The 72089-nt window shown below is 38.1% G+C and overlaps 3 non-coding genes across 3 annotated transcripts; 1 reads left to right on the top strand and 2 right to left on the bottom strand.

Moving 5' to 3' along the window:
- The first annotated feature begins 16371 nt into the window (after nucleotides 1-16371).
- On the top strand, nucleotides 16372-16443 carry Trnad-guc. Its single transcript has one exon. It is a non-coding gene; the product is annotated as a tRNA-Asp (tRNA).
- Nucleotides 16444-36793: 20350 nt separating this feature from the next.
- Nucleotides 36794-36865, bottom strand: Trnap-ugg. Its single transcript has one exon. It is a non-coding gene; the product is annotated as a tRNA-Pro (tRNA).
- Nucleotides 36866-46223: 9358 nt separating this feature from the next.
- On the bottom strand, nucleotides 46224-46295 carry Trnad-guc. Its single transcript has one exon. It is a non-coding gene; the product is annotated as a tRNA-Asp (tRNA).
- Nucleotides 46296-72089: the final 25794 nt, after the last annotated feature.

The following is a 72089-nucleotide window of genomic DNA, read 5'->3' as shown; positions in this document are numbered from 1 at the left end:
CTAAATTGAGTGAAATTTTAGCTAGAAGTTCATTTCGCAATGAAAAATCAAAGTATAGGTTGATTGGGGAGTTTCCAGACATTTTTGAAAATATGAATAGGTCCACTGGGCATCGATGATTGTGGCTAATACGTCTAACGATTGCGCAGTAAAGAAAATCACTTGGTTTTGCACTGACATAGCTGAAAAAGTATCAGCTTACTTTGTGCATGTAAGCGCAAATATGGATACTTTTCTGAATCAATATTACCTATGATAACTGAGTTATATCACTTTGAAATTGCAAGCTGCAAAATCATAATGGTTGTTTAAGCTAATGACGGGCTACTTAGCCTTAACACAAATAACATTTTAGCGTGTCTCGAGAACCAAATGGTCGGGGTTCTGCTAAACCGCACCAAGTGCCAAAATCTTTATTTCGAGATATTTTACTTTAAAGTCTTTTCCTGTATTAGTTTATCGCGGACGATAATTTTAATTTTTTTATTGCTCACATGCGATTAACAGTGTTCAATAAGTACACCGAGATTAAACATACTAGTAAATCATCAAAAATTAACGATGTAATTGGATTTCATTAAACAATATGAAGCACTCAGTTCACTCTGGCTGAACAAAAATTTAAAAATATGGTTCTTGGTTCGGTATGGTTGGATGTGTTTCACAGTTTTCAACAACACAAGTTAAATTGGAGACAAATGATGCTTATCATCACCGTGCATGTTGGAATCCATGTCACAAGTGTTTATGGGAAGGATTCGTATGTATTGAATTAAGGTTCTCACGTGTTCATACATAAATCCTAAAGATCGAAGAAAACCATGAATTCGCTCTGCCAAAGCGCACCAAGTTGCTCCCATTTGGTGCACCTTTGCTGAACAGGTTCACAGTTCAATGCGTAGTGTTCACCAGGAATGACCATCATTTCAGATGTACATTGACCTGCTGATGTTTTACTGCAATATAAAAATAACCACAGAATCTAAAGGTTGTTTGATATCCATCACCATCGGATAGAACATCAGAAAAAAATGTTTCATCGGGATTCGAACTCGTGCCTTCTGAGTGGTATTCTAGTGAACTACCCCTAGGTCATCTTTACTTCTTGAAGAAATTGCGATAAACTTGAATCATGTAATGTGCACTTTGTCTGACGGGGTTTGATGGCGAAAATGCCATTTTCTGAACAACTAAAGCGCACCAAGTCCACCTGAGTTGTTAACACAGTAACAGATTAAATCAATTGTTTTTTTCATTACGGCTTCTGTGTGGATTGATAAACATGTTATATAACAAGCAAATGCAAGTACTTATGGCATGTAAATGCCTTTACTTCATGTCTAAATGTGATTTTCAGATAAACAGTACTTAGTGCGGTGTGGCTGGATAAAATTTCAAAGAAAATATATCAACGCCACCGAAACAATATTTAATTTTAATTAATCAATTGCTACCCAATTTCACTGGCCTCTGTTTCTATGAGTTGCTTGGAATGGATAAATTGTAAGAATATAGAAGGAAATTGGGAAAAATATAGCTTTATATCTGAAAAATGAATTCTCTCTGATGACGTGCGTTGGTTTATGGTTCACTCTGGCTGAAAAAAATTACAGTTTTACGTGTCCTTCCAAACAAAATTTATGATCTAAGATTACAAAGGATTGTTCAAATCACTCGATATTTTTATGGTAAAGAGGTTATGATTATTTAAGTCCTTTGGTGTGAAAAACTCAATTTGGGAAAAAATGGCACTTGGTGCGGTTTAGCAGAACCCCGACCAAATATGTATATCTAGAAAATTTGTGGTTGCTTAATCTGATGCCATTCTTAGCAATGTTCCAGAATATCACAATTTTGAGCAGTACGTCGCCAAAATTGTATAAAATACTAGTTTAAATTATGTTCACATGGAATTTGAACTGATTTATCGAGCTTTTTAGTAGTCTATTCAATCAAGCTTTAGAAGTGAATATCTAGGAAGGAAAAAATAAGTTCTTAATTCTCAATTAGATTTATACAAATATAGAGAAAAGGCAATGAACATTTTGTAGAACATGTTTAGAATAATTTTCAATTGATTACGTCTAAGTATTTAAATTTCTTGACAAATTTATTAGTGGGAAGGGCGCAAAACGATACTTTGCCCTTTTCGAAATTTAGTTGGGGAAGGCAAAAAATGCATCATCCCTCTAAAGCTGGCGTCAAGATCTACGCAACAACATTCTCTGTATTCTCTCTGGAACTCACCAAGAATTATACCAAAACAATGTTTCATGAAAGATTACAGAGATTCAGAGGGCCAGCTTGGTTATTTTACCAGTGTCATTCAATGTTTTCGATGTTTGAGTTTTTTAGATTTTTTTAACTTCTTTTAACTTCTTTTAACTTCTTTAACGTTCAACATCAAAGCGCTAATCGCTTGTAAGTAAATACTACAAGAAGCTGTTTAGGAGGCCTACTATCGCTAGAAACGGCCCTCACTAACCCATCTTATTTATGAACCCATATCACATTCTCTCTCCGATAACCTGTAAAGCCGCGAACGTAATATTTATTAGTGAGTTTCAATGTGGGACACATGTGGTGGCGCTCTGTCTAACTACTTGATGGTTCTTGACTTCCAACTCGTTCTTTCCGAGCTAAGATGCAGCCTCTTCTAAAACCTTCTCGTCTTCGTCGAACCTCATTCCCATCTTCCTCACCGTCGCCTCTGAGACGTTTGTGTTTTGTTTTCGTTTGAAAAGCGAAAGTCATTTACGGAACCGGTTCCAAGGAAATGTGGTTCGGGGAGGAAGCCGTGATGATGCAGGAGAACAAATGCCCCGCCGGCAAATTCATTCGAAGTCATCTCACTCATGCACATGATGTGGGGTAGAAGGAGACGGATACAGAGGGAGCTCCTATATGTGCGTTCCATATCGGAGGGAGACCCTAATCGACAATTAATATTAGACCCTTCCCCTTGAACTTGTTCCTGCACTACCATCATACGACACGACATAGAACGGAAGACTCTGGGGGAACCGAGAGGGGCATCCCGACCATTAATGTTTAACAAATTTATAATTGTATAGATATTTATTTCAAAGTTTTAATACAATTTCTAAACTGGAGAATTTATAACAAAAATCTAAACAGATATTACTGAATCAGCTATTTCGCGCCACAATACTCGGGTCGTGGCCGCGTCTCTTCATCCTCGGTTCTGCCCTACGCTCGCCAAATCGATACGCACTTGTTCCGCCCACCTAACTCGCTGTTCCAAGCACCTGACGTTCGAAGACTTCAAGTGCTTGAAGGTCCTCCTCGACCATCGTCCACGTATCATGCCCGTAGGCCCGACTTCCACTGATAATGCGCCTCGGTATTCCACGGCTAACGATATTGTCAGCAAGGATCCAAGGTAGAAAAACTCGTCGACCGCCTCGAATGTATCCCCGTCTATCGTATCAATGCTACCTAGACGAGCCCTGTCGCGCTCGGCCCTACCAGCTAGCATGTACTTTGTCTTGGTCGCATTCACGACCAGTCCAACTTTTGCTGCCTCGCGTTTCACGTGGGTGTACAGGTCTGCCATCTTTTCGAATGTTTGGCTGACAATGTCCATTAGCCTGGGACACGGTTATATGAAAAATTTAGATTCTCGCTCCAGTCCACTTTTTGGATTGCATTTAGGTCCCATAACAACTGTGCAAAATTTCAGCTCGATTGGAGAAACTATATATTTGCGCCAGCCGTTCAAAGTTTGTATGGGATTTACTATGGGAAAACTTACTTTTGCAAAGAAAAATCGCCAGAGGCTTCCCATTGACTTCTTTAAAAATTCTGAACACAGATCTCGATAGGTATTTCTACGATGAACAACATTGCCGAAGACCGCAAAGCAATCCGATGCATCCACGGCCCCAAGGGTTAAGTGCTGTCTTTTCAATTCATATTTATAAAGCTTCAAATGTTGATGTTGATCGTTAAATGCAGGAGAAAACGATATTTTTTATGAACCGTAAGAAAGTCATGCGTACCTAGCAGGCATTGCAGAATTCGCTCTCATTTGAGTATGAAGCACGATCATCTGTTGCGGTCCACGATCGTCATTGTATCATAAGGTGTAACAAGTCTGATAAATGGAAGCAGCGAGCGAGAGCCCCAAAGAGAGAGCGATGATAAAATACATTTTTCTCGCTTGTTTACCTTTGGGGATAGGTATTTTTCTTCACTGGCACGATTAACCATCCACGAACTTCCAATAGCAATAGTGCCCCCCAGGTTTGGAGCATGTTTAGAGGGATTATATCATGCACTACTATCCCCCCAATCTGATCAAAGTTGTAGCAGTATACGATAAACAGTCTCTCATAATGTGCAGCATGTTATGATAGTTACAGAGAGCGATACGTGAGAGATTCTCTCAATTTTCTCAGGATTCAATCCCTGGTACCTAGTCCAACAATTAGAATACTAGAACCACAATACTCAAAACGGATATTCTAAGCTGGCTCACTAAGTCAACTGGAGATGGTGTCCAAAATACCCTGTACTTTTTTAAGTAACTAACAAAAACAATCTCACACATTTTTTAACGCTCCGGGTCGAATATTTCTCCTACAATTGGTTAATCTGAAAAAAAAATTAGAGGATGGTCTATTCTGGGAAATGGTACATGCTGGCGAATAGTTTTCTGGCGAATGGTACATTCTGGCAAATGGTTTTCTGGCATATGGTACTTTCTGGCGGATGTCATTCTGGCGAATAGTTTTCTGGCGAATGGTTTTCTGGCAAATATCGCACAATCCTTTCAATCACCTCAAACTCGTCCGTCAAGATGCACATAGAACTTACGTGTTTCTTGAGACCGGCACAGCTGTTCCTTTATCCTTGCACTCCGTCTCCTCCAGGGGGCGTTTCTGCTCCCGAAAGAGACGGGTCTGATGTTGCCGTTTCCGTCTTCGCATGACCGCCCGCGCTGTATCCTTCTCCTCCAGAATCTGCACACATTCCTCTCGAACGAATCGTTCCGTCGACTCCGTTCCACGTACCCGATGTTGCTCTCAGCTGCATCATTGATGGATGCTTTTAACGTTTTTCTGCAATCCTCAATAGAGGCTTCATCCAGCTCACCCTCTTCCGGTAAGCCTCGAGGTGCTACGTGTATACAGTTCCTTGCGGCATCCGGTTGCTTAAGCCGCTCTAGGTCATACAGGGGCGGGCGCACAGTGCTTCGTCCCTTGGACAAAAGTCAAAAAATCAACTTTCGTATTCGAATCAAGTAGGCCATGATGTTGACATATGTTTTGAGCGTGTAATACAGATACTAGAAAGTTCGTGCGCTTATCAAAACAAACCAAAATACCACGTGTTGACAAGTTGTTCCATCGTTATATATAATTCATTGTTTTTGTGTCAATCAAATCCCTTTTTAATTCGCTTTATTCCCATACTAATCACATTTACAAATCGAAAGCCGTTAAGGATCGTGTTGAAACTAGTAAGTAGGAGTCATTCCTTTTAATTTTCTGTAATATATTTTAAAAATTGTAGAAAAAGATGCTTCTGAACAATAAGCTCCTTAATACAGAAAAAAAAATAAAACTCCTATCTTCTTCTAGCCCATACAAAAAAGTACCTCAAAGTACCTTTCTGAAATCCACTTTAAAATAAAATTTGAAGTATTTTTCAAATTCTGAAAGTGGTTCCAGCTGCATATGTTTGCCGATTGTATGTCATTTTATGATTTTTAGGTTATGCTGCCACAATCATCAATAAAAATTGTTTTAAGCAATGGTATTCTGCCAATCCACGTGTTCGAAAAAATCATGTTGTGGATTTCATGTACGGTTGTTATAGCACTGATTCTTTCTCCCAAATATTTGAAAACAAGCTAAATACGTTTAGTAAATTTTATTGCTGCAAAATACACCAAAAATGAGCTAAATATAGAAGATCATACGATATTTTTGTGAAGCAAAACTCCGACTGATTAGCAAAGCCAGTTTTGCTTCCGCGCAAACAGAAAAATGACGATGCAGAGTTTTCCAATTCAGCTGTAAAGGCTGGCATGGGAAGGCCTTTCATACCGTTCAATGAATGTTCATGAAAAACCTATATATATCTCATCAACAATAATGAACCTAGAGAGCTTGCGTTCGTAGCCTATGTATCAAATTGTTTCTAATAATCATCAAACAGAAACCTACGACATTTCAACTTTCTTTGTAGAAAAGAAGATAATGATTCGATTGATATGTTTTTGGATGATTAATAGCTGGTAAATGAATTGTATTGCTAATAAAAATAAATTTTATATAACCTTTTTTATTGGGTTTGATTTTAGTCGTTGGAATAATCCGTGCTTTAATATGTTTATAAAAATTTGGTTATTGGGACACTTTTACATTTACGCATACCACATACATGGTTTATGCAAACGACTCAAGTACGTTTTCATGCGTTTTTATTTTAAACATTTATTCAAAATCGAGCACTGTTCTATGGTGTCAAATGTAAAACGTGGCGTATAAGCCACTTATGCCATTGCTGTGTCATTCATGCCAATAATGAGATTTTTTGTGTATAACGACTTTCTCCTCATCTTCGTAGAGCAAAACCGCATAAAACATCCAGTTCTGACTTTTGTTCCCAAGTGCCTTACGTTCAAAGCACTGTGGGGCGTCACTACCGTACGCTGTTGACGACGGATGGTTTTGTGCACAGTTTAACCATCACCAGATAGTGGTCAGAGTCGATGTTGAAGCCACGATAGGTCTTGATAATGTCGGAGATGTGCCGTCCTTTAATCAGTGATTCTGCTTGCTGTGGTGATCTCCAGGTGTACCGGTACGGAAAGCTGTGCTGGAAGTAGGTGCTACGAATGGCCATATTCTTGGAGGCGATGAAATCAATCAGTCCTAAGCCGATTCGCTCGTCAGCCGATGGGCGCTGAACTTTCCAATCATCGGTCTGAACTACTCCTGCTGCATGCCTTTTTACTGCTGCGCTGTTGGAATTGTAGAGGGCGTTCATTAAAAGTAACAAAAAAGAGACACAAATAGAGCACTAGGGTTGGTTTTTTGAGGTTTGCTTCTACTCTTTTTATTCGTAGATTTCTGCTTCGTGTTGATCTCGCACAAGAATCTGTCCATAAACCACGTGATCATCTATAGGGGAGGGAGGGTCCAAAAGTAAAAAAAAATAGTCCGTGGGTTATGGATAGCCCTCAAGTTTGTGCGGCTGGTTGACACAAGGATAAAAAGAAAAAAAAAAATATTTCAATCGGTGCCATCGGTGCACATTGTGAGTGGCACATGATGAAAATACAGGGTAACGACCAGTAATTCAATACAACCATGATATATTCATAGTTGAGCAAAAAAAAAATGTCACAGTCGCACATGATTTTTAGTTTCAGTAACGCATGAATGTTTTTGTTGCATGAAGGTAGTGGTAGTAAATGCGTGATTGTCACACTCACTACAGTTTTTGACGGTACATTTACGTTCACTGCTGCAAGCACGTTGAAAAAGTCGATTTAATCTAAATGTTTTCGTGAAATTTCAATCAAATTAAATCTGGAACGAAAGTTGAAGTCCTGTTTTGCATGTTGGTTTGTACTAGAGATGGGCAAAAATAATCGAAGCCATTCAAAAGACCCGGAAGACCTAAAAAAAACTAGTGATCCGTGGCTCTTTTTTGACGAGACAAATGTACCGACATTTGATCAGCACGGATCAGACAAAAAGTGACCCGGAAAACGAACGAACCGATTCTTTTCCCATATTCTCCTTCGTTCGTTTCTCGGCTTTAATATTAAACTTGACACATGCCTTGCTTTGCGCGCCACGTCACACATGCAAACAGTTTTCTGCTGCATCGTGCTCTCTGCGTTCTCAGCATAGAGAGACAGATTTCCCTCGCCCACTTGCACACAGGAAGATGTAAGATAGAGAGAAAAAGTGTTCACTTTAATGGCTAGCACATTTTTGCTTCTTCATTTTGGTTTGGGTAGGAGAAATCGGCCAAATTTATCGTGAGTTTCTGAGGAAGAATGTATGAAGAATGAGAGAGAGAGAAAGATACGAAAGGAAGGCAAACCCTGTCGCGCAACAGGGAGTAAACTGCTCTTTTTCCGTTCGCTCGGTTCAGTTCGCTCTTCTTTTGTGAGCCGCTGAGCCACTGAACCGTTCTAAAGATCCGGTTCACTACAATGAGTGATTCGGATAGGATCCGTTCATGTAAACATAGATTAAAACAGTGTTTTATACAACTTTGGCGACATATCTGAGAACAGCATCATCTACAGCAACTCTAAATGTACTAGAGACACATAATTTGATCCTTAAGGCACGCAAAACATCATTTTTGTTACGCAGTGTAATCAATCATAAAACTAGTTATGTGCATCCACAAATTACGTAACGCTCTAGGGGGAGGGGGGAGTAGGTTTAAGCGTTACGGCTCATACAAAAATTTGAAATTTGAAAAGCGTTACGGAGGAAGGTGGGGTCTAAAATTTCCAATTTTTGGGTTACGTAATAAATGGACGCTGCCTTATTAGAGCTGAATTCGTAATAATTTTGCTGTGAAGTTTCATAAATGTTGATATAAATCACAATTAGAGATATTATTAAGGCGAAGTAGGCCGTCATTGAAATTTGTACGCGTCGTTAATGATTGTTGCTAATTCATCTCACGATTTCGAATCAAAGAAAGTCAGTTGGTTTTGCACTGACATAGCTGAAAAAGTATCAGCATACTTTATATGCATGTTAGCGCGTACAGTGATTCTTTTTCTAGTCAATATAAACTATCAAGACTGAGTTTTATCACTTTGAAATGCATGCTGAAAAGTCATCATTGTTGCCAAAACGAATGACGGGCTACTTAGCCTTAAGTTAGAATTGTGTTATGCTCTCCTGATCGGGATTAGACATCAAAGCGTTTTGGATTGGCTTTGCGAAGCCATCGTTGTGACACGGCATGGCTGTTTTAATTTACTGCCGTCGAAATAATGTTCTGGGTTTGGGATATTAGGTTCAGGTCATCGCGCGTTATTGTCGATCCATAATGAATTTTTCCATACCACTGCCATTGACATGCAATCCGTGAATGGCGATTTGCTACATCATAAATCACTCAATTGGTTCAATTAAGCAGATGAAAGTTTTATTACCCCGAAACACAATTTCCCATTTCGGAACAGATCGTAAAATCACAATTATTAGAATACACAGGATCCGGTATCACTCTGCTCTGTGCTCTGCGTCACCATTAAACCCATAGACAGAAGCCCCGAACCATAAGCCACTTCATTGAAAGCCAAACTGCAAGGAAGGTGTGATTAAGGATTTCATTAATTTCGTATTACAGAGCCCAGAGATGAAGAGAGCCGGAGGATCATGCTGTCTATTGGCGTTCTAAATGCGACACGAGAAGCAGCTTTTATTACAGCCACCATCGTTGCAATTGGAATCCTTCTCATCTGATGGTACTGAAATGATGAAGAACCCCCACAAAGTGTTTCTGAACTCGGGTTCGCTCAACAACAACAACGCTGCACCGAGAAAACAGTCATAAAACTGTCTCCTGCCGGATGAGAGCCAGGAATTCTAAAGATAATTTACGACCCGAAGTGATGGCGAATCGAAGTGCTTTCCATTTTCGGTTCGGGTTGGCTGTGGTTTGTATAGTAAATGCTTGGATGAATGTACTTGTTCCTTTGCATATTTCTCTGTTGTAGAAAAAAATATTTACCAAATTAGTAATTTGGTATGATTATATGACAGCTGGACGAGAAACTTGTCCAATTGTTGGCCCAGTCGAAGAACTCGAAAAAATGATCCAACAACTCATAATAGCTGGCTCGTAATCTGAAACATAATGTCATGTACACTCATATGTATAGTATACGTGATACAGAAATCAAGATGCTATATATCTCATCTTTAAATTGTGATTTACCAATTATTACGTAGCGGCGGGATTTTTCTTATTTATTTTTTTACTACAGATGACACGAAATGTACGACTTGACAGATGATTTTGGGTTTATTCTAAAGTTGTATGTCCAGAAGAGCAAGACCAGTAGAATAGCCTTCAGATTTGTTGGAACGAATCAAATTTCTCACACATTAAAGTTGATTAGTGGTTCAATGTCCATGTTGAAATCCGAATCATTCATTGAAAAACAAATGAATTTGCTTTGATGGAGACCGTCATTATGCTTAAAATGACCTTTTCAAAAAGTTTACTGATGGAGGAAAGCAAACTTATTGGGCGATAGTTGGAAGCTTCTGCAGGATTATAGTCCAACTGTAAAATTGGAACAACCATGACATTTTTCCATTTGGCAGGAAAATATGCCAACTGTAAACATATGTTAAATATATCAACCAAGAATGGTAAGCTACTCTCTGGAAGTTATTTGATAAGGATGTAGAAAATTCCATCATTGCCAGAGGCTTTCATGATTTCATTTTTTTTAAATAATAGTTCTCACTTCTTCCTAATCCCAGGGATTTTCTAAAACCTTCTCTTGGATGCTTTCGACGTCCTGAGTTTTTCCAATTGGACTATTGAGTCCTAAATTGAAATTATGAGCACTTTCAAACTGCATAGCAAATTTTTTAGCTATTTCGCAATTAGTTAGTAATAATTTGCTTTCCTCTTTCAAGGCCGGTAATTAACTCCAGAGGTTATTTTTTTCCAAAAGAGCTCCTAAGGTAGTTAAATTGAGAAATTTTATATTCAAAATTTTTGTTTCTTAACTGTGCAAAACGTTTCTTGATTTCTTTTTGCAAATCCTGCCAAATAATTTTCATAGCAGGATCGCGAGTGCGTTGAAATTGCCTTCTCCTCACGTTTTTAAGACGGATTAAGAGTTTAAGATCATCGTCTATAATCACGGATTCAAATTTTACTTCACATTTTGGAATTGCAATGCTCCTGGCTTCAACAATGGAATTTGTCAAAGTTGCGAGCGCATTGCCAATATCAAGTTTTGTTTGTAAAGAAATGTTAATATCAAGATTGGAGTCAATATTTGTTTCATATATATTTCAGTCGGCTCGAAAATAATTGAAAGTGGAGCTGATAGGATTGAGAATCGCTTCATGGGATATTTGAAACGTAACAAGGACATGATAAGACTCAAAATTAGCATGAGTAACTAATTGGCTACAAAGATGACTAGAGTCGTCAAGACCAAATCAATCGTAGATGGATTTCTAGAAGAGGAAAAACATGTAGGGCTCTCTGGGTATTGAATTGAGAAATAACCTGAAGTGCACTCATCAAATAAAATTCTGCCGTTGGAATAACTTTGCGAATTATTCCATGACCGATGTTTGGCATTAAAGTCACCAATGACCCTACTTGTGGCACCGACGACACTGAGTGGGGTTCTGGTAATTTCCTCCAGGTTTCTGGAAATGTTCCCATGTCACACGGACATCGAACATAAGTTTTGCTTTTTCTAAAGCTTTAATATTATTTAGATCTTTTTTTGTCAAAGTGAATAATAAATAATAAAAATAATAATAAAATTCTTGAGAAAACCCTTTCCGAACAATATCAGATTGGGTTCTCTTTTTCATATTGATTACTTGGACTAGGGAAACTCCAAGTAAATCATTTATTTCATTTTTGATCTCTTCAGGTGACTCATAGTCACTTGAGAGACCTTTTAAGACGGCTTTGAACAAACGTTCAGTTTTGTCGTCATAAGTAAAAAATTGTGCTTCTTCTCTTCAAGATGTTTGAGAAGAAGTTCAATATCTCCTGCCTAAATCCCGCAAGTTCGGAACAACTGACCACGATAGGCGGCACTCTTTGTTTCCTCATTGGAATCAAAGAGCCTGGGCTAGAGACTGCTTCGAATTGGTGTTCGGAAAATTTGTCTAGAGCACTCGAAATGATTGCTCATTTCGATTCAATTATCAACATTATTCATTTCACCCTTGGAAGAAAGTTCCCATTCCGGAGAAATATCATTTCTTCCATTCTTACTACGTTTAGTGACAGTTTTAAATCCCTCCTTTTTGAAAGGAAGTTGTGAATTCAGAGATGCACCTTTCCTTTTGTTCGTAGTTGCAACCATGTGCAGTGAATAAACGAAAGAAGAATTGACCTTCCAAGAGGTTTTTTTCCCAAGATGGTGTCCAAGAAGGATTACGGGTCGCTAACGGGTCCAACGAAAAATCGAAGGCACGAGTCCAAACAAGGATCGTAAATGGTTTAATAGATACAAAAATAGCACTGAAAAGTACTGTTTAACACTCTATTTGGTTTAAAAAAGTAAGAGGTTGTTTCCGACCGCCAAAGTGACGTTGGATAACGTTAGCTTCTTCTATTTGCTGGCTTGAGACAGTCACAAACTTATGAAACATTTCTTTTGCTAAAAATCCAATTAATTTTCACACTATTTGTTGCATGTCAATTCTGATTTATTATAGACATTGTGTGTTATTATTTTGTGTTAATACAAAATAATCACTTCACATGTATTCAGAAGCTTAGGCGATTATATTGAAGAATTGTTTTTGAAATGTATTAATTCAAAATAACTCTTTTTCATTGATTTTGTGGCCCTGAAAAGGGCCGTTTGGTTTCTTTGTTGGTTGGTTAACACTTCAACACCGATAAAACCGGTCGATGGAAGAAGAAGCCTGAGCGGTAAATCTTGCTCTCCACACAAAAATTTCAGGTGAACGTTAGGTCCGCGCATCGCCCGATGAGATTTGCGGTGCGGATGACGATGTGCGTTTCAACAAGCGGATTTGGTCGATTTTCTTCAGCCATCTCGTACAACAGCTTGCCTCTGGTAGCGAGGAGCTGAGCAGGTTTGGAGGAGCTCTTACCAGCTCGAAAGCGAAAACAGAATGAAATCAAATTCAACGAAGGAGGGATGCTTTATATCCTTAGAATAGCAGATGATGCTCCTTCTTTCATATTCTTCGTTTTCTTATCTGGGAAATAGGCTATATGAAACTGATGTCTGGGTAAGGGATGTACAGATTAGCATTATGCTGTTATTGCAACCCGACGGCACTGCAGCATCATCCTCGGAAACAGCTTCAAATTGCCGTATTGTCAATTATTTGTAATAAATCAATTATTGTATGATGCTATGAGATGAATTAAGAGATTATAGCAAGTATGTGGTAAACACATTAGGGAATATTATACAAATAACTCTTTAAAACACATTTGTTGGCTCTCAAAAGGGCCGATTGAATTGTTGAATTTGCGTAACACGGACACATTTTGACGGCGCACTGGTTTCAATCTGCATCGCCCGATGAGATTTGCGGTGCGGATGACGATGTGCGCTTCAACAAGCGGTTTTGGTCGATTTTCTTCAGCCATCTCGTACAAATTAGGGAATATTACACGGACGGTGACGGCTGTGCCGCTCGATCTAATGAACCAGAATGACAGCGCTAGCCTCCTGCATGGCAATGACAGCGGAGCACTGGCTGGTAGCAACGGATTTCTGTCCGAAAACGATTATGCTGGCTGGTGCACTCAAATGAGCGACTTCAGTTGCTGCGGCTCCGAAATGCGTGGTTCTTCGGTTCTAATGCGTGTTGTATTCGCGTCCTATTGAAAACTGAACTGAGGACGCGAATGACTCTCGAAATTTGCTCGCCGACCGTGTTCACAGTCTGACGGCAAAAAGAAGAATGAGGGAAGAAGCAGGGTGCGGTGCGCTTTTATAGTGGGAAGGGGAACCAAAAATTTGTTCGAACGTGATTGGTTAGATAAGAAAGGGGTCAACGTTTTACGATGTTTCAATAGTTTGTTGCTTATAATCAATAGTGTCCTCCATTTGAATCGACGCGTAGATGAATTTCCAATCGATTCATGGATAAATATTGAAAATCTATCGATAAATGACTGAATTATTAGCGGTCAAAACCTGACCATTACCTGCTATTACCGAAAAAAACATCTGGAGACGATCTTTATCATATCTGAAGGGTGCAGAATCCTTCGGACGGCCGCCAACGTGGAGCTCCCCCCAGTGGCCAAGGCTCATTGGTACGGAGACATTTGTTGGCACTCATCGTTGACAACATTGACAACACGATCGCAAATCAGTTTTGCGCAGGGGATAATTCATCGATCCTTAAGGCTACCGTCCTCGACTGGCTACATACCAAGTATCCTAGACACGAAAAACGCTACACCGATGGGTCACTCTCCAATCTCGGCGTCGGCCTGGGAGTCTCGGCCCCCGAAATTTCACTAAGCCTCAGTCTACCTCCTATATGCTCCGTTTTCTCCGCGGAAGCCGCTGCTATTTTCACAGCAGCCACCATACCATCCGACCGGCCAGTAGTAATCCTTACAGATTCAGCAAGCGTTGTTGCTGCCTTGCAATCCGAAAGGCCTACACATCCATGGATTCAGGGGACCCTGGAAAATGCTTTGCCGAACACAACCTACGCATGGATCCCCGGACATTGTGGGATACCCGGAAATGTAGCTGCCGATAACCTTGCCGGTACTGGCCATTCTTCTGCGCGTTTCGAAGAAACGGTTCCCTTCGATGACGTCAAAAGATGGATTTCGAAAACCTTCAAGACCGTATGGGGTGCTGAATGGGCTCAGTCCTACGCTCCACACATACGGAAAATCAAAATCTCAACCGAAAATTGGACCGATTGTCCGTTTCTCCACGATCAACGAGTCATCTCCCGTTTGAGAACCGGGCATACACGGGTTTCGCATAACATGGCGAGACGTGGTCCTTTCAAACGGATATGCTCTATTTGTGGCGTTCAGAACTCTGTCGAGCACTTTATATGTGCATGCCCACAAAACGAATCAGCCCGAAGATCATTCGGAATTTCAGGAAGTATTCGCAGCGCCCTAGGAAATGATGCGGCCACCGTGTCAACTTTAATAGGTTTCCTTAAAGCTACCAAACTGTTCGAACAAATCTGAGCCAACAACCCAAGCCAATAATCAAGAGCCACTTCATCGTGGTTTCGCAGTTCTATTGAGCTTTCGAATGTGAACATCACTAGGATGAGGGCTACCGACAATCTCGGTAGTTACACACAATTAGGTTATCAAATTATTTCAAAATAGGGAGGTTTCGCATTCTGGGGCGAAAATTTTCAATTAGAATTTTCAAATTAATACTGACTGTGGGTGTTACACGTATAACTACGACGGGACGACTGTCATGCAATGTAGCTAAAACAGCTTTACTGTATTATGGCGAGACCTCTTGGTTGGGCTCGAAACTGGCACCCCCTAAGGGTTCTCTTCTATTTTCAAGAGGCACCGTTCCGGTGACCTTTCCTGACGAGTGTTGAACTAGCTGTAAGTTAAAAAACACTAAAATAAAGATAAAAAAAAACCTGACCATTTTTCGTTACATGCTCAATTTTTCGTTTTTCTGAATTGTACCCCCATATGTTGCCGTAAGACGTTATCCAACGTCAAAAAACAGGTAGCCGAAAGAATTTAGTACGTACAGCCTGAAAGCATGATCTTCTTTAAGGTGTTATCGAAGGAATTCTAATGAGCTAGGTTGATAAGTGTTCCCAATTTACCTTTCGTGGCACTTCACAAAACGATTTTACCACATCAATCAAAAAGCCCGTGATTGATCTCGCAGCTCTAAATTACCAAAACACGCTCCACCTCTCTTTGATTCCCGTTCACGCACATGGCCTTTCAAATCAGCTGCTGCTGCTACTACTGCTCAAAAAACCATTAAAATTAATTAAAAATGAATATTTTATGAACCCGGCGCACAGATATGGGTGCGAGAGCGAGCTCAACTTGTATGGCGAGCACCTCTGGTGACGTGACTCGTACTGATAGCCCTAATATATAGCGAATGGAGCTAATGTCCAACGCAGAATTTTCGGAACCAATTACCGTGATTGAGATTGAGATTGGACTCTGGCAGCATTTTGGCTGTGGCTTGATTGGAATGCGAGTTTGCTGTTGCTTGGTTCCTAATGCCATAATTGTGAAATAATGTTTTACTTGAATGGTCTTTTGTTCTAGACTTTGCTTGCCTTAACTATGTTTAATTAGCACCGTATGCGTGAGTTAATGGTGCCTACTCGAAGTTATGAATTACGCTTAAGTTGACTACAAACTGGAAATAATGATAACTAAATTTATGTATACTAGATGTAGAGTTGAAGAATACGGTTTATTCCAGAGTTTTTTTTTTCGAACATTTTAATGCAAATCACTACAAAACAAACACAACTAACTCAAATCACATTCAAACATCACTGATCAAAACATTTCATTATGATTTTAATTGCATTATTGTATTAAAATTTGTTGCTAATGAAGTACGGTTTCTCTTTCCACCTTATATAGTTTATGATGGAGTTACACAAGTCCTCGATAGTATAGTGGTCAGTATCCCCGCCTGTCACGCGGGAGACCGGGGTTCAATTCCCCGTCGGGGAGTCTTATATTTTTGCATTAATGGACAACTTTATCTAAGCCAACGTTATATTCAATTTGTGATCCGCGAACACTCCAGTTGTCACGTACAGGATCGGATGTCCGTTGTTCTGGTTTTGCCTGGCGCTAACTCAGGCATGGGAACTATGCTGTGTGGAAGAACTTGTAGAATGATAGTTTGGCAGGTTGGGACATAACTATGGAGCAGCAAGTAATGAAGAGTTTCGGAAAATAGGACGGGGGATGTTGAGCAGTGTTTGCTCAAAAGGCACTGGCCAATCAATCTCATTTGTAATGATATCGAAAACTAACATCCGATGACATCTTACACGTCTGCAAGATATCAGTCGATCGCGTTCAGCATATGGAGGAAGATTTTTTGGGTCGTTCCAAGGAAGCAGGTGAAGAGCTCTCGAACATTTTCGTCATTCAATTTGAACATACATTTTTCCACCAGTGCTAACCGTTATTTGTTTGCTTATTCCACAGGAAACCATTTTCAAGGTGTCCACAACTACTGTACTACAACATTTTACACAAAACGTTTGCAGTTTGATGCAGGCAATAAGTCCAATAAATCAGCTGAATCAGATAGTTTCTGATCGTATTTTTGTTTTTGAACAAAACATCTAAAAAATACGCATCAATACGCATCTGCAACACCTTCAACAGTTAATAGTTTTTTTGCAATTTCTCATCGTAATAGGCTGTTTTTCATCACGCCAATCTGTCATGATACGGCCTATTTTCCTGCACTGAAGTATGCAGTGCGGGAATAGTCATTACCTAACTGAAACCAGTGCTGTAATGATTCATTACGCAACGCTTTCTCATTACGCAACTGTTTTCAGTTGCGTAATGAATCATAACACAACCATTTCTCAGAAATTGTAAAATAATGGTGGATGCGTAACGATATAATTTCTGATACCCTCAAGTGGTCTTCTACGAAATTGCAAAAAATGTTGTACGTAACTCGTTGCAGAACTCGATTTTTACAGCACTCGTCGTAATTATCCTACTCGGCAAGCCTCGTAAGATAATTTTACGACTCGTGCTGTAAAAATCATCATTCTGCAACTTGTTCCGTAAACTACTATTGTGTCACATAAAATGTATAACATTTTTTTAGCGTGGCGAAGTAATGACCACACACTCCTAGGCATACTCGGATCATAGAGGTCTCCAAGTAAACTGCCACGAATACTAACGCACGATCAATCTTACACAAGTCGATTTCCTCAGAATGAATACGTATCGATGTTTGTTCGACGTTATTTGAGCTTTCGTTCAACGTCAGTTCAACAAGTAAGTGAATGCTCCGCATCAATTCTGTTTATGTTTTCTTTCTCACAGCAAACACTACTACGCAGGCAATTGGATTGATCTATTTTGATGAAAATATAGGCTTGACAGCAGCCTGGCTGCTTGTTTATATCTAGTTCGCACCGCCCAGGTGGAGAGACGCACTCTAAGATACTATGGGGCTCTGCATTGTTTTGATTTTGCATGGGATTTTGACGTTTACTGGCCATGTTGTTTACAAATTTCATGGAAGAATGAAAGAAAGAGAATGAATTTTGTGCAGAGCCCCATACTGTACTAACGCACAGTATAGTACCTTCAATGCGAATGCATCAATAAACTCCGCAGCATGTCGACGTATATATCCTAGCACTGAGAATGCTTTGACAATCGTCGTCTTCACATTTTCCTTGGACGTCAGTTTTGCGTCAACAATAGCTCACAAGTCACATACACAGGGGATAGGCAAAATGATTGAGATAGGTAGACTTTTGCCTAATTTCAAATGCTTATAACTTTATGAAAAATTGATGAAATTGAATGCATCTGGAAGCAGTTGACGGAAACTTTGGTCTTGTTTCAGGAACTCACTTGACCATGCATATTGACCACCGGACACCGGAGATGTTCCGGATTATCCAAGGTCATGTCCAAATGGCATTTTTTCCGTCGCTCGTATTTCTGTGCGATGTGAACTTGTATATATACAAAGATGGTTAAAAGGAAAAAGATGATCGACTCTTTATTTTGCCATGCATTTTGCCGACGACACGCTATTCAAGTAACGCTACTGCCATCTGTTGAGTAAAAAGCGCGTAAACATTATTTTGGACTAAATTAAAATCATCGTGCAATTACAAAACGATGATGAATCAAAACAAACACGCTTCAAAAAATTTACACAGGAATGAGTACAACTCACATCAAATCAGGCTCTTCTGGACCAACACAAAATTGGTGGAATTTTTACACATACTAAAAAAATATTCCTGTGCTGTTTTTTTTTTTCTTCTTCTTTTACAATTTATGGCATTTATAAATGATTGGCAATATCGAACATCTCCGATTGAGCTGTGTAGCTTTTCTTAAGCGTGAATGTCACAAACGAACACTTCAACATCTGGTGGTCACTAGGAGAACGTTACATATTAGTTAGCTTTTGATTCACCAGAGCGGCGCTATTCATGTCTCCTAGAAAAGACAGGAGTCGATTATCTTGTTCCTTCTAATCATCTTTGATATATATTTACAATTTTCCTAGAAACGTAAACTAATAGGAAGTTGAAACCCGGTGGACGCATTAAGATCCGTTGAAAATCTTCAGAAATATGACCATTTCCGTAAAACTGGTTCCAGAAAACATGATCACTTAACCCCATGCCTAATCATACAAATTCAACCTTAGTATCATTCCCTTGCCTTTTGAACATTATTGTGGTACATCATTTTCGTATCCGAATTACAGATAAATTCTCGCATAACTTGTGATCTCGCCCTAAAAGCCATTGGTAACCGAGTGTGTAGCTCCTTGTTTCTAAGCAAATGAATGGCCCAGGATGAAAACTATAACCACTGAGAGATAACGGAGGATCTTTTCTTCACCGTAGCAATGTTGAATAGCGTGTAAATCCATTCGTTTGCTCGATAACAACAAGCTACACACTCGGTTACCAATGGCTTTTAGGGCGAGATCACAGGTTATGCGAGAATTGTAAAAAAATCGTCAGAAATACGCCATTCCTCATTTCCCGGCATTTATAGCTGCTGCCGAATGGCGCAATTGCTGACACGTTACAAAATTGAACATAGGCCGTTTCATGTGACAGATCCGTCTATAGAGCTTAGTGACATTTGAACACACGTAGACTAGCATACGCTCGTCATACACAGTTTGTTTTTGTTTTCCTCAAAGAAACTTGCACACGCTTTCCAGACTCATCAAAATGCATATGGAAATATTACCTAATTTGAAAAATTTACACCCGGTTTCTGGGTGTTTTTCTAGACTGAGTGCATATTGCTTTCCTCTAATGCACCCCACAGACGCTCAGACGGTTTGACCAACATTGACTCCGTCCCCCAGGTTGATGCACATGTTGGTGCTATGTTTGACCGTGTGTGATGCTGTTTGACGAACCAATTTGACAGTTTGTGAAACCAATTTGACGGTTGACGAATCGGTCGGCCAAAATCAAACGAGTTTGATTTTGCTCAAACCACCGGTGGGCGGAGCCAAATGTTCGACGAACCGATCGTACCGTCTGTAGGGATGTTGCACGAACATCGACGTCAAATTGTCAAATTGAAGCTTCGATGTCCCATGAACTGCCTATGCAGATGGGTGGAAAGTTAAAATGCGTGAATTTACGCAGCGTCGGTGCCATAGTGATCTATAAAATGCGCACTGTTGAGTTGTTTCTATATATTTCACTATCGTTTCCAACAATCTCTAACCGATTTCTTTAGCAAATTCACCAGGGACTCTTTAATTATTCCTCAACCAATTTTTCCAGAAATATCTTCAGAGAATCCAACAGCAGTTTTACCTGTGATTCCATCAAAAGTTAAAGAATAAATCCATTAATGGATTGTAGCAGGATTTGCACTGCAGGGATTCCATCAGGAATTTAACCAGGAATTTCTCCAGGTTATTCTCTTGGAATATCTTTAGGAATTCTACCAAAAATCCTTCATGATTCCACAAATTTCAAGATTTAGTCCAGTGATATAACAAGAAATTCATGTAAGACTTCTTTTATAAATTCCTTCCGAAAGTTCACCTGGAATTCCTCATGGGATTTCATCGGGAGTTCCTACAGGAATTCCATCAGTGATTCCTCTGAGAATCATAAGTTCTTCTTCTTCTTGGCGTTACGTCCTCACTGGGACAGAGCCTGCTTCTTAGCTTAGCTTTCTTTACCAAAGTTGCCATTTTCGCATTTGTATATCGTGTGGCAGGTACGATGAAGCTCTATGCCCAATGAAGTCAAGGAAATTTTCATTACGAAAAAGATTCTGGACCGACCGGAAATTGAACCCAGACACCTTCAGAATGGCTTTGCTTGGTAGCCGCGGACTCCGTGGAGTGGTTGTGGTTGGCTAAGGAAGGCCTCGGAGAACCAAAAGTTATTCTAAGGAATTGACCACGATTTCATGCAGGCATTCCATCAGGAGAACTTCTAAATATTCGATCATAAATTTCACGAATGATTCTTTCAGGAGTGCCTTCAGGGTTTTTATCAGGACTCCCTCTAGAGATTCCACCGGAACTTCCTCTAGGAATTCCATCAAGAGTTCTTCTGGGGATTTCATCAGATGTTTGTCTAGGGATTCCATCAGGAATTCCTCCGGAGATTCGATCAGGAGTTCTTTCAGGGATTGCATTTAAAACTCAACTAGGGATTTCATCAGAAGTTTCTCCAGGGACTCTATCAGGAGATATTTCGGAGATTCCACCTGTAATTCCTCTATGGACTCTGTCGGTTGTTGATCTAGGAATCCCATCAGGAGTTCTTTTCGGGATTTCATCAGAAATTCCTCCAATGATTCCATCAAGAGTTCCTTCAAGAATATTCTTACAAATTCTTCCAAGGATTTCTTCAGGAGTTCCCCCGGGGATTTCACCAGGAGCTCCTGTAGGGATTCCATCAGGAGTTCATCTGAGGATTTCATCAGAATTTTCTCCAATGGTTTGGAGTTCTTTCAAGATTATCTATAAACATTCTTTCAAGGATTCCATTAGAAATTCCTTCAAGGATTCCATCAGGAGTTCCTATAGGGATACTATCCGGAATACCTTTAGGGCTTCCATCAGAGTTCTTCTGGGGATTGCATCAGGAGTTCCTCCTGAGTTCTTTCAGAGATTCCACCTGAATTGCCTCCAAAGATTCTATCAAGAGTTCTTCCAGATATTATATCAAGAATTCCTTGAGGAATTCCTTCAGGACTGCTTCTAGTGATATCATAAGGAATTCTCCTAGGGATTCTTACAGGAGTTCCATCAGGAATTCCTCCAGGGATTCCATCAAAAGTTCCTTCAGCGATTGCAACTGGAACTCCTCCAGGGATTTCATCTGGAATAACTCTAGCAATTCCATTAAAAGTTTCTCCAGTGATTCCATCAGCAGTTCCTTCAGAGATTTCTCCTGGAATTCTTCCAGAGATTCTATCAGGGGTTCCTCTGGGGATTCCATCACTAATTATTCTATAAATTTCATCAGAAATTCCTCAACTGATTCCATCAGAAGCTCAATATATTTAGGATTTCCACCAATGATTTCATCAGGAGTTCCTCCAGTGATTCCATCAAGAGTTTCTTCTGAGATTTCACATGGAATTCCTCAAGAGATTCTATCAGGTGTTCCTCTAGAGATCATATCAGGAGTTCTTCGAGGAATTCTATCAATACTTCTTCTAGGAATATCATTAAGAGTTCCTCTATAGATTCTATCAGGAGTTTCTTCAGGAAACTTATCAGCAATGTTGCTGAACAACGATCGGAAACGCGAGGCACGATGAATTTTCGTAGGCATCAAAACAGAATCTGCGAATAAACACAAACAACCGTTCGGGCGCTTCATTCGTTCGTGTTTCATTTTCGGATCGCTGTTTCTCCCGACGCTATCATCGGGTGATTTTCCATCGCTTGGTAATGTGAACGGTACGATTCACGCCGCCTGCTCTTCGCGAAGAACAGAAAAATATTCATTTCGATCATCTTCATGTGGGCTTGCAACAATCACGCTAAACTTGCTCCGCTCAAAAATGAGTGCCGAGCGCACAAAATTGGCCTCTTTTCGTGCAGCACAGATTCTGTGCAAAGGGGCTGTACACAGTTTTGTGCAAACGGTGGTAAACAAATCTGAATGAGTGAATTGCGCGCAGAGGAGGAACGCTTGGAATGCGGAATTCGTTTCCATTTTTATTTTGCTTCTGAAAACATTAAAAAAAAACATTCCAATTTTAAAGATTTTCAGAGATTTTTTCATTTGAATAGCCGAAGCGGAAGCAAATGGGGAAAAAACTTTCGCATTTGCGACCACCTTCCGGCTTTTCGCTTGAAAACATCTCAGAAAACTCCCCATCTTACCAACGGCCAACTGTTTGCTGCCACGCGAGATATCATTGACAGTTCCCTTTCCATCGATCTCGGACAGCCGAAGGCGAAAACGTCGGCAACTCACAGAATTAGTGCGACCTACTCAGAATTTTCACTCAGTCAGCCAGTTCTGCATTGGTTGCCTCATTCTGTGTAGTTTTAACACATGCGCTGCGTGGATCTGGCTTAGCGTGGAGTGTTTGCTTGACTTTACGAGAAGAAGCAACCTTGCAATGAATCACGAGAATGAACAGCACGTGGATAAATGAATCCTACGAGGGGAGAGGCTTCGCGAACCACTTATCGGTGTGTTCATTTTGCTTCTTCGACGTTGCATCCGTTCGATTTTTGCGATGCTCTTCGTGACGCAAAAATGAAAAATGAATTTTGGCGAATGTTGGATCGCGAAGATGCGTCGATCATTGTTCACGAAGAAGATCCATCGCAACCCTGCTTATCAGGAATTCCTCCAGAAATTTCATGAGGAGTTCACCTAGAGATTTCACCAGGAGTCCCTTCAATGATTTTATCAGGAATTCCTCCAACAATATCTTTATATTGCTCCAAGGATTCCATCAGGAGTTCTTCCAGGGATTCTATCAGGAATTCCAATAGGGATTCTATCAGGAGTACCTTTAGGGCTACCATTAAAGTTCTTCTGAGAATTTAATCAGGAGTTCCTCCAGGAATTCCATCAAGAGTTCCTTTAGAGATTCCAGCTTGCATTTCTTCCGAGATTCTATTAGGAGTTCATCCAGAGTTTATATCAGGAGTTCCCCTACGAATTCCATCATGATTTATTCAAGGGATCTTCTTCTTTCTGGCGTTACGTCCCCACTGGGACAGAGCCTGCTTCTCAGCTTAGTGTTCTTATGAGCACTTCCACAGTTATTAACTGAGAGCTTTCTATGCCAATTGACCATTTTTGCATGTGTATATCGTGTGGCAGGTACGAAGATACTCTATGCCCTGGGAAGTCGAGAAAATTTCCAACCCGAAAAGATCCTCGACCGGTGGGATTCGAACCCACGACCCTCAGCTTGGTCTTGCTGAATAGCTGCGCGTTTACCGCTACGGCTATGTGGGCCCCTCAAGGGATATCATAAGGAATTTCTCTAGGAATTCTATCAGGAGTTCCAACAGGAATTTTATCAGGAATTCCTCCTGGGATTTCATCAGGAGTTCCTATAGCGATTCCATAGGGAGTTCTTCAAGGGATTTCATCAGGAGTTCCTCCAATGATTTCATCTGGAGCTCCTGCAAGAATATCTTTAGGAATTCCTACAAGGGTTCCACCAGGAGTTCCTCCGGATTCCATCAGGAATTACTTCAGGAATCATCATTAAAATTTTCAGAAATTTTAACTAGAGTTCGCTCTATAGATTATATCAGAAGTTTCTACAGAGATTTAACCTGGATCCTCCAGGGATTAAATCAGAAGTTTCTTCTAGGGATAACATCAGGATCTCTCCTGGGAATTACATCAGGAGTTCTTTTAGGGATTTCAAAAAGTTCCTTGCGGGGTTTTCATTAGCATTTTCTTTAGACATTCCACCTGGAATTCCTTCTAAGATTCTATCAAGAGTTTCTGTAGGGATTCCATCAGGAGTTCCCCTGAGTTTATCAATAGGAGTTCCCAAAGGATTCCATCAGGAGTTCTTCTAAGGATTTTATCAGGAGTTCCTATAGGGATTCAATTAGGAATTCCAACAGGGGAAACAACAGAAGTCCTTTTTGGCATTTCATCAGGGGTTCCCAAGGGATTTCATCAGAAGTTCTTCTATGGACTTTATCAGGAGTTCCTCTAGGGTTTCCATTAGAAGTTCCATCAGAGATTCTATCAGGGCTGCTAAAGAGTTTCTCCAATGATTCCGTTAAGAATTACTCCAGGGATTACATCACAAGTTTTTCCAAGGATTCCATCCAAAGGAGTTCTTCAATAGATTCCATTAAGAGTTTCTGCAGGGATTCCATCGGAAGTTCTTTCATGGAAAACATTAGAAAAACTTCTAAGAATTTATTATAAAATTCTTCTGGGATTCTATCAGAAGTACTGTCAGGGATTCTATCACGAATTCTTCTGAAGGTTCCTTCAAGAATCCCTCTAGGGTTATTCTGGGTTCCATAAGGCAATTTATTATGAATTCTTTTCGAAATACATTAGGAGACTCTACCCGAATTTCTAGAGAATGCTTCGAGATATTCATCTAAGAACTCTTCAAGGTAGTCCTGGAAATCCTTAAGGGATTCCTCCAAGAATTATTAAAGGCATTTCTCCTGGAATCAATCCAGGGATACTTCCCGAAATTCCTCAAGGAATCAATCCTCAAAGAATTTCTCCCGCAATATCTCCAGCGATTCTCGAGGATTATCAGGAATTCCTCCAGGGTTTTTATCAGAAATTTGTTGTAAGGATTTCATTTACGGAATTACTCAAGAGATTCCTTCCGGAACTTCTCAAAGGATTCCTCACGGAATTCATCATGGGATTCCTCCCGGATTTCCTTAAGGAATCAATCCCGGAAATCCTTAAGGGATTCCTCCGGATTTTTCAAGGAATTTCTCGTGGAATAACTCCGATTTTACCAGAAATTTATTATAATACCGTCAAGCTACCATTCACCGTGCATTTAAGAAAAAAATGAACTTCAAAAAATTACACAACTTTTCCAAATAATTTTAAGCGTACTAGAATACCACTACGTAGCGTGCAATTATATAATAATTCAGGGAAAAATCTAAAACTAATGATGCATAACAAAAAAATACGTTTGAATTATGTTTGAAAATGTCATGTTAAGGTCGCCTCGTACCGTTCTATGTCACCATTTACCGTGCGTATAGTTTTCGCCATGATTTAATTTTGTATCTTGAAGAAACGATGTTGATGGAGCAACTATGTTGCTAGTAGTGTCCACATACATTTTTAAGAGCATTTAAATATTCATTTACGATAAAAACCATAAAAAGTTTAAAATTGGCCAAATAATTATTTTTTATTAAAATCGTTATATGAGGATTGACTGTATTGTCCAAACCATTCCATATTCACTTAAAAACTAAATTTGAAGTAGTTTGATGACGACATCACAATTAATCTAATATTACCGAATAATTTCATACCTTTTACACTAATGCACGGTAATAGGAACCATATATATTGAAAAGGATCCATTCACCGTGCATTAGGGTTTCGACTAAAACACAATAAAAAGTCTAATTTACATAAAATCTCATTGCTCATACGATGAAATACATCTTACTAATAGTATCCACAACGAAAACTAGTTGACATTTAGAAAAATTTCGTACTCTAACGTTAAAATAAAAAATGTGAATTTTAGGCGTTTCTACTAAGAGTTTTGAAAAATATCATTGTCAAACAGAATTAACATGATTTTGACTACATAAACAAAATTTTTCAAAATGCTTTGTGACAAAAACTACTTCATTTCATCAGTTTTATCTTATTTTTCTGACAAAAGAATAATTTGTGAAAATTGTATGGATATTCTGGAGGAATTTGTATATGTGCACGGTGAATGGAGGCCGCACGGTGACTGGTGACTTAACGGTAGTTTAACCTGTAATTTGCGAATCCACCAGTATATCATCCAGTGACTATCAGGAGTTCCTCCTGGGATTCAAAACAGGAATTCTTTCAGGGGTTCCTCTGGGAATTTCACCAGAGGTTCCTTCGTAGATGCCGCCCCGATGAAGTCCAATGATCCAATAATGAATTTCCTATGCGATTTGATCACAATTTCCTATAAAGATTCCACTAGTAATTCCTTCATGTACTTCAACAGTATTTTCCCTAATTATTTCACCTGTAATTTTTCGCAAGAGAAGTTTTTTAAGAAATTTTACAAGGAGTTCTTCTAGGGTTAACACTGGGAATATCACCAGAGTTTTGCTAGAATAACCACCTGAAAATCTACCAGAGTTTCTCCAGAAGTTCAACCATAAAATTGAAGTATGGTGTTATTAGGATTGTGCTTTAGGATTATCAGGAACTCCTCCAAGGAGTTAACTGATTTTTACCCAGAGCATCAAACAACACATTTCTCTGAATGCCTTCAGAATGAATCTCTAAAGTGGAACTTAAAGATTTTTTTTAATTTTATGATAAAAATCCATGGAGAAATTTCTTTAGAAATCCTTAGAGGTATCACCCGTGGAAATCAATGAAGAAATTTCCAGAGAATTTCCTGGATAGATTCCTTAATATATTTCTGGGAGAACTTTTAAAGCAATCCCTGACGGAGTTTCTAAAAGATTCTTTAAGGTAATTCCTGGTAGATTCGTTCGAAAAAATCCTTCAAGAAATACTGGACGGAATTGATGGATAAATTCCTTCAGAAATCCTTGGAGAAATTTATATTAGCTTATTGAAGTAATTCCTGCAGAAATCCCAGGACGAATGCCTCGTAGGGTCCCTTCAGAAATACAAGAAAGAATCTTTGGAGGAAACGCTGGTGGAATTTATAAAAGAATTTATTGAAGACTCCCTAGAGGAATACCGAAGGATAACCTGGGAGATCCTCTCAAAAAATTGCAAGTGGAACCTCTAAAGGAATTCCTGCTGATATCCCGTGTACAAAGCTTTGATGAATTCTTTTGCAGTATTTTTCTTGAAATCTTTGAAGGCTTTCTGGTGGAATCCTTGGAGGAATTCTTGGTGGAATCCCTGGAGGCACTTGATGAATCCTTGGATAATTTGTGTGTAGTATCTGTATAGAAATGCCTGAATTTTCGCTGGAGGAATTCTAAAATAAATCTTTGGAGGAATTTTTGGTGGAATTCTTGAAGGAAGCATTTGAGGAACAACTGGAGAAATCCCTTGGGCAGTATTTGTATAGATCCCTGGAAAAATCTGTTGAAAAATTACTAGAAAGAATCGCTGAAGAAATTCCTGGTGGATTTTCTGAACTAACTCCTTGTGGAATTTAAGTCCTAGGAGTCCTAGGAGCAAGCCATTAAAAAAGTCCTGGTGAAATCCTTGAGGGAATTTCTGGTGATAAATATCTTGAGAAATCCCTTGAGAAGTATCTGAAAGAGTTCGTGATGTGATTCCTGGGTAACGCGTGACGAAATCCTTGGAACTAACTCCTAGAGAAATTTCTGAAGAAATCTATGAAAAAAATGTTATAGTAATCTCTGGAGGAATTCTAGGAGGCAGTCTTGGAGTTAGCCCTGAAGAATTACTGAAGAAATTCCTTGAGGATTTTCTGGGACAGATCTTTGAAGGAATCAGTGGCGGAAATTCACAATAATTTATAGAGGAACCTCTGAAGGAATCCTTGGAAAAATTCCACTTGAAGGTATGCCTGAAAAATGTTCCCGGAGGAAATTCTATTTGAATTTGTGAATAAATTTCTAGAGGAATTTTTGATAAAATTCGTGGTAGAATCCCGGGAAGATCTTTTGGTCGAATCCTTAGTATAACTTCTGGATTCCTGGAAAAACTTCAAAGCAAAATAACTAGAGGAAACCACTAAAAGATTCTAATGGCTGCTTGGGCACGTCAGGAGTTAATCATCAATATTAACCTCCTTTTCCCGAGCAGCCTAGATAGCCGCGTAGTGTCGGTAGCGGTTGTTTCAACTGGCTAAGAATTAACACTACGGACTGCCTGTTCCGGTGGTAAAAGTCCACCTCACAGGTGACCCCTAATTTATGGTGTGATGCGTACCGTGCCTAAGAATGAATGGTTAGGGGGGTCTAAATAAAACCTAACCGCAAACGGAGCCTGTGGGGTACCAGGGCGCCCTCCACAGTATTGAGTCCTTCCTGTGCTACCCGGAGCAATGGTGCAGGTGACCTTGTGTTTCTCCGAGATAATCGGCTGCCCTTCTTCAGTCTCTATCTTGAGGCTTAATAAGGGTGGGATTATGAATATGTTGACATTTAATTTAAATTATCACCTATATGGATTCGCATTATGCGTTTTACACAGTGTATTCTGTGCTCTTTCGCCTTTGGCGACTTTAAATAGATACCGATCTGGTTTTTTCGTTGCTGGTCTTTTTCGTGCTGAGATTGCAAAAAGCTTAATCCTGCGTAGTTTGGGTAGTGGCTACGGTTAGGTTAGCTCAGATCAATCTTCAGCATAAAAGAACAGCAACGATCAATCTTTGCAGACTCATGCAAAATGGTGCAGCCCAAGTGGCGCTAGTTCAAGAACCCTACTTTCGTAGAGGGAACTTCTATCTAGGTAACCTTGTGGACCCAGTTTTTGCTACTTTTAGCAAGCTTGAAATGGCAAACTCGCGCTCCATGCCCCGCGCATGCGTGCTCGTTAATAAAGCAATCGTTGCTACACTCATTTCTGAGTTAACTACCAGAGATGTATGTGCTGTCACAATCGATGTTTCTGTTGGTGACCTCAACAGGAAATACGTCTATTGTTCGGTATATTTACCACATGATGAACCATCCCCAACGGATGACTTCAAACGAGTTGTCGTACACTGCGTAACAAAAGGCCTTCCGCTGATTGTGGGCAGTGATGCCAATGCTCATCACATCATCTGGGGCAGCTCGGATATCAATTTGAGAGGCTCCAGTCTGATGGAATACTTAAGTAGTACAGACCTTGGATTACTTAACATAGGCAATCGCCCAACCTTCATGGTTTCTAATAGAGAAGAAGTGTTAGACATAACGCTCTGCTCGAATAGAATCAGTCACGAGTTGACGAATTGGCATGTATCAGATGAGGAATCATTATCTGATCATCGCTACATCTTCTTTGAACATTCAAATGTAACTGCGCAGACTTTGCGTTTTAGGAATCCCCGGTCAACAAACTGGGAACTCTACATTGAATTGGTTGCGACCAAATTTCATGGATATTCTCCGTTCATTGAAAATCCAAGTGATCTGGATGATGCCGTTGATACTACAACATCCTACATTATGGAAGCTTTTGAAGAAGCATGTCCTCTGCGGTCTGTAAAGACTACAAGAGGGACCCCATGGTGGAATTCCGATCTGACTAGACTCAGGAAACAATGTAGAAGGAGTTGGAACAGACGCCATTCAGCTGGATCAGAGTCGTTCAAATCAGCTCGCAAGGCTTACAAGAAGGCTCTTCGTTCTGCTGAACGATCCGGCTGGAAAAACCTTTGTACAAATGTTTCCAGTTTGAGTGAAGTCAGTCGGTTGAACAAAATTCTTGCAAAATCTAAGGATTTCCAAGTGAACGAAATTCGCTTACCTAATGGTGACTTTACTTCTTCCGATGAAGAAGTTTTAGAATGTTTATTCAATACACACTTCCCCGGATGTGTGGACATAGCATCTACGGATGAACCAAATGTCTTTTCATGTAGTTACGAGTCTCTGGCCTCGGCTCGCAGTATCGTAACTACTGAATCGATTCAATGGGCACTTAATAGTTTTGCTCCTTTCAAATCTCCAGGAGCGGATGGGATTTATCCTGTTCTGCTCCAAAAGGGATTTGAGTCTATCAAACATGTTTTGAAAAAGCTACTTGTAAGCAGTTTTGCTACCGGGTACATTCCCAAATCCTGGCGTGATATTACTGTAAAGTTTATCCCAAAAGGAGGACGTGCGTCGTATGAGGAAGCGAAGAGTTTTAGACCAATCAGTCTGATCTCTTTTCTTCTGAAATGTCTGGAACGCATTATCGATCATCACATCCGTGATGTTTATTTGGCAAACATGCCTCTTCATGTGAATCAACACGCTTACCAATCTGGAAAGTCCACTGTGACTCTTTTACACAAAGTTGTATACGATATCGAGAAAGCATTCGCTCAGAAGCAATCGTGCTTGGGTGTTTTCTTGGATATTGAGGGTGCTTTTGATAACGTGTCTTTCGATGCCATATTGGAAGCCGCACGAAACCATGGGCTACCTACAATGATTACCAATTGGATTCATCAAATGCTCAAAAACCGACATCTCTTCTCGACATTGCGTCAAGCAGCGATTCGAAAATTGAGTGTTTGCGGATGCCCCCAAGGGGGAGTCTTGTCACCACTTTTGTGGAATCTCGTAGCAGATACGCTATTGAGGCAACTCAATAATTGCGGTTTTCCAACTTATGGAATTGCCGACGACTATCTAGCTCTGATAGTTGGTATGTGCATAAGCACCCTATTCGGCCTGATGCAAAGTGCTCTTCAGGTAGTCGAGAGTTGGTGTCGCCAATATGGCCTTTCGGTTAACCCGAATAAAACATCTATTGTTCTTTTTACGGAAAGACGAAACCGCGATGGAATTCGACCTTTACGTCTTTTTGGCACTGAGATTAATGTGACTGATCAAGTAAAGTATGTCGGAGTCATTCTAGATTCCAAACTTTCATGGACACCTCACATTGATTTCAGAGTCAAAAAAGCTTGCATGGCCTTCGGTCAATGCCGGCGAACCTTTGGTAAAACTTGGGGCCTCAAACCCAAATATATCAAATGGATTTACACAACAGTTGTTCGACCAATATTGGCATATGAATGTCTTGTGTGGTGGCAAAAGGGCGAAGTGAGAACAATCCAATCAAAATTGGGCCATCTCCAAAGGATGTGCTTGATGGCGATGTCTGGTGCGTTCTCTACAACTCCCACAGCGGCGCTCGAGGCCCTTTTCGACGTTGCGCCATTACACATATATCTTAAACAAGAAGCACTTTCTTGCTCTTACCGTTTATGGGTACTGGATCTACTGGAGAAAAATCCAGTGAATCGTAGATCTACACACACTTCGTTGTTTCCACTTTTGGTGAATTGGGACAAAATTGTCCTTGCTCCAAGTGATCTCACAATTGCTTGTAACTTTCCTTACAGGACATTTACCACACAATTCCCTTCACGGGAAGAGTGGACGTCTGGCTATTTGGAAAGAAGTATATCAAACAATATAGTATGTTACACTGATGGCTCCCTTCTTGAAGGTAGAGCTGGTGCAGGAGTATATTCTCGTGAGCTAAGGCTGAATCAGTTTTACTCACTTGGTAGAAACTGCACCGTTTTTCAGGCGGAAATATTTGCTCTTATGTGTGGAGTGCAATCAGCACTTCAACAGCGCGTAATGGGTAAAGTCATATACTTCTGTTCAGATAGTCAGGCTGCTATAAAAGCTCTCGCTTCGGCCAACTCAAGGTCGAAGCTTGTTATCGCATGTCGAACTCAAATTGAGGAACTGAATTCAGTCAACTCTGTAAACCTTGTATGGGTACCTGGCCATTCTTCCATCGCTGGAAATGAATTGGCTGATGAGCTTGCTCGCGATGGAGCATCGCATGACTTCATTGGCCCTGAGCCGGCTATTCCAATTTCGAAGTGCTGGGTGAAGCTTCAGATAAACTCTTGGGCGGCAACTCAGCACAAGCAATATTGGAATAGTTTGGAGTCGTGTCGTCAAACAAAATTGTATATTACTGAGCCCTCTCCAAAGGTGGCGAAGTATTTAACAAATCTGTCAAAGCAGAATTGCAGTCTCTTGGTCAGAGCGTTGACAGGCCACTGCCGACTCAACTATCACATGGCAAATATTCAGCGTGCTGACTCATTTGTGTGTAATAGTTGTGACTCCGATTATGGAACTTCGTATCACCTGATATGTAACTGTCCAGTTTTTGCGCAAATGCGATTCCAATTATTTGGTAAACACTTATTAAGTGAAACTGAATACAGAAGCCTGAATCTTCAGGACATCCTGTTATTCTTAACCCGCTGTGGTAATGAGCTATAGGCTCTCTTTACGCTCATGCGTTTTGCAGTGCCCTTTTTAGGGCGCTGTTCGAACCCATTGTGGTATGGAGCTACATGCTCTCATTTCGCTTATGCGATCTTCCCTCTTCAAGGGACCCCACTCCTATTTCCTCCCATCTTTCCCTTCCCTTTCCTCTCCCATCGGGTAGATGATGAAATAGGCTCAAATATGGCGATGGCACAAATCTCCCAACTGGTGGGGAACGTGCCTTTGGAGCCGGCCTTCTGATACCTGATTAGTATAACTCCTGGATTCCTGGAAAAACTTCAAAGCAAAATAACTAGAGGAAACCACTAAAAGATTCTGGATAGAATGTTTGGAAAAAATACCATACCCGAGCAAAGACGGATAACTCGATGATATCAAATTTATAACAACTTTAATTATCGCTGTTATCATATTGATATTCTGTTATCAATGATAACCGAGTGATAACAAAATTGGTTATCATTGTACCTGTTTGACAGACATGTTTGATAACAGGTTGATAACAAAATATGTCACGGCGTGTATATGGGAAAGGATTATCACAAAAAAATAGGCATCGCTAAATCTTTCACCATTCGAAAATATAGGTTTTTAGCTTCCATTTGATGTGTTTCCCAAAAAAGTCCACCGAGGGATCCCGAACATTTTTTTATTTAAAATTTTTGTTCTTTAGAGTACATTATTATTAAATGTAATCATTGTAAAAGACAGTTTCGTTGGTCTTAAGCTCGATGAAAGTTTCATTTCCATATAAAAGTTCATAAAATACATATACGTACATATATATTGAGTTTCATTTTGTAAAAAACAAAACTGTCTTATATGATTTTGAGGATTGATTGAGCTATAAGCCACTTATTCGATTAGATATGTTGGAAGTTCGACTGTTCACTTATTCGTATTGTGAAAGTATATTTAACCGAGCACTGTTTCCTTTCATGGTTAGAATACATAAAAATTAATTCTTCTTCTGTCTAGCATTACACCTCTGCTGGGACATAGCCTGCTTCCCAGCTCAGAGTTCGTTGAGTACTTAGTTATTAATATTTTGAGCACAAGATCACATAGGACAGTTATGTCCATTACAATATGTAATCATATATATCTTTGTTATATCAACTTTCATTTGAAATTTGGGCTACCATTGAGCTTGAGAGAAAAAAAAACTGTCTTTTACCATGATTATATTTGAAAATAATGTACTACAAGGAACAAAAAATTAAAATTAATAAAAATGTTCGGGATCGCTCGGTGGATTTTTTTTGGAAACCCGTCAAATGAAAGCTAAAAACCTATATTTTCGAATGATGAAAGATTTAGCGATGCCTATTTTTTTGTGATAATATTGTTCTACCACACACGCCGTAATGTTATCACATATCTTTCTCATAACATTTTTATATAGCATGTGTTATTAAACAAAGTTGACTTTTCGTGATACAAAATTTTATAAAATTATTTGAAGCGTAAGTTTTATCTAAAACGCTCATCTATCAAAATTTTTCCTTGATATATGACCATGAAATTCAAAAATATGATAATGCAGGTTTAGTTATCAACTTAAACTCAGTGATAACATAATTTACTATATCTTTGTTATTCGACAAATAAATTGGAGTTCTCATTTTTCTTATGTTGGCTGTTAATTCACCCTAGGTGATAACAAAATCAGTTATCAAACGATGATAACCAGGTAACAAGATTTGTTATCATTTGGCTATTCAACTTTGCTCGGGTAGCCATTCCCATATCAATGGCTGCTCAGAATATTTCCCGAAAGAGACCCTTCATGATTTCAGAGTTTTGCCGGAATATTTCGTACGAATTATAACTGGAATTCCTCATTAAATATTTAGTTCGTCCGGTACTTAAATATTGAAAATTCTTCTCTTCCTTACTGCGATTATTGCCGAAAAATCGGTAAAAGATTCTTCCTCACAGCCACAGCATTCGAAAAAAAAAAACAATCACATACTCACTAGACTCTCGGCAAGTTTAAAAACTTGCGAAGAAATATCGTGTTGCTGCAACCGAACTTGACAGTCGGTCAAACGGTTGCAGCAACATAAACCGGTTTGACTAACTTGGGGGCGGAGTCAATGTTGGTCAAACCGTCTGAGCGTCTGTGGGCTGCATAAGGTTCACAACTACATCTACACTAGGGCACGCATACCATTGGGCGTGATAACCACTATGCATTTGTTTACATCGGTGGAGAGCCGGTGCTAACACGGGCCTGTCATTTTCATAGAAGAACTGTCAAAGTGCTTCCCGATCAGCTGATTTGAGACGTCATGTGAATAGGCCTATAGTAGCTTTGCTTTTCAATGATGGATGATGATTGAAGCAAATAGCTAGCAAATGTCATCAATGCAGTCTTGGTTCAAACAACATTCGCATTTGATGCTTAGCAGTTACATATGTGATATAGCCATGATGTTTAGCTTCTCGACTTCCGATCTTGAGGATCGGAGTTCAATTAAGGTTCTTTTTTTATGCGAAACCAGTGTTTATTTTGCGGGCAAAAATGCGTCTCTAACGAAAACTGGTAATGAATGGCACGTAAAATTCGTCAGTGAAAAGTTCATCATATATTTTCCCTTCATTTATATGTCAGATATTCTTTCGAAATATCTTGTTGGCAACTGTCTTGTTCTCATTCCTTCTGAGACAGTGCCTATTTATCAGCTCAATGGGCACTTTCGCAGTTCAAGGGTTCATTCACAAATTTCATAACGCCAAAAATTGCCATTTTTTGACACCTACCCACCCCCTCGTACCATTTTTTTTTCTATAGAAATCCTACACACTGTGTATGAGCTTTAACATTTTGAGGACAATTCAAAATTTAGAAATGTTTCAGAATCCAATCTCCCATATGTTCCTTACCACCATTACCATAAAAACAGTGTTCTGTGAAATTTTCAGCTTTTTTTTATTTATTTATTTTTTTTTATTTAAAGGTGGCCCAAATACAATGTAGGTTTATATGGAAATTACTATGGAGATATTTTAAGATATGTTCCAAACACGCAAGTACTGTAATGTAAGTACAAACTTATCATCTCATATTGAAAACTTATTGTTCAGTTAAAACTATGAGTCTTACCTTCTTCCGCATTCCGGAGTGCAGTGTCTGCCGGGCATCGTTTCCAATCGTCGAAGCTGTTTGTCACTAAATCCAACCGAATATAAATTTTTCTCAGCCATAATCTGGGACACTACATCAGACCATTATCTCGTATATTCACTATTTCACAAACCCTGAAAAAAAAAACACAGAAACCCCGATTCATAACAGCCCATCATTTGTCACCCGGAATCATCTGCTTCAATGGAATCGCCGGCTAACGACGATTTCGCACTCGGAATGGGTTGGTTGTAATTTTCACCAGGAGGATTGCTGTTGAATTTATTTCGCTCTTCAAGCTATTTTTCTATAATGGCACACAACCCATTTTGATTCCCAGCATAAGGCCTGCCTTCGCACCGAACCGACATAAACAACCAAGATTGATGGCTTCTTTTCTGCTGTTGCTGTTGATGATGATGATGCTACTCTTCAGAATTCAAGGCTTTCGTTACACGTAAGGTCGCTTCAAGCTGATTCAACTCGAGGCTATTTCACGTCCACAGAGTGGACACAAATTTACTCGGTCAAAGAAAAATGTCCTTGTCGACTTGGAGACGACGATAAAAACGACGAGGAATGGTGGTGATGATGACGATGAAGACGATGTTAAAATGTTGAAATTAATCGTCGGATGACGGGATTAAAACGTGCAAACTTTGGCTAACTTCATTAAAAATTTCATTTAAATTTTATCGTCATTTGAGTGTTTATGGGGAGGGGGAGTTGGAAAGGCAGGGGGTGACACTAATCACCAGCTGAGCGTAATCACTTTCGGGTGGATTCTGCTATTGGAATTTGGAGCATGGGAAAGAGTGGGTGCTAAGGATGGGAGGGTCTGACAACGAGAAAAAGTTTTCCCAATTTGATAAATCTTCACTAGAAATCTGGATAGGATATGAGAGGTGTTAACTGTTTGACGAATGAATAATATGTGATGAAGCGCATCGAAAAACGTTGTGCAGGAGGTCTGAAAATATAGATAAAAAATATAATCAGTCTTCAAATAAAATATATTCAAAACGATAAATTGGAAGTACGATCGCTGGCAAATTGTTACATATGTTTTCTACGACATGAAAAAAATATCTGGGCTCAACCGGGATTTGAACCCGGGACCTCTCGCACCCAAAGCGAGAATCATACCCCTAGACCATTGAGCCGCTGATGGTTTGTGTCAAGGCTAAGTTATTTATATATGATTTTGTTTCATGAATCATTCTGCATATGTGTCCCATTCGACATTTTGATGATTTAGAGTTAATACCGTGGAACGCCATCAAATCATAAAAATCTTCGACCAACCTAATAAAATCTGTAAGATTGTTCTAGAAATTTCGAAAAAAAAATACCAAATTGTATTGTTACATTAATAAATATAATAGCATATAAGTCACTTAAGGATTATATACAGGCCTCATAATGTAATAGTAATGAAGCTTTCTATAAGATTTTTTTCTGTCTATTCACCCAATATGCGATATGAGTTGAGCAAAATTTCAATTTCAAATAAGCATTGTTAAGCTGGCAAAAAATGCATACTTGGTACTCTATTTACTCAATGCCTACTTTTAATTTTAGCACTGCCCAACTAGCATTCTAAGTTTTATTACCTTCGATAGAAGGTTCTCGTGACCGATTTTAAAAGAAACCGCTAACTCTATCATATCTTGATAACCTCTTAGGGACAGTGGGTGGTATGAAAAAAACAAAATTTCGCTACATGGAGCTTCTGCTCAACAATTTCCACAGAGTTTACTACATGGTTGGTATGCATAAAAATCAACTACGTACTTTTTTTGAGCTCTTACTACATATGTGTAGCAGAGAACTGTCAACTGATGTTTGTATTCCCGGAAAACTTTTCGGTCTTCACCAATCTCTGAATTTTAAGATTTTTTGGATTTCAGGTCAAAATCCTTATTTTCCGTGAGGCCTCATAAAAACACATAGTCTAGGAAATAATTCTTAAAATTTCAGTAGGATTACCAAGATTGTGGCGATACTACGGAGTAGTTATAGTTATTATCTTATGATCCCAGTAAGACGTAAGACATTTTTTGTGGTGTTCTTGTATTTCAAGGGATTTTCATTAATATCCAGATATTCCCAAGACTTTTTTTGTGAAAACATTTGAGGTGCTTGTGAGCATCATGTCAATTTGGTGAGTACCTTGTAATTCAGGTGGAAATGTTTTGATTTTTATGGGATTTGTAGTGGCTCCTGGTGGTAGTAGAGGGAATTCAGTAAAAATCCACTCAGAATCCCCAGGAATCCAACTGAAACTTTTAGTATTCTTACCGGTATTCCAAAGATTGTCGTTTACGAAGATCTACAATTCCTTGAGCATTATTTTTTGTACATTACGTTTTTATACTTTTGCTACAATGTAAATTAGAATTTCGGATTAAGAAAAATAAAATGAAATATATGTTTCATGATACTTTTTATTAACCTTTTTTCAACATGTATTGAACTAAGAAATATTTTGTTTTGATTGGTGATTGTCTTTTATGTTTTCCTGGATATGTTTGTCGAACTAATCCCAACAATATGTTCCCATTGCATTGACGTTATTTTTCCCGTTGTTCGATGTTCTTGAAATCTAAATGTGCTCGCTCACCCTGATCGTCTGAAAAACTTCCAAGATTTGAAGAAAATCTTGCAAGATGACAAATTGAAGAATGCATTTTCAATGTAACATTAATGTCTAGTTTTTCATAGCTAGCCATCATGTTACTTATAAGTTCTTTATAGTTGTTAGCTCTATGGTTCCCCAAAACAAAACAGTACAAACTAGTGTGAAATTTTGGTAAGCAGATTTTTCATCATTTGGTAATATGTTATCGAAACCAGCGCTTTTGAATATATTTCGAATTTTAGGCCCATCTCAACTTTCATGTGACTTAATTTTGGGAAAAGATCCTTCAGATGCTCCGTCACTTTAGAATTTTGGCATTCAGGGTAATGAGGTAGAATCGCATGTACGCAGATTGTTTCGTATTTTTTGTTTTTCCCATACGTTTGTGAAATAACCCGGTATTTTTTTTCGCTTATATTCAATTCACTTATAAGTAATCGATCAGTACTACGCCAAATGTAACTATCCAATGTATAACTAAACGTCAGTTTTCTTTTGATTGTCGGAATTCAAAAGATTAAATAAGAAACACCTAAACAACAAATGTATTGTGTCCATCGCACAGTGGTTCCATTTGTTCTACGAAGCGGTCATAAATCATTTTACTCAATATCCGATGGCAAATACCATCAGAAATTGCCAAATTAATTATATTTGACCGAGTTTCAACGTCGAGGTTGATGTCGTTATTGATATCACTTCAAAAATTATTATTTGGATGCGGAGTTCATATTGCGAATGCTCTGTTATTTGGATTATTATATGTGCATAAAACCGACTTTGCAATTATCTCTCTTTCCGTGTCCAAGATCAACAATAGTATTTAATATTTTACTGATAAGTACCATGAAATCTATACATTGAAAGCAATATATATATGGTCCAGCTTGAGAAGATTCCCCGCACAGAGTTGCTTCACATGCACATACGCCTACTTTTGGTAGGTGGATCTAAAAAGCAAGTAAACACTTTTCTGTGCCGAAAACGTACAAACAAAATAAATGCTTGAAATACTTATTAATTGATAATGCCAATTTCACATCAAATCTCTACCAAAACCAAATAACGAACATGTCACTTAATGTAATTAAACTAACCAGTGAATTAAATTGTCATTTAAACAGACAAAAAACAAACAACAAAGCAAGCTCACTCATAACCGTTTGTCCCAACTGTTGCGGATAAGGATACAATCAAAAGCAAAATTGTCATGACAATCACAGAGCGCAATATTGTTGCAACCTTTTCAACTCGCGATTAATCAGTTATTTTAAACAAAAAACCAAATTTGTTTTATGGATGCTGTTCGGTAATGTGTCAATGTTTACCAACACGGAGAAATATTTCTGAAATTACAATGCGAAGCCCAGAAAATCGCTGCGCACGTGGTGATCGATCATGGTCATATTCTGTTCAAGTGGTGATAAACTGATGTTGTGGAATAAAATTGTTGCAACAAAAATAGGAAATGACAATGTCTTTGTTGCTGCGTGTTGGGTGACAATTGATTCACTGAACCTAACGTTTCAAATACTTACATCTAAGTTAACTAACTAATTATTTGTTTATATTTTGTTGCTTCTTTTTTTTTCTCACAGTTTTATATTTTTAGCGGTGGATATATAGCTACTGGAATGTTGTTGAATATCTTGTTTTGGTGCTCAAACTAAATACATGAACAATTTCATGTCGTTCCTCCCACACTTTAGGAAGTCATGTCGTATATATTAGAATGGCTTTTGTACCAATGCAAATTTAATAGGATTTTATTGTCCCAGCGGCCTTACTAAAACTACTAATTAAATCAATATATAATGTTGCAAGTGTATTCATATCGAATTGAAGTATGAGTTGCGAAAATTTCATTATTTTGTATGTTCATTCCAGTTAGCTACAAATATACTGGTATGTAATAAATTCTATGAATATTTTTACTATTGCCTTTATTGGTAAAAACTAACAACGTTGAAGGCACGCTGCTAACTTATTTGCAGCTAGAACCTTCACCGGTTCATTTTCCTACTCAAACATCAACATTTGGTGGCAGAAGTTTGATTAAATATGATTAAGAACATATTTAAAAACGTACTTCAAATGAAGTGATGTAGTTACGAAGTAGCATATTTCTATACTCATCACTCACATCAATACTGACTCCTTGATGTCAAATAACACTCTGAAATGCATCGGAAGTGATAAATATACATTCTTGAGATCATAATTGATCCATGAAAAGGTAAAGGAATGACAATCAAGACATTTTGTTTTTCGATTTATGGCCTATGGGCGATACCACTGTGCATCGCCAGCTTTTCAGGCGGATCCTGACCAAATACTCCTCCTAACCCCCAACTCCGTAGCACTTATGAGGGTGTCACTGAGTCGGAGGCCTCTCATTAAGTAAGTGCTACATCTAAATTTCCTTCCCCTATTCAAAGTTACGGAAAAGATGGCCGTGGCCAGGAATAGCGATATTTATGCTTTTGGTATTTTTGTTGAAGATAGGTTCAAGGTTCACTTCCTAGCCTAGGTCCTGAAAATAGTCTAGATGAGATTATCGAAAGAAACATAAATATTGTTAGTATCCAATCTACGAAGTATACCCTAACTACGCTAACGCTAACGCTAAGCATAGGATTAATTAAAAATCATAGGATTAAAAAAAATCCGTTGATTTGTCAGGGAACATTCATAAACCACATGGACTTTTTCTTGGAAATCAAGATCCCTCTCCCTCGTCGTGGCCTTTTTTCCATATAAAAATTTAAAAAAAGTCACGTGGTTTATGGAGAGCTCCTTTATCTAAAATACGATATTGTAAACAAGAAACGCAATAACATGCAAGTTGTCCTCCATAAACCACGTGGTTATATTTTTGGTAGTTTTCATCCCCCTTCCCCTTGTGGTCAACTTCAAATTTTTATTTTTATTTACATGAACCGTAACCTTTGAACAGACCCTCCCTAAAATGAACACCCAATTTTTAGACGGTTCCATATTATAGTAAAGGGGTTGTTCATAAGCAATGATATTTCTGGAGAGATAGCTGGTGGATTGTAGAATCACTAAAATCGCTTATTTCAACCATTTATATCAAATATTCTATCATTTGCAATACTTTAAAAATGGGGAGGGTCCAAAAAGGGGGGTGGGGAGTCCAAGCAAATCTTAATACAACTCTTCATATTGAATTTCAAGTTTAAAACATAATATGGCACATGCATTTTGCTGTCCAGAAAATAACTACTAATAGTAGTAAGTGACATTTTGGTCGGTTTTGGGCTTCGACTGTTTTCAAACATTCCAGCGATATATTTAGGTGATTTTTTAGTCCAACAGAAAAAAAATCACATAATTCGTAGAAGATTGGCTTGTTTTTTCCATACAATTTGTATGGAATAAAAAATTGCTGCAAAACTTCAAAGTTGATTTTCTCAAAATTAGGTTCTTGTCACTTACACCCGTTTTCGTCTAAACCCCCTTAAGTGTCAATTCTTCCTATCCTACAAAAGATTCCTTGCGGTATTGTAGAGGACTCATTGAAGAAATTCTTCAAACAGCCAGCAACTAATTACGGAATAATCCATGGAATGGTTATTGGGGACACTACTTGAAAAACCTAAAGAATAAGCAGTGGAACACCCCTGGACATTTATAAAGAAACTTGTAAAGCTTTCTTTAAAGAGATTCATTGACAAATTCTTTGAATAACTCTTGACAAAATCTTTCTAATTTAACTTATGAATCTGCAGGCACTAGACTTTGCAGAAACCTTTTGAGTAGCATAGCAGATTTTTTGGCAGAATACTGGCATGCGCTATTGCTAACACGTCATATAGGGTCGGTGTTCCCTTAGTGGACAGTCCCCTATAGTCGGCTTTTTACGGCCGTTTTGCCATAAACCTTTTCAAAACATTTTTTGACATGAAGGTCAGGAGCTATTTATCTAAGTACCATTGATACACAGCTTAATTTTGTTAAAAAAAATGATCTAAATAATTAGTTTTGCTTAAAATTTGAGATCCCTTGCGCCTATACCGTTTTGATTCGGACACTTAAGGACTCAGGGAAATATAACCCAGCATAGAGCATACAAAATAAATCATTCTGTATGATTCCTTAGCGCTATCGAGCGTCGGGAGTCCTTTACTTTCGAACAATGGGTGAAGAATACGCTTCCGCAACTTCGATAAGTTTAAATAAATCAAAATGTGTGGCCTTTTCATGATTCTTATTCCGGACGCTTACTCACTTTTGCCTCATATTCCAGACACTTTGAATCGAATTCCGGACAGCTCATGATAATCATTAATGGAACAGTCAAATCGTCAATCGAAATCGTTAAACCACCAGAGAGACATCTAAGGTAGTTGGGCATTATAAATTTTCAAAGATATTTATGGAAAAAAATTACTAAAACGAGCCTTGAAATTGAGAACTTTTGAACAGCAAAAATTGAAACATTTCGCGTGAAATGTTTCCCATACAAAGTAGAGTGTCCGGAATTTGAAGCTGTCCGTAATATGAATCAAAACGGTAGTAAACCTATTGTTCCTATAGTAGCACTACTGAGAGAAACTATTTTTTATTTTACAAAATAATTGATGAATTAAGAACTTTTTTTACATCAAACGAAAGTTTTTGATCCACACTTTGTAGGAAAAATATAAAAGTTTTGTAAACATACGGTTTTGATAAGTATTTTGCCAACGCCGGGATGCTAGTGCTACTATAGGAACAGAAATTAGAAATAGTGCTACTATAGGCACATGTATTCCTATAGTGGCACACGCGATAATAAATGCAAACATTTGAGTTTTCGTAGTTTTCATATTTTTCCCACAAAACCAAAATAAAAAGCTTTCAGATGATGAAAAAATAATTACGATAGCGTTATTTTTCGATTTTATACGAATTTTTGTACTTAGCTATGCGGCTATTGGTACATCGACCCTATATTTTGAATAATTTTTGGTATTTTTCTTAAGAATAGCATGACGTAATGGATCTTATAAATATGAGTGCTGAACACAATATTTATCCATTTTTGGTATTATGATTCATTGTTTTCTTAATTGTTTACCGTTTTGCCTCAAATTTCCAACAGACTCATATTCCGAACACTCGGTTTTTGTATGGCAATTTGGTTGAAATGTTTCGCTAAAATATGTCATCAGATTACCAGGAAATGGCAGTCAATTATAATTCAAGTTTAACGTCTTCTAATCTATTTTATATCTCGGGAGCAGTGATGATTCTCTAGATCGAGGTCAGTAAAATCGACTCAGATAAATTGAATTGCGAAATTATTCATTTGAATTCGATTTATTAGTGCTGTTAGCAATTTCAATTAAGGTGTCCGGAAAATGAGACAGAATGAATACAGTGTTCGGCATTTGAAGCAAAATGTTGTTCCGAATTTTTACATAAAAACAATACTGAAAAAGTTTAAATAAACATTTTCATCGGCACACCCAACAGCTGAAAGTTAGACTTTGTGGTTGAGTTCAAATTTTCACATAAGGCACTTATGTGCTTTGTACTTACTGGCTGCGTCATCAGCATAGCATCGCAGAATTCCTTTAAGAGGCAGTTTTAACAAATCATTTATGGAAATGTAATACAATATTGATCCTTATATAGATCTTTGTGGATCAGTATGAATTGAAATGGAATCACTAAGTGTATCATTAACACAGCATATTTGTTGGCGATTAGAAATGAGTATGAGCTTACAAGTGCAGCAGCTTGTTTAGTTAGGCCATAATATGTAAGCGTTTCAATCAAAATGTCATGAGGAATTCAATCGAATGCTTTCTGCAAATCAATAAACATCCATGCCACATGGACTTAAGATTGATAATGATTATGATTATTGTATCTTCTTCAGAATGGTGAAAACCATATTCAGTTCCAATTTCTTGTATCATAAATAAATAGAAATCGACTTATATTTGTTGTGGTGAAGTGACTTGCTCAACATAATAAAGGTATTGAAACAATTAGCAATCAACTTATTCAGCAAGACACCATCTTACATAAGAGACAACTTTTGAGAGAATTGCTCAAGTTTTCCGTTCAAATATCACTTGCCTTAGTAGATCCCATATTTTTTTAGCGTTACATTTGTGATTTAAAATTTGTTGCTTGTAATACAGTCAACTCTCCCTTACTCGATATTCCGTATCTCGATATCGAGTTAGAGAACCATAGTAAAAGTTAGTTTTCATGGCAACCTCGATGGTCCCTTGGATCGCATTTGCACTGGTTTTGTGCTCTGTAACTCGATACCTTCCTAACCCGATGGTCCCTTGAATATCGAGGTAAAGTGAGTTGACTATACTTTTCTTTTGCTGGTTTCGTTTTATTTCTCACTATATTTCGCTCAGTTATTTATTTCCTATATAGTTCACTTTTTGATAGCAGAATTGTGTGGAGCAGCGGTTTTCATATCGTGCTCCGCGGAGCAGTCGGTGCAGGTGCTCCGCGACAGTTTCGAAAATTTGAAGCTGTGCCTTGTGATATATCAATTTTTTTTCTTCAAAATACGGTTTTAATTATACCAAACCAAGCCATATCTAGAATTTTCTTCTAAAACCTTCATTTTGATCTCGAAAATTGAGAGGTGGTTTTCAATTCATCTTTACCTTTTGTTGTTTTCAATGTTATGGCGGATGACATAATAAAGTGTTTTCTTGAATTTAGTATAGAAAACAATTCCGAAAGTTGGAGATCCGATCTACCCTGACAGAATGTATTTTAAAACTGGGTGTGAGAGTCGGGATACTTATCCTCGTCGGATAAAAATATCTGAGGAACATGAAACTACGATAATATTCAAAATGTTAATATGATGATAATGATAACGATTTTTTTTCCGTGAGTACTGAAATTGTGGTTTATTAATTCAAACACATTAATGTAGGCTTAAAAATAAATATTCCGCTACAGAATAACGCTCAGTTGTTGGAACTAAAAACAAAAGTTCGAAAATTTCTTATCCAAAGCAATTTTGCTATTTTCAAACCGAGAATTTCGAAACATTTGACGAAAAAACAAATTTTCAAAATTCATTGTGATGCTTAATTGTAATAGTATAAGCCTGTAGTAAAAAGCTTTCTCGATCAAATAAAACATATTGTTTTAAATTAGAATAAAAAGTTTTAAAAGAAATCAAAACGAAGGTGAAAATGAATCAAAGCCGAACATCAAATTTTCTAAAGCACAACTCTGGAGAATTGGACATCCATTTGAGCTGGACATTTGATCGATTAGTCATCAACAGCAAGCAAGTGATCGATTGGTATCAAGTTTCCAGCTTAAAGTGAAACATTTCGGAATCTAAAGATGGCAGGCATAATGGCTGACTTCTGCCCATGCTCACGTCTTCAAAGGCACTGAACTGGACAAATAGTTGGCAAACGTTTCTGATCTTCTTATTTTAAGCGTTCTGCTAGTGCACAAAGCCAAAATAAGAAGTGCACTGCTGTTGGATGCTTTTTTTCGCGAGATTTTCGCTTTTGAAGTTTTAGTGCAATCTTAGAAGTTGATTCCAAGCTGTTTCACCTTAATATTTGGGATTCCAGACTTGAGTTTTTGAAAATTTCCTGTTCGAATAATCTTTACCTTAATGAAAGATTGGCTAACATAAATCGTATTTTACGATTTTCGGAGGGAAGCTTATAAAAAGTTCAGTTTTTGAACGGAGTGGTGATGAAGAACAGGTGCTCCGCGCAACAATTTCATTTCAGAAAGTGCCCCGCGAGCTGAAAAGGTTGAAAACTCCTGGTCTGGAGCATTTTTGTAATTTTTCTTTATTAATGAACCCATAGCAAAATTATTTTCATTAGTCAGAAGGGGTACAAAAAAATTAATAAACTCTCCCCGACGGGGAATTGAACCCCGGTCTCCCGCGTGACAGGCGGGGATACTGACCACTATACTATCGAGGATATGTATTGTAGCTTCACCGCACTCGTTCCAAGAATCACGCTGTGTGCGATTTTCACGCGTTGAATCATCCTCTCTCTGCTTGCCGTATCATCGCGATTCGCCGTTGCTCGCCTACTGGCTTGAACGGAATACCTCCTCGATGTCTGCTTTCTCACTCAAGCCAACACGAACAACCACCAAAGTGCGCATCTGATTCTTTTAATAGCAACAACGGCAGCAGCAGCAGCAGCCAGACGGTCAGTCGTTTTGAATCTACTGTCTTCACTAGGGCGGCCCAGAAAAACATAATTTTACAAAAAGTGATACAAGTTTGTAGAACAAATCAACTTTCTACAAAATCGTTTGGAGGTTCCTCCGGATCCATTTTTGAAAAACTGATATTTTCCATGAAAATAGTCATATTTTGACGATTTTTGCACATGTATGAAAACACTTGTGCAAATCAAAGATTTTTTATTTCAAAACTATCGTTATAAATATGTAACATAGCATTAACTCTCCTGTCAGCAGCGTCATTATTTGACAAGAAACAAATTATTCTACCCCATTACCCCGAATGCCATCACCCCGAAATTCATTACCCCGAATTCCATCACCTTGAATGCTATTTCCCCGAATTTACAATTATCCTAACATGCTGATATTAATGACATTTACCGATGATACTGCAATTCGGGGTAATGTCATTCGGGGTGAAGGGTCGTTCGGGGTTTTGGAATTCGGGGTAATGGCGTTCGGGTTAATAGCATTCGGGGTAATGGGTTTCGGGGTAATGGGGTAGAATCGAAACAAATATTTCAATCACGACGACATTCTTAATTTTTGATATTATTCCACCATTTTTCACTAGTTTTCAAAAAAAAAAATCTTCAACTATTAGGAGCTGTGTCAATTTTGATCATTGGTCATCTGGATCTAAAGATATTCCGAAAATAATTTCGGGAAATGAAGAAATTTGATGCAACCATTTCTGAGAAATGAGTAGTTATGTTTTAGTACCATTTTGGCCGTATTATGGTCTTTATCATGATATTGTAATTTAGAGATTTTAAGGAGACAACTCAACCTATTTGCATTATTTCCAAGGATATGCTGCTTGTTATTTGACATTGCATAGCTCACGCCTCATTTATTCATATTATTTTGATGAACTTATATGATTTTCATATATCGATTTGGCTAAACTTTTAAACGATGTTTAGAAAAATGTCATAAATAAGCATATCTTCCGTGCTAGGGTTGAGCATTTTGACTTTACGAACATTGCTTCTTTTTATGGGACACCCTGATCTACACACATCTATACCGAATACGCCTACCGACATCAAGAAGCACCATCGTGATCATCGTACCTACCCTATAACGTTTCTAGCAGAGACGAGCGATGATGTTAAACGAAACGAAGCAAAAGTGTCATAAATTTTTCACGAATCTCCCGCTGGATGGGGCTCCCGCATGGGCATGCCCTTCCCACACTCCCTGGCATGATAAAACTGCTTATCGTTGGACCCAGGATCTCTCTCACATTATTTTTTCCATCTCACTATCATTCAGGTTCGAGCAGATGAGTTTGAGTATAGGTTCGGTTGAAAGTTTGTGGAATGAAATATGAGCCGATTTCGGGAAGATTGAGATTGAAGTTGGGTCATAAATTGAAACTTTAACGTCGTTAGAGCTTTTGATAGAAGACCAGCTGCGTAACTATTTTTTGTTTCGATTAAGCTCGTTGGTAGTCAATCTCAGAAGAAGCTTCATAGATGAATTTCTTGTCAAAATTATACATCTTTTATGTTTACATTCACGTTTCATTGCCTCTATCTATGTATCAGATTCCTTAGTATATTTCTTGTAATGTGTTTCATTTATTTATTTATTTATTTCATCATCTTCGGCGTTTGCCGCACAGACTGATAGGGTAAATGATGGCTTCGGCACCCTGAGGGTATTTTCGGCAGCACTAACTTATCGTTCTAGAAGAATTCAAATCGATGACGATGGACAGACTGTGGAACCTCCCACGCTAGATGAGGTAAAAAAAGCTATCAATGGTCTGAAGAACAACAAGGCTGCTGGGAAGGACGAGCTCCCGGCCGAACTTCTCAAACACGGAAGTGAGCAGCTGCACGAACTCCTCCACCGTATCATATTGAGGATATGAGAGGAAGAACAAATGCCTACTAGTTGGTTGGAAGGTCTCATTTCCCCTCTGTACAAGAAAGGGCATCGACTGGAGTGCGCCAATTACCGAGGAATAACACTCCTTAATTCGGCGTACAAAATCATGTCTGGAATTCTGTTCAACAGATTGAGACCGTATGAGGAGTCCTTTGTCGGCGAATACCAAGCTGGTTTTCGAGAGGGCCGATCAACGACGAATCAAATGTTTACCCTGCGTCAAATCCTAGATAAATTCCGGGAGTACAACTTGCAGACTAATCATCTGTTTGTAGATTTCAAAGCAGCGTACGATTCAGTGAAGAGAAACGAGTTGTGGCAAATTATGTCCGAACATGGCTTTCCGGCGAAGCTGATTAGACTGATTCGTGCAACGCTTGATGGATCGAAATCAAGTGTGCGGGTGGTGGACGTGATTTCGTCATCGTTCGTAACCTTAGATGGATTGAAACAGGGTGACGCTCTTTCTAACTTGCTGTTTAACATAGCGCTCGAAGGTGCTATCAGGAGAGCCGGTGTGCAGAGAAGCGGTACCATTATCACACGTTCTCATATGCTCCTTGGCTTTGCGGACGATATTGACATCATCGGGATTGACCGTCGGGCAGTGGAAGAGGCGTTCGTGCCTTTCAAGAGGGAGATAGCGAGGATTGGGCTCACGATCAACACCACAAAAACGAAGTACATGATAGCTGGTGGTCAACGTGGGTCCGGACGTGTTAGTGGTAACGAAATGGTGCTAGGTGGTGAAAAGTTTGAAGTGGTGGAAGAATTTGTGTATCTTGGAACACTAGTGACATGCGATAATGATGTTACCCGCGAGGTGAAAAGACGTATTGCAGCTGCGAGTCGGGTTTTCTACGGGCTCCGTAACCAGCTGAAGTCCCGTAGCCTGCAAACGAAAACAAAACTCGCGTTATACAAGACACTGATTCTTCCGGTTGTCCTATATGGCCATGAATCATGGACATTGAAGGAAGTCGACCGGAGAGCTTTCGGGGTGTTTGAACGTAAAGTGCTGCGAACAATACTCGGCGGTAAACTAGAAAACGGCATCTGGCGGCGTCGCATGAATCACGAGTTGTACCAAGTGTATAAAGAGGTGGATATTGTCAAGCGCATAAAACACGGCAGGCTGCGTTGGGCTGGTCACGTTGCCCGTATGCCGGAAGAACGACAAGCAAAGATAATATTCAACAGAGAACCCGGACGAGGCCGCCGACTTCGTAGCAGGCCGCGCACACGATGGCTTTTTGCGGTTGAGGAGGACTTAAGGGCACTTAACGTTCAGGGCAACTGGAAGCGATTGGCCCAGGACCGAGCCCAGTGGAGAAGACCCATCCATTCGGCGCAGATTCATCTTAGCGAATTGTAGCCCATCAAGTATCAAGTAAGTAACTTATCGTTCTTGTTTAAATTTTTTTCGGAACAAGAGTTAACTTCAATGTACTCAACACATCTTACACAAAAATATTATATAACATGGGTTTTATCATTGAATGAAATAAATGCTTACGAAATTATCGTCATTCGTGAGCTGCCGAATAAAACAACACAAGAACAGCTTACAAAAACTCACCACTATAAAAGGTCCAATTCTCCGCTCCAATGCCATTTTTTTCACAAAAGCTACGCACCGATCACTTATGCACTATTGAACTTTTGATTTGTATATAAAGCACTCGAAAATACCTAATTTTTATGCTTTAAATCACAAATTAAAAATAATGCACTTTGATTTCCTCGGCAATCACTTTTTATTACGGGACCAGGTTGCCAGAAAACCATATTCAATAGCGGTGTATTTATTATTCACTATATGAATTCACAGAAAAAAACGAACTTGACTAATTTATTTATTGGAATTAGACAACAGAGCATGCATTGGTAACAATTGAGCCTTTTAATTCTTTCTTATTTGATGATTGTAGTGCATAATTTTCAATATACATATAAAATATACGTCTTTTAATAGTTGAACTATTTTGGCAACACTCCTGTTGTTCTACAGAGGATGTTTTTGTGTCAAGTCATAAGTGAATTGATTTTCAAAGGGCCTATTCTGATTTTCTCATACACTGAGAAAAGTAGGAACGCAAATAAATTTTACTGGCAAAGTTTGAATTTTGATCCGAATGAGCCGATTGAACAATATTCATAAACCAAAAATATCGTGGAACATCGCAATCGATTTTTTTAATGTTACTATTCATTCTCTCGGTACTAACTTGATGGTAGAGCGTTCAAAAGCACCAATATGGGTATTTTCGGAACGGGCACGATGAGGGGATGACGGAAATCGATGTCCGACGCCAGTTTGAAATCCAAAATGGCGGCCTCTGGTTAACGAAAATCGTTGAAAACCTATGCAATATGGGTATTTTTGAAACGGGCGCGATGAGGGGATGACGGAAATCGATGTGCGACGCCATTTTGAAATATAAGATGGCGGGCTCCTGTTTGGTAAAACCATTGAAACCCCATGCAATATGGATATTTTCAGAACGGGCAGGATAAGGGGATGGCGGAAATCATAAATCATGCTTTTGATAAAAAATGGAAAAAATAAATGGGATCCAAACAAAGTTACGTTATATCGAGGTAAGAATAACGTTATATCTAGCTACGTTATAAAGAGGTTACATTATATCGAGGTATGACTGTAATTACAATCCCTAGCTGTTGCTAGAACATGGGCAGAACTAGTCTCGACTGTAGAAAAATGTATCGATCTTGTTTAGCAGCCCTAGTCAAGCTTGAACATTCAGGGACTGTTTGGATAGCAATCGAGAAGAAGGCACCCCTCATTGAATGGTAGAAGTCGGACTCGATTATCCGGAGATTCGATTATCCGGGATTCGATTATCCGGAATTAGTTTTTTGATATTCTTATTTTTTCAGTTTTTATGCATGCATTTGAGGTAATTTATTATTGCAATATATTATAATTCTTCTGAAAATTTTCCGTTCTGTGGTAGCCGCCAAGTTCTACCGCAGGCTTGGAAATCATTGTATCATTGAACGAAACCATCTAATCAAAGTATGCTAATAGAGTCCAAGGCTTTTGAAAACAGCAGATAACAACAATCATTAGCTCGGTTTCCAAGGTATCATCGCAGCTGATCGATGACGATCTGAGAAAATTATCCATGTGACTGCTGCGGTGGCTTTTTGTTCAACCGTAGAACGGAAAGTTATCTCTTAAATTGCAATACAATATGAATGGTTTGACAGTCTTGGATGTAGGTAGAAATAGGGGGTTTGAAAAAAAGGGTTTTTTGTGTATGCTGGTCAAAAAATATATTTTCTTCTCAGGAGTCCTAATGTTCATCCCCTCGTCGCGTCCATTCCGAAAATGCCCATATTGCATTGGTTTTCAATGATTTTACCAAACCGGAGGACGCCATCTTGGATTTAAAAATGGCATCGCACATCGATTTTCGTTATCCCCTCGTCGGGCCTGTTCCGAAAATACCCATGTTGCATGGGTTTCCAACAATTCTTACACTCCTGAAGCCGCCACCTTGGATTGCTAAATATGGAATTTAGTTAATTTTTACTAAATGATGCTAAATATGGAATTAAGTTAATTTTCTATTCTAAATGATGCTAAATCGATACATAAAGCTTTCGTATTGCATCTTTCTTAAGGCAAAATATATGAATTTCTATAGTCCAGATCGCCGCGTGTAGAATTGATACGCAATAAGAACAAATCAAGAGAATCGTGTTCGACCATTCCCCCCTCCGCAACGGTATTTGTATGAAAAAAATAAATTTTGTGTTTGAGCCGCAACGTTTGAGACTCCTCCCCCTCCCCCTAGAGCGTTACGTAATTTGTGGACGGCGCCTTTGTCTGCACAAATTTAGTGTGTATTCAATATGACTCTCAGCTATTATATTTATAACTGCAATGCTGTTCTCAGTGTAGTCTGTATTTTTCTGCATAGGCCCTTTCAACGAGTAGAAAATTCAGAAAATTGTCAACAAATACGAAATATTACCAATACATAACCTAGTTTTTGTACAGTTTTGGATTGCCGAAGAGAACAATTTTGCTGCCGACAATAGTAATTGCATTGCCGATAAAAGAACAAGTGCCTCGTGACTTTGGTGAGGAAAAATAGATGATTTAGAGAACAAAATAGTGTTTTGTGCATAATAATGAATAAATAAAGAGTGCTCAAGTGTAGTTCAGGTGTCTCCTGATAATTGTTGTGCTTCATTGTGCTGTAAAATTGCCTTCTTCAAAGTTCAGCTGCTTAGGCTGCCGACAATACGTAAGTTCCCCTACTTAAAATATGTATGATACAATTAACATTCAACAAATTTTCACAAATCTAACACAACGATAAACGTACAATGAAAAGTCACACTCATCGATTTTAAACTATGTCGTCTGTTGAGCGTCTCGATTCGATGGCCTCCATGGCGTTCGGGAAAGGCTCCTGAATTCACGGCATCGCACTCCAACTGGCCAATTTCAAAGCAGCTTTGCGGAAATGTGCATCTACGACGATTTTGAAAGAGACGAAATCCAGTGTTGAAGTATCCTTCCAAGCTGGCACAAGAGGTTTGATAGACCGTACATCACTGATTCCTATCGATTTACAAACCATTGCTTTAACTTCTTGCTCTGTAACATCATTGGCAATATTGGAAATATACAATTGAATTTTATCATCATTTCGGTTTTCGACAATGTGATCAGTGGCAGATATTTTCATAGACGACAAAGGAGAATTGTGTTCATCTACAAAACGTTCAGATTCCGTTCGACACTCCTTGGACGTACTTGCCTCTGATAAAGAATTCGATGTAATTTGAGAGACTATTGCACTGATGCGTTCAATGTCTAACTTTAAACAGTCAAGCTCTTCCTGTGTGGCGTAGTTAGTTTTCTCCTTGATAGCATTGCGAAAACGACCTTTCTCGATCAAATCTCTACAGCAGTCACACATCCAAAATATATTAGCGTGTAAACATGCACATCCTTCGTCGTAAGAAAGACCAACGCATTTTGCATGAAATTGACTACTAGAGATGCTAGTATTAGAAAGTCAGCAGAAATTAATAACGCTAAACAATTTTTCGACTGGGCTGTGTCGCAAAAGGTGAAAGACCAATTTAAAAAAATTGGGGTGGGTAATGTCTATTACATTACCGCGGGGTTGACGTAGAACTACGATTATTAATAATTTGATTTGTCAAGTGTATGAATTTGTAAGTGTACTAGTTTTGTGTTGTTATTGATCGGATGAAGGTTTCAGAAGTAAACTCTTTTTGGACTCATTTTGGTAGTCCTGAAAAGAACCATTTGTCGTTCTGTGGTTCCGAGAACCAGTGTTTGGTGTTCCAGGAATAATGCCAGATGATTGAATTTGTTTGTTTGGTCGTTGCTTCCTTGTGTTGCTTGGTTGGGTGATTGGTTTCTGGCTGGTTTCGCCAAACTCCTCCAGTAGATTAGATGTTTGATAGCTCGGGTGCTTCGATCGTGATAATCGATAGAATCGGTCCAGTGCTTTGGTCTGTAGCAATATCCATTGCATGAGCATTTAGGCTCTGTACATTGATACTCATCAATATGCAGGCTTGGCCGCTATGATCAAGTATTTCACGCAGTTCGTCTCAAAGCGTCACTATTCGATGATTGCCTAAGCGCTGCAGCTCATTCCTCAAGTCAACCCTCTTGGGAGAATTGCTGCCTTTGGCGTGATGGAACTTAAAAAGTAAGAGGTTGTTTCCGAGATACGACCGCCAAAGTGACGTTGGATAACATTAGCATCTTCTATTTCCTGGCTTGAGACCGTCACGAACTTATGAAAGATTTCTGAGAGAACAGCACCAATTTTCGACCCAACACTAACTTTCGACCGATTTTCGATACGGTTTTGGCCTACTTTGTATGAAAATCCGAAAATTGGCACAGAATTCTTGTAGGTCGAAAATAAGTGCTCTTCTAATCAATTTTCACACTATTTGTTGCATGCCATTGTTGACCTATTATGAACATTTTGTGTTATTATTTGGTTGGTTCGATTAACTCTTCAACCGGTCGATGGAAGAAGAAGCATGAGCGATAACGTTTGCTCAACAAACAAATATTGCGCTTGAAGGTCTACGCATGATCCACTTTTGATTGATTGCTTAAGTGGGTTCCGAAGCCTTTCGATACTCGTCGTATCCGTGGCGAACGTGCTGAAATTGCATTGAAGCACAATTTCAAACAACTGCCCTTTTCAGGGCCACAATTGATTAAATAATTAATTTAGTTATCAATTATAGTTTCGGATGATTAGTTTTCAACGGGGATAAATGGCAAACAAAGTTTAACATAGGTTCCCGTCGTTGGGGTCGGGCGGCGGTAGCATTTTCGCAGTCTTTTCTGTGTGCGTATTTCCATTCGATCGACAATGTCTTACCAAATCGAAACGTCAACAAAGCTGTTGCTTATTAGTTTTAGCTCTGTGTTCGACGAGTTGATACTGATCGCTCTAGTATCATTTAGGTAGCGACGGCGACAACGGCATTATGCGATCATCTCTAAATGCGAAACAAACCGGGAGGGATTCTTCATTCAAGTGCCGTTCGCAATTTATCCGACTCATGCACACACTGTCGAGGATCGCCTCGCGCCCGCACAATGGGAAATTTATTTCCCATTTATGGTTGCGTGCAAATGACTGACCAAAATCTGAATCAATCACATCCAATCATCAAAATGTCGCTCTTCACGGTGGAAAATTCTCACAACTCTTTTAAAATGAAATTGTCGTCCTGAAAAGGACGGTTGGTGGTAGTCACCGTCGATCAAACTGGGTTTTCATTCCCTTGTTAGACAGAAACACACCAAAAGATCACCGAAAACGATTAAATTAAAATGCGGTCGATAATTTTGTGCTTTCTTGTCCGTCCTTGTATTCGATGGTTTGCTCACTCCTCCGACGGTAATTATCAAGGTTTCTGGACGCATTCTCCACGAATTCGATGGGCTAGCTGGATGCCAAGGGCCATGATGAGCAATTACACGGAACCCGCAGCTTTTAGCTTGGGAATAAACAGCAGCAGCAGCGATGAACGTGTAAATTTTATTCCGATATGAGTCCTTCTCCGGTTGCTGGTCAACGATTGACTGATGCGCGCGTGAAGTCGAGTTTGGTTGGCTTCGACTGAACACGAGATAATAAAGAGAAGTAAGAAGAAGACCGAAAGGGGCGTTTCCTTTTGAATGACGAAAGTGGCTAAGATATCGCGCAATGATGTCTGTGTCAGGAATACACAAGAAAAATGTGCTTTTCTATGAAAAATAAGACATGCTTCGATATTTCCCAATTTTTCAAAAGTTTAGTCATGATAATCAATAGTTTTCATTGTTGGAGTGGATTCGAAAGATATCCAATCGATTGGTGCTCTGTCCCAGTGAGGACATTAATGCCAAGAAGAAGAAGAATAAGAAGATGTGAATAAGTTCTCAGTTTATTCGACAAACCAGCTAAATATTTCATGGGTGCACAACAGCAACAGGGTAGCGGATCACAGGGATTAAGTTGAAATCTGGAAACGTAGCTCAATCTTGAAATCTTGAGCGACTTCATAAACCAGATTCTGGATTAACGGCTCAGCAGGCTTCTAGCAGCGAGGTACTTCTCGCAAAGCAAGTTCGGAGGAGCTCTTACCAGCTCGAAAGCGGAAATGGAATGAAACTGAATCCAACGAAGGCAGCATGTTTTATAACATTGGAATAGCAGATGATGCTCCTCCCTTTTGTGCTCTTCGCTTTCTGATCGACCAATCTGGGAAATGGGTATGTGCTAATAATGTGTTGGGCTTGGAATTACTTAAAAATTGTGGAGAATACTAATACGTGAGAAATTGGTCGAACATGAATTGTTGGAATGATTGGCATTCCCTAAATATTCAATACGGGCTATTGATAATCAATAGTTTTCTTTATTATGACGGTAAATTTTTGATCCATGGGTGCCAAAATTATTACAATCGTTCAATGAGAATGTCTTTTCAAAAGCATTCTTAATATGTCGCAATTTTGTTACATGGGATAATTTTCCTAATTAAAGTGTTCCCATAAAATATGGAACAAAAAAGGCGCTGTTGGAAAAGCCACTCTATTTTACAATCGTTGTGAAATGTTGAACACTCACTCCGACGGCACTGCAGCAGCGTCCGCGAGTACAATCTCAAATGGTTGAGTCATAAATTATTCATGACAAATGAAATTTTGTATGAAGCCGTGAAATTGATTTAGGAATATTAGAAGTTATAAATAAAGTCGTAAATATTTCTCTTTTAACTCTTTTCCACAAATTTGATGGCTCTGAAAAGAACCGATGGCTTTGTTAGCTTCGATGTTGTTACGGATAAATAACACTTCTCGGACCAGCAAAACTCAGGGGGCTTCTGGTATTTGCTTCTAACGGGATTGCTTCTTGACCACCAATGATGATTTCATCACGAGTCGAAATTTTGAAGCGCGGGTCAACAGCTCCTCGGCCGATGAAATTTGCGGCGGCGATGACGATGGCTGGGTGAACGCAAACAAGCGGTGAAGCACAAAGCGAGAATGACTCGCCCGACCGTGTTCACAATTCGACCGCAAATTCACCTGTGGACTGCTTCCTCTTCTTCTTCTAGGCGGCGACAGCGGTGATGGCTTTGGCTTCGGACGGCATCTTCTCTCGCTCGCTTGACAGTTTGATTTGAGCGAAACAAGACAAACGGGGGCGTCCTTTGCTATAGATGTCTGTGCCTGAGAAGCACGCCCGGTCAGAGCAAGCCGATCTGTCGCCTGCTGAGATGCGAGCCAATCGGAGAGTGAAAAGCAAATGACGTCAAATTTTCTCTAGCCACCCCTATTTATAGATTTGCTTGAAATCAACGTTCTATTTTAAAACAGTTATTAAACTATTTGGACAGGTATGTGGGATTCAGTAAGTAAACGACATGAAGCTTTGATGTCTTATCTTTCGATTGAGGTGCTAATCAAGAAATTTCGTTAGGCCAGCGAAAAGTTATAAACGTTTAAAATATTTCATGCCAGCGTAACGCTCTTGGTTTTGAAATTCCAATTTCACTCCTGTATAGAGAAGAAAGACGTACTTCTACGTCAAAAAGATTGGGAATTTATCTATGCAACTGAAAATGACTATTCAGAGGCTAAAAAATTTCTTCAGGAAAGATTTTCTAACCTTGTTCCAATTCCTGGAACAAAAAATATCATTCATTTATGTCAAAAGACGAACGAAGCATTTTTGCTAGTGAATTCTCAGATGCACATGAAAACCAAAAAATACAGCATGCTTTGTTCTTAATAATACAAAGAAACGAAAATCTTCTGGTGTTAACAACCAAAGGCAATCTTCCCGGTTGAAAAAATAGATAGTATTAAGATGAAAATGTAAGTTATATACTAAATAATTGAATAAATAAAATTTAAAAAATAATTATAATCGTATTTGTTCCATAGAAAAGAAAGAATCCCTTTTCAGTTTAATGAAAGATTGAGGCAGAAACAGTTTTTTTTTCAGTTTTTTTTTAGCGGTGTAAGTTTTTATGAACAATATTATCCATTCCGACTTATACTTCATTAAAACCAATCCCATATCTTTTTTTCAGATGTCTTAGAAAATTTGCATTTGCTTTGATAAAAAATCTTTGTTTTTCCGATGCTTCGATTGAAATATGGGTTTTCAAAGAAAAGGCTGATATGGACATTTTCCACAAAATTGGCCATAACTCAAAAACGAAAAAAAAAAAACATTTCAAAAATTTCAGCGATTAAAGCTTATGAAATTATCTTCTCAAAAATATGTTGTCGAAAATTTTCCACGCATAGTTTTTCCGGGTTTTCTTTACGAATTTTCTCAACGGTGGATAATTTTGTGGAAAACTGTTTCCAGTTAATTTTTTTTATTCCTGAGAAAATTTGCTTTCATTTTCATTAAAAAAAACTTTGTTTCTACGATGCTTCGTTCTTGAGTTATGATTTTTCAAAGTAAGTAGTGTCAGAGGAAAACAAGGGGGGGTCTGTAGCCTTGAGGTTACGCTTTCACTTCATAAGCGGAAGGTCATGGGTTCGATTCCCAGCCCCTCCACAAAAAAAAAGTCCAGCCACCATAAGACGCCTCACGGAGGACCGTGCTTTGGGGAGCACATTCATCCTCCGTCAGTATCAGATGGTGACTGAGACAAGCTGACCCTCTTCGCAGGCAGCTAGCCTCACTAACAGCTGAGCTCTCTCCTACCTGCTCGGTGTGTGAGTAAAAGAGTAGGAGAGAGTGCAAGTAAGATGTAAATATAGATAAGTTGAAAATAGATCTGTATCGGTAAAGATGAAGCTACAAATCATCTGATTTCGGCACAGTAGTGGCCACGTGCAATGCCTTAATAAAAAAAAGGAGGAAAACAAAAAAATTCCAACTGAGTTTTCCGGGAAAATAAGCAACCCTGAATTTTTCTCTTTTTTTATTCATATATTGATAAGCCCTGCCTGTGGAAAAAGTTTCATGAAAATCTGAGACCTTTCGGCCCAAACCCGTATGGAAATAAAAAAAACCCTGAAGTCAACGTACGGAGACAATTCTGCTTAAATTATAAGAAACATTTGTGGCAACACTTGTATGAAATTTTATCGTTTCACATTTTTTTTTGGTAGATTGTATCAGAGTGAAACTTTTAACAGCTACTGTTTGTTTGCGTTTGAACATGAAAACTTCATAGTTTGTATACACTGAGAAAATGTGTTTTGGTATTATCCTGGAATACTTAAATCTTAATATCATTTTTCGTTTTTGGAAAATTCAAACTGTTCGGGCATAGAGGACTTCCCCCTAGAACATTAAAATTTAGTTTTTAATGTACAACATTTGAATGTTGATCGGTGTACAAATAAGGGAATGCGTCAGTTTTAGACACGAATTCAAAGCTTTTCCAATATTCCAAAGATGAGAGTAAATAAAAACGATTAATGATTGCCAAACAATAGATGACGGTTATGACCTTCACTGTTTAAAACAAAAAATCTAATGCGCTGAGACCTGTAGTGTGTGCCGATTAAAATTGACTGATTTTCTATTTAAAAAAAATATATCTCAAAAACTGAAAAACATACATCGATGAAAATTTGACTGTAAACGAAAAATTTTCTGAACTTTCAATAAAAAATGAGAACAAAAATAGCCAATTTGATCAATTTTTGTAAACTTTTATATTTTTCTTGAAAAGTCAAAATCTTTAGCTTTTATTTCGTCCAGGACAATTGAAAATTGGTCAGGTGGTTCGAAAGCTATGATTTAAAAAAATATTTCAAAGTTGCGATTTTTCTGGTCACCTTTATTGGACAGGGCTAATAGGAAAAAAAAGTGTGTCAGTATGGCTATAGTGGTTCCCTATTTGGCCATATGTGAATTCACACGTTGAATACTTTTTAATGCTCTACCATCTATTTATATTTGATGTCAAACTACTTAGACACACAAAAGGATTAAAAATTTGAAAATGTCAATAACTGGTACCTATCCTATCTATAAATGAAAACAGGGATGAGGTGCGTTAAAAATCTCTTTCGGTGCTACACGCGCTGCTGCGATATAACACCTTAAATTCGAAGGAGATGTGTTCGAGTAATTTTTCTGCATTGCACTCTGGCTCGCAATGTGCCAAAAGGCTGCGTGGTATCGAGTTGTCTCATTTTCACTCTTTGCGTTGCATATACGAATCAAATATTCCACATGAATTCATTTTACTAATATGTGACTGTGAAAACTTTTAAACACGATGAACATAATTCATCACCACCTTTATGTTTCTGGCTTTATCAGATACATTAAGATCCACTTCTAAATTTTTTTTGCGAAGCACTTATTAGGCTTGTCCGCCTTCAACGCATACCTTGCTGAAATTTTCCTTGAGTGAATTTTGGTGCTGGTTCGAAAGAGATTCTGCTTTGCTTTGTCTCACACAAATTAAATTGTCTCCTGCACCTTGCTTTGAGTTAACTCCCAAAGAATGGTAGATGCACAGCAATTTCGAAGTGACATGTATGTTTTTAGCACAACAGACATTTCCCGATTGAAAACAAAAATTTGAATTTCGATAAAATTATGGAGAAAAAAAACAATTCTCGATTTCTTTTTCAAATCGACGTAAGTGACTTTCATACGGTTTTGAGAAAATTAATTAAGAAGAATCACAACCTTTCTTCTAAAACTGTTTTAAAATGAATCCCCTTTTTAACATTTTTTTACCGTCTACATCGCTTAAATTTTGCATGCAATCAGCTCGCGGTAAAACTCAAGGTAGTTCCTATCACTTGCCACTAGAAATTGTATGACAAAATGATAAGCCGTTTCAATCAGTTACTTTCGACGTTTTTGTATCAGTGTAAAATCGACTCAAGTAGTGTTTTGTTTTGATTCGTGGTTAAGTCACTTTGTCTCCCATACCACGGGGCGGCGAAAGTAGCGGTTAGGTTGCGAAAGTGGAGAATCTTACTTTCGTCGTTTTGTAAATCCGGAAATTAAACGTTCCAAAAGTGAAAAATCGAGATGGGTGAGAGTGGAACGTGTAGAATTTCGTCTGCGAAACACGTAGGACTGATAAATTAAGTTTGTTAACTTTTCCGACTTGAGTCTGTTTGAATAAGTCTTCGAGAATTCGTGATAGGTTAATTATCCTAACGTCCAATCAAAATGGTCTTCGGCAAAGTTATAGTTGTAGGTTATTATTACGAGCAATTAGAGGACTGAACACAAAAGGTTTGCCTTTTTCATAGTAATTTCCATATAAACTTCAACTGGCGAGTGCACAACCAAATTGCTTGCAAATCACTTCAAATTTTGGGAGAATGATTTTCATCATAATTGACATCGTTTAAGCATAGGGGAACAGAAACTTCAAAATTTGCATCAGTCTAATGTGCAGTACTTAAAGGTGATACGTCAATCTTTGGTAGTGTCATCCACCCTTAGCCAGTGTTGCATTTGAACGCGTTCAGTTTGCGATCCAGTTCAAACCTTTGAACGAGGGATCAAGTAGGCTTGAACATTGAGCAGATCAAAAATTTGAACACCCGTGCGAGCTGCAAATTGAACGTGATACGGAAAATGTCTTCACGACATATTTCATATTTCATATTTATGGTTGGACTGTTTGACAAAGTTGTTCAATTTCAGAAGTCACACAAATTTGCAGAACACGCCAACTTTCCAAGACTTTTTCTTCTTCTTCTTTCTGGCGTTACGTCCCCACTGGGACAGAGCCTGCTTCTCAGCTTAGTGTTCTTATGAGCACTTCCACAGTTATTAACTGAGGGCTTACTATGCCAATGACAAATTTTGCATGTGTATATCGTGTGGCAGGTACGAAGATACTCTATGCCCTGGGAAGTCGAGAACATTTCCAACCCGAAAAGATCCTCGACCGGTGGGATTCGAACCCACGACCCTTAGCTTGGTCTTGCTGAACAGCTGCGCGTTTACCGCTACGGCTATCTGGGCCCCTTCCAAGACTTACCATTTTCGAATTGAATTAAAAAGTCTTTCGGTTACTTACTTTTGTCTTTGAACAACCCTCTGAAAATCTATGGAAAATGACTGCAATGTAATAATGTAATAATTCCTTTACTAGCAAAACTTCAAGGTATTTGTAGCTCGTCATCCAAATTTCAGCCAATTCGGACTACCAGAAGCTGAGGTACAGCCCCCCAAACTTGAGCATTTTGTATGGAAAAACAGCATTTGGTTACTAACTTATGTCACTGACTGTATGTTGGATATAATAGATGTGTTTATAGGTTTTATCATTGAATAATACATGAGAAACGGCTTTGCATGATTCAAGCTTAAATTACGTGACGTGTAAATCTTCGATTTTTTGGTGTGTTGGTGCAGCTCTCTATTTCTGACAACATTGGTGGGGAAGAGAGAGAATACCTAGAGATTTTGGGTTGAGAGAATAATCGAAATACTTAATGCTGGGTAAAGTCAACTCAAAAATTAGGTAAAATGTTTTCTTTTCGGTTCTCTATAGAAAATTGAACCCGCCTTGGTGATAATAATAACGTTTGAATATTATACACGCATAAATGATTTGGAAAGGTGTTTGAGAGAGCCATCATAGGACCATTAAATATGTTTTTTATTCTGGTCCCTTGACTCGATATCTAATAATGTTACATCGACTCCAGCGGAGTCGATGCAACATTACTCTCCAGCAAGTGTTAAAATACACTAAAATGAAATTTAAAAAACGATAAGTAGTCCTCAGCCGTTTCTTTAGATTTTTTTTGGGAACTCCTTCAAGTATCATTCAATGATGTCTTCTAGAATTCGACAACGAACATTTCCAAATGCATAGAAGTGTATCGTGGTGTTGCAGAAGAAATTTCGTAAAATAAATATTGTTAAGTAGTAAATTAGAATTTTTTCGTACGACAGGAATTATGAAACGGAGGGTATGTTGAAAAAAAAAACTATTTAAGCGCAGCCTTTTGTGGGTCCGTTTAATTCCATGTTCATTAAAACTTCCTCTCCGTATTGTTTTTATCTTTCCTAGTAATCACTCTTTGAAAAATGATCCTTCCCATTGAGACGACTCGTCAAATGACCAGGAAACTACCGCTCGCTGCCATCCAGAGCCAAAACTAACAACCAATCTCATTAAATGGTGTTAGTTTTTACAGCCTGCTCATTCATCTTCATTTCGATGGAAAAGGAGGAAAAGTGAGATGATAATGATGGATCTTTGACTGCGGTGCTCTGGTCGTCGTCGTCATCGCCTATTAAATTTCAAAAACTTCTTCAAAAGGCCATTCAATGTGCAATGAAATATCCATCACCAGAAACTGGTTCGAGCTTCTATTGAGCATTCCGAGCATAAACATGCGTGGAAGCGCACACGGGGAAAGAATAACTCTTGGAAATTAGGGCCTAATTTTGGAATTCTTTTGTGCGCCATGTCCAACAATGGTAGAATCGAAGAAGTGGGAAGACTGGTTGTCGTCCTCGCGTTTTCCAAATGGGCATCAGGAAAAAAACAAGAAATCCAAAGTAGTTTGCTCATTGCATGACACTATGGGCCAGAAATCGAAATTTCGCGACGAAATTGCAAATATATACACTCCAACCTATTTTTACGAAAATTCACAATGGTCGGACTCCATATAAAGGAGCGGCCAAAACTACTAAAAACTTTTTTGAGATTTTTATGATTTTTATAATTTTAAAATATACCTCATGAGTTATATCATTATGATCCTTAATTGAAATTGAACTAAAATTTAAATTTCTATGACTTTTATGACGGCAAATCGGCTAAAGTCAAATTTTTTTAAAAAAGTAACGATAAAATAAAGCACAAAATTCATAATTTAGGAATGCAATATTTCCCCAAAGTTACGCACTATCTGAAAGCTTATGGTTCAACACTTTTATCAAGCATGAGGATGGAAAAAAATATTTGGTTGAAGTTTTAATACTATTCAATATTACACTTTAGTAATTTTGATGATATTGAACATGAAAAACAACTGTTGTCGCGTCATGTCGCCGTCATTTCGAATATTGCATATCAAAAAGCATCCTTAGATCTTACAAAAAAATCTTTAAGATTTTTGCAGAAATTTGCTGATTTGCAAGTTAGAGCTATTTGAATAATTTAATGTTTAACATATATTTTGACGATATTTTTCATAGAAAGTTTATTTAAAATATATTTATCCACTATTCATACACATTTTGATCAAACTCGATTAAATATAAACAAAATTTGTGCTTGCATCCCAATTTGATAACAATTTTAATTTAACATACATAGGAGAAGGTATCGACAGTGATTGTTTTATTTTTATTTTGTTTTTAATTTAAAAAACCTTTTTTTTTAAAGTTACGTAATTTGCGAATAACCCCTTCTGAAACAATAAAAACGTCAAATAACATATTCAGATAACATATTTAGCGATTAAGACGATAAAAATAGTTTTGGCAAAACTTCGATTTTTCCAACTATTGTGCAATTAAAAGAATCGGTCGTAAAAACATAATTATGTTTTTGAAAAAAAAAAAAAAAAATGCATCGTTAAGATGATGAAAATCTGATCCAAGGTATTCGGCAAATTTGAAGCATGGAATAAGAATTTTCCAAAATGACCATTTATGTTTTCATATTTTGATAAGAGATGGCAACACTGTATACAGTAGGGTGATTTAAAAAAATTGTTTTTGCTCCACACCGCTCATTCGATTCTAGATCAAATTCTGAATTTCCTTCCAAAGTTTGTGCACATTTGGATGAAAACTGAGAAATCACAAGCCCTTCAATATTTTTATGGGTGTTCTGCAGAATGTACAAGGTCCCAGTTTTCAGCCAAATAGGGTCAAATTTTGGGAAAACACACAGAATTTGATCTAGAAGGAGCGGTGTGGAGCAAAAACGATTTTTGAATCACTTTAATATAATCTTCAAAACAAATTTAAAATATTGTTAATTTGACCGGAAAAAATATTAGGAATAGTCAAGTTGTTCTCCGTACATTTCTATAATTCTTCTTATTAGAAATTTGTTTCGGACTTTTGTAGCGAATTTTCGATTTCTGTCTCATAGTGCAAGGGTTCCAGGCAGGTACCTACGCATTCCTTGGGATGGACCAAACAAAGATTCCAATTAGCCTGGTCCATGGTGCGGTGGTGAGGAACGAGTTCGTCGTCCATTCTGAATGATGAACAACCCTCGTCAACCCAAACAAGGATTTCTTGGTCCAGTTGCAGCACTACGCAGGCAAGGAAATTTATATCCGAAATTGAATTTTGGACGACTTTTCAAGGTGACAGCCAGCCTGCTGGAAAGGATTGAGACTTTGTGGCTCAGAGCTCAGCTCATTATGAATTCTTAAAAGATTCTGACTTTTCCCCCGTGTCAGCCGTCGGGGTCGAAGAGGGACGTGCCTTGATGGATTCAAGATAGCGCTACTCCCTCCTCGGCAAATCCGGCTGAATGCTACTGGCGCATAAAATCAACCGTGTTATGGAATGAAATTTATTAAAACTTTTTTCATTAAGCGTATGCATAATGTAATCCGGGTAGGAAATGGGAAGATCAATGGAAGACGGTACTAAAAAAAATAGGTTTGAATATTTGAAGGCATCATATGGTGCAATCGTAACAACCGATTTTTTTTTTTTTTTTTTGAAAAGAAAGAAGCGATAGTTTTATATACCACAGAATGATATTAGTTTTAGTATAAGTTAGAATTATACTAAAGTTCTTATGCTAGATATTGCTAAATGCAAACAGGTATTACATAATCTGCGTAACTTTATATGATAATTCGTGAAAAACCCTTGGGAGGGTTGTATTTGAGAAATTCCTCAAATCTGCAGCTTTTATTTGCAAGAATTCCTGCCGGCGCTCTTCAATTAATTCTAGGAAGAATGTTTAGAAATAGTACTTGCAAGGACCCTGTTTCCAAAGTAATGCTAAAATACCCGATGATGGTGACCAGTCGTTCTAATTTAAACCGTTGATCACTTTTTCGTTCTCTAGATTAGCTGGAAGAATATTCAGACAATGTCAATTTGTTTTTGTTTAGAGAGATTTTAACCAGAAGGGGCATTCGTCTCTATAAGAGAAAGTACCAAAGGGATCCCTAAATAAATTCAAGAAGAACATCCACAAATACTTACACGAATGTATTGATAAATTTCCAAATGACTTCTCTTTTTGAAAATCCAGAAGGATTCCTTAGATAGCTCTTGTAAGCATTACTCCAAGAAGCATCTTGGACATATAGATTAAACTCTGGTAGGATCCCTAGAATAGAACTAAATAAATGTTTCGAAATAACTAGGAGAGTTCTTTACTGCCGTTATACGCATAATTGTCCCATGTTACTTTTTGAACATTTGGCTTTTTATCATCTAACTGTTTATTTTCACGTATAGTTTTAGAAAACACTTACCAAAAATCGAATTTGTTCGGAAACTCAATGAAAAGCAAGCTAAGTCAATTTATCCCATTGTTGAATTTCCACGCATAACTGTCCCACTACTGTATTTCTACGCATAACTGTCACACTATACAATTCGCAGCGAGAAAAATAAAATATTTAGTACCTTCGGAGGAATGCTTTCGACTGAGGGAACTGGCAGTAATCTGTTATTGGCGTGGCAGTCAGTGTATATCAAAAGCTGATTCGTTTCAATTGTCCGACTTTATAAATACATCGAAACATCGGACAATTGAAACGAATCAGCTTTTGATTTACACTGACTGCAACGCCAATAACAGATTACTGCAATATTTAGTACCTGTTTTGAGAAAGTATTTGTACAATTGGGGTGCACTCATCTTGTGAAGGAATGTGACGGGTGTTCAGGCGGCGAAGACGTGCGCGAAAGCGGTTCCTCTTTTAAATGCATTTTTCTCGATAATATGGAAAAAATTTCTAAAAAAAAGTAGCGGATAGTGCGTGTAGTGGATATAGGTATGAATTTTCATAGTGTATAGTAAAAAATTGTGAAATTATGGTATTTTTCGAGGTGTTTGATCAAATTTGTAATGGCTTGGCCGATGTGAAGTGAAAAAAAAATCTGGCATAGTCAATGGATTGGTGTTGTCGTGTGGGTGGAGTGAAGTGAGGGTTTTTTTTATTTGAAGCTTGAATGATGTTTTTTTAATGGGGTTCAATGGTGTTGAATCAATTGCTGTCAGTTGGCATTTAAAACATTTCATAAATATTTCGTAATATGGTCGTTTTATTCAAGAATTTATGTTAAATCATCTTGTTGAAGTGAGCATCGAATTTTCTGGAAGCAATGGGTACTTCGGATCAGTAAGTATGTGTGCGTGAAACTTAGCGCATCAAGCATTATGTTGTCATGACAACGACGATATGTGGTGTTAGAAGTGGAGCAACCTAAAGCTGTAGGCCGACAGCATAGTAACGCGGCGCGTCAAGCGGTGCGTGAGGCGTTCATCGTGCGATTTGCATATAAGCATTTATGTGACATTGTGACACCTTGATGAATCGCGTGGATCGTAACTACATTACAGGATATCCGGAAGAAAATAAATGCAACATTAATATTTTGCAGTTTTAGATCTACATTTCCTACCATTAAGGGACTGTTCATTATTTATGTAACACATTTTTGTGACCATTTTCTGTATAAAAATAAAAAAAAATTGTGCGCGTAAGAAATCTCAATCTTATTAAATTTTGCGTGAAGTAAACACAATCATTAATGAAATGTTTCGCGAGTGCAGCATAGCATATAGTGTAAATTGGAAACCTTATTGGAAATCAAACCAACATTGATCATCGGAGAGTTCATCCAGTTCATCAAGTGTTACAAATCTGCATGGGGTTCCAACTAACTTGGTGAGATTGTTCTAATTTATATTGTATTTATTTATCTTTTTATATCATATATAACTGGGTTGGGAGGGACCACCAGGGCACCAGAATGAAGCGACTTGGACAGGGAGCTTGGGACTGCCTCCTCCCTGTTGTTAACATTTCGTGGAATGAGGGCGGGCTCTTCGACCCCATCTATTGGGATTATTCTGTCAATCGAGGACTTGATTGTACAATTGTTCGTGAAAACTTTCTTCTGGAAGGGGATTCTTTTCCCCTGCCGCGGGTTTCGTGCAAGTGTCTCTGCTTGCGGGTCCGCACATCCGTTTTTGGCCCTTCATACAGGAGACTGACTGCTTACGAACAACAGTACAATCTTGATCAAATCGCTTTTCAGATAATTCCAGTGCTATAGACAGATGCCTTGCTACAATAGATGGTAGAACCAAATCATCATCATCATCAATTGGGGTGCACTCATCATTCATTCGTGCCTGACGTCAAATTTTATTGATATTTTTTAATATCAAGATATTATTCCTCATCCGTTTTTCAAATAATTTCAGTTGAATTTTCAGGGTCGATCACAGAACTCTTCTAGTTTTTGGAACCGTGGTCATCGATTTGAAATTTACCGTGATTTCTGATTTATCACGGGAAGTACTGAGGTAAACTCACTAAAAGAATCAGTAACCATTTAAATTTCGATTTCCTGGCGGCAATTCAACTTCATGATTTAACAAACCAAGTCTAAATAAAAATAATTCAAGTGTTTATAGATGACTTGGCCATATGCTGAGTTGTTCCGAATACTGGTTCACTAGTGGAAAAGGCCGATATATTGGCGAATCTGAAACCTGGCTTGCGATATATCCATCTTCATGAATTTGCAAATCAAGTCTAAGACTGGTTAAAATGTATTTGAATGACTTGACCACATGTCGGATTTTTTCGGCTATTCGATTACCTGAGGGAAATAACTTCTAAATTAGCGGTTCTGAAACCTAGCTGGCGACATCAAACTTCATAAATTCCCAAATCAAGACTTAATAAGGGTATTTCAAACGTTTTTTGACGACTTGATAACATGCCAGGTTGTTTTGGATACCCTGGCCACTTCCCATTATAGTGGCGGTTCTGAGGCCTATCTTGCGACATACCAAGCTTCAAAAATTTGCAAATCATGTCAAAAGAAGAATTTTTAAAGAAGTTTGGAATGACCTGGCTACATACTTCGGTGCAAGTGGCAAATATGTTGGCGCATCTGAAACTTTATTTGCGCTGTATAAAATATCATGATTCTGCAAAACAAGTCCAAAGAAACGTCAGATCGTGTTAAGATTTGTGTCGTGAATTCTGAGTTACATATTTACTTCCAGCTGCTTGACAGAAACTTATTAAATCTGAAAAACTCTCTAACATACTCATCCACTCTTTCTTTCACTAACTCATACATTTTCTCATTATCACACAAACAGAAAACTTTATTTTCCATCCCAAACTATAAAATCGTATTTCTTCACTTCCCCACATGTGGCTCCGTTTGGCGCATGTCATTTGAGCCTTCATTAAGTGCCTCAACATAGTCTTGAGGATTCATCCTTTACATTCGGTACACTTTTTACGTGAGAACGGTCATCTACAGCAGTATGCTTAACACATTGTTGGTCACTGTTACCAATGGGACTAAGACAGATGTTGTACAAGGATAGACTAAATAATTGAGCTAGGCGAAATTTTTTGCTAAATTCAAATTCTTGCAACTTTTTGAAAAATGAATGAAATTGGATGCATCCGAAGGATTCGACGTAAAATTTTATCTAGTTTCAGCAACTTGCTTGACCATGTTTATTTGTTTGATGTTTCTGGTTTTCTGAGCTCATGTCTTTTTTTTCTCATGTCACATTTTTCTGTAATCTGTTTTTTTTTGCGGTGTGAAGTTGTATTCATGTTAAAGATTTTTTAGAAACTACATTCGTTTGGTAGGTAAATACTGGGCATGGCGTCCCAAGAAACAATTGGTAGCTTTTAAGATACTTACGTGTTTAATACAAGCTGCATAGCAGCAACCATTGCTGAACAAATTTTTAGTTGAATCATTAATTGAATAAAATTAATTTCCGCTTATAAAAAAGCTGTTATTCCACTTGCAGTTTGTGTTTTGAATAAGAGCTGAATAAACCTCCGAAAATGCAAATATAGTAGCTTTTGTTCTACAATACATAAGAAGTTTAACAATTGACTGATTAAAAGCTTCTATAGGTTGTAGCCATCATTTTAGTAGAATATTGAACATTTGATTAACAACAAATCGTACAAAAGTTTCAGTGTCTAATACTTAAAATGTTGACCAGCATGATTAGTAAAACTTATAAACAATGTGAATAACAGTATATGAGTATGCTCTTATTCAAGCAAAACATATTATGTCTTTTTATGTTATTTTCAAATGTTTCAAATGTTTTTCAAATCAAATCCAAGACGTGTATGCGATGGATGGATTAACGTAATGGACGTAATGGCGACGTAATGGATCAACGAGGGTAAAGTTCGAATCACATTGGATTAAAAATACCAAAATTTAAATTTTCTTAATGTAGTGATCATCATCTGCGACGTTATTGATATCGGAAAAAGTTACTAATCATAACATTTTTGATGATAATCGAAGTATAAATAATAATTTAACAATAGTTACATGAAAGTGGTTACCCAACTTACAGTCAAGTGTCACAAATAAACATACATAGTTAATTATTGTTGAATAATGGTGACAGCTGAAAAAATGCCCTACAAAGAGCTGAGAAGATGGTATTTAGATCCAAATTTAAGTAAATGTTCAACATTTTTCATTGGAATGAATAATAGTAGAATCAACACTTATTAAACTTCTCCAAAGAATCTCTGCCGACTTGTCAAGATTGTTTTACTAATGAGTTGAACAAGTCATTTTTCCTTCTATTAAAGAGCCAATATTCCACCAAAAAAATATAATTGTGTAAACAGATGTACAGGAGACGAACTAACGTTTTGGTTGCTTCGCACTTCAGCTGTTTCCATGTTTAACATGAACATGATTAAAAGCTGAATAGGTATTTTATAAAATCCTAATACGACATAGATATATCATCCGAGCAGGTCATCGAAAGAAGTCCAAAATAACGATTACTAAACACATTGTTCAGCAACAAAGAAGCCTTACAAAAGAGGTCACACCATAGCCAAATTTTTGAAAAATGGACAAAATATCTAAAAATTGCGTTGTATTCCTTTTTTTTAATTTCTTTATTAGTATCATTCCAAACATTACATTCATTTCTTATATCTAGGTGTTCTGTGTTATTAGACAACACTATCATCCTAATTTGGTAAAACAAATTTAAGATTTTATTAACATTTTGTTAACAACATATAACATTTCATTTGCCGTAGCAGTTCCGATTTTTTACAGGTGAGTTGATTTCACCTGCTTATAAGAGAAAAAAAAAACGCTTTGAGTTGTATTCCTAATGTATCGCAATGTTCAACTTGCTAAAATTATTATTATTTATCTTTATTTGAGTGGATTTTCGCCCTTGGCGAATTCGCCACTAACTTACTAATATATAAAAACATGTTGGATACAATAATAACTGATGCTTTCTCAATACAATATTAAATTATGTTTAGAAAATATTTTGAATCAGTCTTCTGACATAGGATTATTGATTGAAATATATTTTATATTTGTATAATGTTTAATAGATGGAAAAAGTACGACAAATAATAAAATAATAATTAATAATAAAATATTAACCTAGTAGAAATATTATACATTTAATAAATTAATTTTAGTATAGTTGGATAAACAATTCAATTAAAGTTTTAACAAGTTAAAACTTATTATGAAATTCGATTAATCATTTCAGACAGTTTTTACTTTTTTCTCACTGTGCGCTATAAATAGCCGACTGAGTTCAGCTCGCATCAGTACTGAACAGCAGCAGAAGTAATGCGCTTATTCAGTTGTTGATCAGCATAGCACGTATTGATTAGTTATTGTTGAATAGAAGCTCAAGCATGATCAATAATCAGCTACAAGAGGTTTATATTGGGCACTGGAAGGCTGATATATGAATTCAAGGATGGCGCAGATGGCAAGGTATACCGCTGACGATGGGAAGGTCTCGAGTTTGAATCCAGTATTCAGGTAATTATTTAAAGTGTTGTTATTAATTCATGGTAAAGGTATACACTGCATTTGATGTAT

The sequence above is a fragment of the Aedes aegypti genome, chromosome 3, assembly GCF_002204515.2.
Source record: "Aedes aegypti strain LVP_AGWG chromosome 3, AaegL5.0 Primary Assembly, whole genome shotgun sequence".
Classification (NCBI taxonomy): Eukaryota; Metazoa; Arthropoda; class Insecta; order Diptera; family Culicidae; genus Aedes; species Aedes aegypti.
This window is presented reverse-complemented; position numbering and strand designations above follow the sequence as displayed.